Here is a 53,698-nt window from a genome sequence, read left to right on the forward strand (position 1 = left end):
TTTAACTACTTAATTTGGATATGTACCGGATAAACCATGAGCTGAACCGAACCGAACCAATCAAAATCGGTTTGGTTTGGTTCGGTTATATCCCCCATCGGTTTGGTTACGGTTTGGATTTTCTCCAAACCAATAGGATCGGTTCAATTAAAAAAAACTTGCTAAACCAACCTGACCGAATTGTGTGCAGCCCTACTTGGAGACATTGGTTTCCTAATTTTTGTTTCCAGATTTTTAGCCACTTTACGCCCTCATCTCCACTTGGAGTCACCGATTTATCATAAAAGAAATAATCTTGGTAATCAAATGTGCCTGTAGAGTTTTTTTTTTCGTTTCTAGAATTAAGAGGAAAAGGATATGATTATGGATCGGTGTAAAACAAATTTTAGTCCATTTTAAGTGAAAAAATAGGTGTAAAATTTGTTTTGCGTCCATTATGCCCGTTCTACGTCCAAAGAAACAGAGGCTAGAAATAATTTCCTTATGTCATATTTGGATTGCAAGAAAATAATTTCTCATAAAAAAATTTCTAGCTTTTTTTGTTTCCAAGATTTAGAGGGAAATGTATGATTCTCACTTATTTAGAGGGGTATCATTATAAATCGAATTCATGTAAATAATTCTTGAATTGCAGCTATTCTAAGTTACCTTTTACATGTAATCAAACAATGGAAAAGAAAGAAAATTTGAAAAAATAATTTCTTTTTTCGAACTTCTCTAGAAAATTCAGGTTCCTTACTTCCAAGGAACGGGGGAAGGAAATGGAAAACATCTAATGTCCCTAGAGTAATCGATTATGGGGGCTCAGGATGATCCAAACCGTGATATGTTGTAACCAAAAAATCATTTCTATAGATCGGAGGGGTAGTAGGCTCATCCTATGGAAAAAAAATTTTGGGACACAACCTATTTAGATGGACGGTTTGGATCATTCTATGGCTATGGAAATGATTTTTTGGGCACAGCCTAATTTGATGGACGGTTTGGATCACTCTATGGTTGTGGAAATGATTTTTTGGGCATAACTTATTTTGATAGACGGTTTGGATCATCCACAATAGGTTCATCCTATGGAAATGATTTTCATGTTTTTTTAGATATAAAATGAAAAAATCATGTTTGGCATCTAAGGCGGAATCGTTTTCTCTGAAAATCAGGTAAGCTGTCGTCTCTCACCCACTTTCACTCTGAATACCCCATTTCCTCGATGTCCATGAAGTTAGAGTTCCAATCTTAGGCTCTATTCACTTGTTTTTCCGGGAAACGAAATCCGAGTGTTTTTGGTCGGAAAGGAAATCCCTAAGGCTCTGTTCACTTGCCTTCTTGAGAAAGGAAAGGAGAAGAAAGTAAGCCAAATTTTCCCGTGATCGGACATGATTTGACATTTTCCGCATGTTCACTTGTTTTCTCGGGAAAGCGGAATTACACAGGTGGAAAATATAAATAATGACATGGAAAACCAACTTTCTTGCACTTTCCCTCTAAATTTTCTCACCAAAAGGATGGGAAAATCACTTTCCTGAGAAAACCACTTTGCCTGCATACTTTCTTTTCCTTTCTCGGCCAAGTGAACAACGAAATTTTCTCACAAAAGGAATTTTCTCACAGTTTCTCTTCCTTTCTTTTCCAGTTTTCCACATCAGATTCTTTTCCTTTCTTTTCTTTTCCTGCAGCTAGAAAACAAGTAAACAGAGCCTAAAAGGGGGGAAATGGGCTTTTCCATGTCATTTTTTGACTTATTGTAGAAATTCCACATGTGTAATTCTATTTTCCCTGGAAAGCAAGTGAACACCAGAATTCTGTCTTGTCAAGGAAAAAAGCGGTTGTTTTCCAGGGACTTGCTTTCCCGGGAACGCCAGTGAACAGAGCTTAGGGATTATGTGAAAATTCTGCCTCTCCTCCCCTTTGTGGCATTGAGGTAGGAAATTGAATCTTGCAAAGTTAGGCCAATTGATGAAGGCTCTGAAATTGAATATTGCAAAGTTAGGGTTCTGAATTGATTGATTCGTGAGGGATTGTTGGGTCTCTTTTTCTGTAACTCTGCTTCCTTTTTCATCCACAGTGCTCAAATAATAGATGTGCTATGGGAATTTGGGTCAGAATGTGTTGCATGGATAATTAACCCTACATATTGCTTTGGGCGTTAGTTTCATAGGGCGATTTGCATGGGCTGTATGGGGTTTTGTTCTTGGTGTCATGGGAATTTTTGGGGTTTTAGGAAGAAACAGACCCAAAAGAAAACCCTAGATTTCAATGTCGACGACAATGAGAACACATCGAATTTCTGGACAACCTGTCCTTATTATTGTAATCTTTACGAATATTTTAGAGATTATGATAATTAATTCAAATCTTAGAGGTCAGAAACACTGAAACACATAAGAGAATTTAGATCTTGGAGGTCCTTTTGGGCTGTCCTTATTTATTTTTTGATAAAAAGAAGGCAATTAGTCTTGCTGCTCAAAAGTAATGCTTTAGTTGTAAATATGTCACCTCTAACTATTATTCTTTTGTGGAGCTAAGTATGTTTGGGGATGAATGTAACTTGTTTTGTCATCACTTTCTATGGTGCTTCTTTCTAGAAAAGATTTTTCTTTATAAACAATTTGTAACATGTTGTATTGGGTTCCTCTTTCACACTGTATTGGGATTGACCTCATATATTTTTGGCCCATATAAATTATGCATATGGTGGTCTGGGGACCCAATTATGTTTTGAATATTAGGGCGTATCAGATTCATATGTGGACCCCATATGGGCTCCACATGATGGATGGGGTCCAGTATGTGTCTACTTAATATACTGTCGGTTTATTTTCTACCCAACTAAACACATTATTTTTATTTTCTCTATATTTTCCTGTCATCTAAACACCCATCTCACATGTTTTCCTTTCCATTTCCTTTATATTTTCCACTTTGTTCTAGGCTTGTCTTATTTTCTAGGGTTTCTTTTAGTTTTGTATAATGAACTCTCTGGTATATGGAGCACATCTTACTGGCAGTTTATATAACAAGCCTGAATATTAACAGCACCTGAATCATTTAAATTAGCTAGAAAATGCTCGGTAAGGAGGCACCATCTATTTCTGAAAGGAAGGATCCAAGGCGTCTGTCAGTTCGATTAGGATAACCTCATAGCTGTAGACATCTGATTCCTTGCTCTTCTTGATTGTAAATGCAGTCTCTTTTTCAAAAATATGAGAATTCAAGTTAAAAAGAAGTTCAGATCATAGCCAGTTTTACTTTGGGGATTGAAGATTGTACACTAGTTATGCAATTATATCCATTGACGGGTGTTTTAATGTGTAAAATATTGATGCAGAAGCATCCCCTTTGGATTTACTACATCAGATCATATTTGCTCATTGGTGTAGGCTTTACTTTTGTTAGTGGTAGTTCGATCATTTTAGTGGTTTAACCTGTATTTTCATGTCATTTTACACTAGTAGGGGTAGTTTAGGCATTACATTTTCATTAGGGGCATTTCATACCTTTTATATTTTATTAGGGGGCTACCTATGTAAAGCCTCTTTTCCTCTCATTTGTAGTTAGTTTTTGTTGAGATTAGAATTTGGGATTGTAGAGATTCCTCTTTTGGAGAGAAATTAGAGAGAGCTCTTCTCCTCTTTATCCTTTGGCTTTCTTATGAAATTGGAAATCAAGAGTAAGCTCTTCTAATCTCTTCCTTTTTTCCTTCATAGTAAGCTCAATGATCGACAAACACGCTTCTGCCGACATGATCATCACAAATGGATTGGTTTCGCATGAAACACCAAGGATTCAATGAATACGAGGAGCTTTCAGTAGAGAATTGCTCATGTCATAGTAGAAAAACGGTCCGCATAACTATCGTATCCCAGTCTAATCTTCCAAGTAGGCTTCATTGTTTTAGACCAAGATCACATGATTTAGAGCATAGTTTCAAAACTTCCCCGCGTCATCATGTACTTCCCCGAGTCGACTCCCCTTTATCTTGGCCGTGTTCTTTTTCAACTCTGCTTTTTGTCCTACAAAGTCTATCCAAACTTCTTTTGCTCTCCCGTGTCATGATCGCATCAACTGTGTACTCACTACATAGCCATGTCAACCGAGAACACGACCGTGTTGTGCATATTCAACTAGGATTTACTTTGGCCACGTTTTGAACTGTATCCATGTTTTGAAACATTGATTCTATCTTGTTCATTTATGTACTTGATCAGCCAAAATGTATCATATTTCAATGCTATAATCATCATCATCAGTTTATAAATCCAATGACGAAAGCTCTGAAGAAGATCAAAATGCTGATTCTGCCGATGAAGCAGAAGAGATTTTCTACACTCATCGGAACAATTTTACTTAAGATAATACAATTTTTTCTTAAATAAAAACATCTAGAAGTAGTGATACTGTACTTGATGGAATATATCCAATGTGCCCATGATAGAATTGGACTGAGCAGGGGCAGAAGACTTATCCATAAGTTTGGAAATGCCGAAATCTGTAATATGAGTCTCCAAGATTGCCACTACATATCAGAAGTATCACAAACACTGGACCCATTTTCACTGGATCTTGTTATCGAGAAGGTCAGCTCAAAGAGTCCCATCTTACTTCCAAAAAATATTGATTGCCGATTAATGGTTCTAATATCATATGAAGAACTTTACGAAACCTATACTAGTTGTAGTTTTAAGGTCATCATGTGACATGATTTGTTTACCAATTACAGTCAATGTGTTTAGTTTTTAATTTATCTGCTCTTGTAAGTAATCTACCATTTATCAGATAGAGAATCTAAACTATATTCGTAATAATTTGTTAACTTCTGATCATGTGACAATGCTCTTAATGATTTGGTGTGATCACATGACGACAATTCTCTTTATAATCGATGGAATTACTGATTATTTCAAAGTTAAATTAGTAGTTACGTTGTTGTATGTGATCTGATCGGAGATCCCATGCCAGTGTATAATCAAAGAATTGAAATAGGCATCTTTTGCCTGACAAGAAAAGTTGACTGAAAATACTACCTTCAATTCAATGCCCATAACTGTAATGCATGCCTGTATTCTTAGAACAAAACCCTTGTCACTTGGGACGCATGTGAGTGTTTCACACAGTTCTGATATACTATTCCTGTCCCTGTTTCATTGATATATAAATTTGTTTTTGACTCTCCTATGGGTGCATGCTTTCTCCTATGTGGGCATTGGGTTTCGTGTTAGCCACGTCAATTTGGAGGTTCAAACAATTACTTGTTTTTTATAGTTGTTGTATTCTTGTGCTTAATATTACAATTATCATTTCTCAGTACATCCTGCAATGCTAAAATAGGTACTTCCCAAATATGTTGATTTCTCTGAAAACCTTTCGAAATGGGAGCTTTTGATGTAAATGTGCTCAGTTTGAGACATTGGATGTTCTAAACCAAATGCATTAGGTGACTTCTCATGATTTCGATCCAGAAGGAAATGGAATGATACTAGTAAGATCCCTTGAGACAACATATGCAATGCATATGGGACTACAAGATCCAATGAATCAGGGAGCATTGGAAGAAGGAACCATCTATATAAGTTGAATGTTGGAAAGATGGCATGCTGATGGGTTGGTTTTATTATGATGTAGGGCATTTGGCTCTGAATTTTGGCTATATTCATGGTTTTATTATGATGGACTCGATTCTTGGCTTCAACATTTAACATGTTTAGAGGGTTGACTGTATTTCTTGATTAGAATTCATTTTTTGTATAGCAGATTGAATGTTAACATTCTTTCTCATATATATTTTGTGATCAACAGTCTATATTATATCAGTGTAAACGTTATTTCTGACAGCTTTGGGGGCATGTCTCTTGATCTTTTGAAAATCCAAATTGGACATCTCATAGTATATGTATGTACATGACACATATCCTTATGGTAAATAGTTTTTTGTTCACATAGCAGCTCTTAATGATATTTTCTTCTTCTGCACTATAATTAATGAGCTGCTTTGTGCCATCATTGAGGAACAATGGACATAATTTGGGAATCTATTTCTTTTTCTTTTCTGTTCTGCTAAAGTTTTCTTAGCCCTCAGTACAAAAAAAAATGTCTTAAATATGTTGACCAAGTAGTCTGTTGTTTTTCATTTGCTATTTGTAGCATTTCCTTATTGCATCTCTTGTTGTTGATCGAAGGCAATTAAGAACTGGTTGCTTTCTTGTTTTTTTTTTAAGGCATTGGGCATTCCATCAGGGCCCCATTGGTATACTAGTGACTAGTCATCACAATGCATGTGGGCCCATTATTCTTTTGAAGTGGGAGGGGCTTGGAGATCCCTCATCCATGGTAGCCTGGTAGGGCCCAGCTGATGAATCAGGATAATATGTATCATTAACAGGTAGGCCCCACATGTACTGTTGCACCCCCTTACTCTTATTTTTTTTGTTTTTCTAGGGCAAACTACTGAAATGAAAATTGTTTGAAGAGGTGGGTCAATCAATCGATAGATAAAAATGGAGCATTCTCTGTGGGGGCATCTGCCATTGTTGGTGAGGTCAAATTCAAAAGAATCAGTGGAATACATACTTCAAACCCTTTGGCGAACTCGAAAGACTGGTCTCAATTCAACTGACAGGGATATCATCCGAGAAATGCTCCAACTCACCAACGACTCCGACCTTGATCCCGTAGCTCTCTGTCTTTCTCCCTTGTTATTTCGATTTTCTATCCTTCTTAGTTGTATTTAACCCCTGTTTTTTTCTATATTCTTTTTTGCAGCTTCTGGTTTGCCTTCGGATACTGATACGCAGGTGTGTTTACGAAAATTTCAGCAAGGATGAGATGCACAAGATTTTCCCTCATGAAGTTTTGCCTGAATTGCAAAGATTGCTTACCCTTTTGCTGCAAAAGTTCCAACGCGAGTGGCGAGATGATGCGCTCAAGGACCAGGTATGGGTTCTCACTTCAATCAATGCTACTTACTATGTGAATGTGCACCCAAATTGCAATTTAGGACCTTTTTCATGCAGTTTGTTTCTTCAATCTATCTTAAATACAATCGCCCAAATTGCAATTTGAGTTCCCATCTAAACCTTCATTAATTTCTTCCAAGCATTTTGAACTACAACCCTAAAACACTAACCTCAAACCCCTAAACCCCAAACCCTATACCCCCAAACCCCTAAACCCTATTCCCCAAACCCCCAAACCCCAAACCCTATAACCCTATAACCATATACTCCCAAACCCCTAAACCCCAACCCCTAAAACCCTATACCCCCAAACCCCTAAACCACAAACCCTAAAACCCTATACCCCCAACCCCCTAAACCCCTAAACTCTAAACCCCTGAACCCTAAAACCTAAAACCCCAAACCCTAAAACCCTAAACCCTAAACCCCTAACCCCTAAATCTATCGTAACTACTATATTCTGAGGCAAAAATTGCAATTTGAGCGCCCCATCCAAACCTTCATTAATTTCTTCCAAGTATCATAAACTGCAAATTCTACAGGCCTAAATTGCAATCTGGGTCTTCGTTCCAAACACTCCTTAGTTTCTTTAGTCTAAAATTGCATAATTGCAAATTGGTTGTCCGTCCAAACACTCATTAGTTTCGTCAATTCATTGATTCAACATGGAAAATTAATTGGTATAACTTAGCTTGGAAGGGGTTTCGTTGTTCTTTATTTCAATTAAAAAAATAGTTTCTATAATCTAAATTCGATGGAGTTTAGTTGTTCTTTATTTAGAATAAGTTATCCAGGTCCGATTGACTGGCTGAGTAGTATTAGGACTGTATTTTTTCTTCTTCTTCTTTTTTTCTTGAATGATGAAATTTAACACTCTTTTCTTCCTTTTCCCTTATGATTCATTTCCAGGTTTCTTTGCCCCGCTTAAAGGCAATGACATGGAATATGGCAAGACAAGATGCAGAATCCACAGATCCTGTTGCTGTTATTAATTTGAAGGTATATGAACAATTTCTTGAGATTTCTAGTCAAGGTTTCCACTCTCTTACTATTTACTCAAATTTTTAAATAAAATCTAAAGCTTTTAAATTCTTTGATGCCGATCTTCCAAAATTTAAACTACATGAATGAGGAGAAAACTTTAGCCAGGGTTTTTTAAGAAAGAATTTCAAAATAGAGATGTATAACTTTACAGATGCGTTCTATTGAGTGCAATAATCTTGCTGGCTAGTACTTCAGAGAAAATATAATTAGATGCATCGACACATGCATGTTATTTGTCCACCCGCATGTGAAATGCATCATGCATTGGCATGGAACTCACTAACCTTCTTTATTCATTTCATGATGCATTTCCCTTATATATGTGAAAATTTTCACTACTATAAATACCATATGGGAACTTTAGAAAAGTAAAGTGTCAGTGTTTACCATGCTTATTAATTCTGGGAAGACTTTGTGCAGCTTCAAGATGATGCACAATCCTTGTCAGGAGAAAAGGAGGTCAAGTTTCAATTGGCGAAAGATACTCTTGAAACCATGCTAAGGTCCATGTATCATATAAGAGACCAGTTGTCTTATAATGTGAGTATGATCTAACAAAAGTGAATTGCTAGTTATGATTGATTCTGTTTATCTGATACTTATGCCCTTGTCTGATGAGTTACCTTTTCAGGGTGATGCCCCAAACGGACATATACAGATGCAGGAAACAAGTTGAAGATCGAGATGAATTGACTGGAAAGGTATGATTTGGCTGGATACATTGTAGACCCCATCACTTATTTCTTGCTATACTTGAGTCATGTTTGGGGCTCTCTCCTTCTATTGATAAATTCATCCTTACTTTTATGCAAAAACTTATCACCCTCAAATTTAATCAACACATTTACTGTTCTCTGTGCTTCATTCTGAGTTCCAAGCAGGTCTGTAAAACTGAGTGACAAACTCTCTGACATCCATTTTATGTTGGCTCTGTGATGTAAAACATAAGAACCAAATGTCGATGGGTAAGTTTTGATTTAGGTTTTAACAAGAGATGTACAGATCGGATTTAGTTCAGCAGATAATTTCTGCTAAGATAAAAATACAGCACTCACCTGTTTTTGGTTGTATCACATCCATGATGAAAATTCTGTAAAAATAGATCATAAACTAGGGGTCTGGAATAAAACCTGCAATAGACTACAGAAATCTGGCACAGAACTATTTTTTTGCCCAACGAAAAAACTCCCGCAACCAGATTGAACCCTTCAAATTCTGCGACTGCTTGCTCCATTGCCTTTGTTTATTTCACAAAACAAAAATGCTCTAAACAATCTCCTACATAGGCATATATAACCCCTTATTACTGCCCTAACAGAGTTCTAATAGGCCTATAATTTTTTATAGCAAAAACCCGTGCCTTTTTGAAACACTAATGGTCTCATAACTTGAACATAAAAGATAAAAATGGTCCCCACAACTTAAACATAACAGTCACTACTAATATAAAACAACTGAAACTAAACATAACACACAAACACATTGGAATGGGCCCCACCTATGCCCATCAAGCTTTAATGGACTCAATTGAAGTCCATATCTGAGTTGTGTCAGGAAATTTTGCATCTCTCTTTGCGTTATGTTATGGCTCCATTCTTGGGTCACGAACAGTCTCAATTCTCTTTCTTCTTGCGAAAGTTTTGTCGATCTTAGGGTGCTCTAACTATTGCACATTTTTACTACTTCTTCAACCCCAATGTGTGATTGCACTTCTTCAGTCTCTCCGTCTTGAAGAAAACCCGCCCTCAATTTTTTCCTCCATGCTCTCTATATTAATGCTTGATGTTTAAAGTGTCACTGACACTCAAATCCAAAGGCCACTTCATTTTGTAGTCATTGTCATTGATCTTCTTCAAAATTTCACAATGATCAATCTTCTTAGGTTTAGGTATATGATACCACCAGGATGCCTTTTAAAAAAAAATGTACCCATATTTCATCATCAACTTCAAAAGTAAGCTCTCGGCGATGACGATCAACATTATCTTTGTACTTTGCATAGCTGGCCTCAATTTTAGCTCTCGCTTGTTTGTGAAAAGCCATCAAATCTTCTATAATCTCATCCACTTTCTTGTCTTCCCAACATTAGGAAACACTCATTGTGCGACTCTTGGAGCAATCAAGCTCAAACTCTATCTTCAGAATTAGAAGATCTCAATTTTCGATTATCTTGACTTGAGACCTCAACATGTTCCTCAATGTATGGTTCACCACCTTCACCAAACCATTAGTTAGGATGATATGAGTTCTTAACTTTAGAGAAGTTCCGAGTTTCCGTCATATATCATTGAAAAAAACCCTTGAAATTTAGTGCCATGGTCTGATGTAATATTGTCTTCGGGCACCTATGGTACATCAGGTACTCTTTGAAAAATAAATCAGAAATATCATCAATACCATGAATAGACTTGCATTCAAGGTTTTAAATTTTGACCGAGATCCGAAATTTCGGGTTTCGGTCGAGACTGAAACCGAAATTGAGTAAAGTCAAAATGTTACAAAATTTCGACCGAAACCTCGAAATTTCGGTCTTTCCCCCAAAATTTCGGGCCAAAATTTAAGGAATATCTCCAAAAAAATCAGTTTTTAATTCATTATTTAATATCATCCCGGAATTTCAGCCGAAATTTCTGGGATTTTGTCGAAATTTGGTACGGGATAAAATATTACTTTATTTAATTTCGATCGATTTTGTCCAAAATTTCAAAATTTCAGGCTAAATTTTGGTTTCGGTGAGGACCGAAACGCATTCCAAAACCGAAATTTACAACCTTGCTTGCATGAAATGAAGTGCGCCATCTTTGAAAACTGATCAACAATTTATATCCACCCCTTGATGTGCAAGGAAGACCATGTACAAAGTCCATAGAAACATCATCCCAAGTGTAAAATAGAATAGGTAGTGGAGCGTATAACCTATTATTAGTGGAAGTTCAATTGGATGCTTAACAAGTTCTACACTTCTTCACATAAAGAGAAGTGTCACAATCCAAGTTTGGCCAAAAGAAATGTCATGTCCTAGTGCAATGGTTTTGTTCTTTCCAAAGAGCCCTTATTATGTGCTTCTTTGATGATGAGTTATCAAAGTGATGTTTTAGGATTATACGGGACTACCAAGCAATTCCCCTTAAAAAAAATACCCATCCACCTAGTTTGGGTTATTTCGAAGTTCAACTGTCACCGTTCTCTCACCAAAACATTCATCTTCCACAATCTGATTCGTAACTAACTCAAACCCAAAGACATCAACAATCATAGAGTTCAAGAGACATTCTCTCCTACTTTGGGTTTCTTTTTCATCACCGGTGTAAAAGAGGTCTTTCTCATTTAAGTCTTGAGTTTTTGGGCAGTAGAGCTTTTTTCTACCGAAACCTCTTAAAGTTTATTAAGTTATTGGTTTTTTAAATGGGCTCCATGTATGTATTATGAAAATTTAAGTTGTAGGGGCAAATTAGCCATTGCATTGTTATTTCAATTAGGTTATTAAGTGAAAGCTTTTAAATTTCAATTTCGGTTTCGGTCACCATAGAAACGAAAATGTTTCAGTTTAGGTTGGAAACTTAGGTGGAAATCATATAAAATCATGGAAACATCTTGAAACATATGCAAATGATAGAATTTTAAGATGAAACTCAAAGAAATGCTAGAATAAGAAAAAGTACACACTTAGAAACGATCACATATGACAATCATATATGATAGTTTAACAACATGGAACACCTATTGGGCCTCTCATTGTGGAGGGGGATTCCTCGAATGTCATTTCTTGGGCATCGAATCTTTGTGGGGGCCCTTGGAGATTGTATCACATTATTGATGAAATCAGAGATCTGGTACGCATCCTGCATCCTCAACTGGTACGTCGTAGGAGATCTCCTGACACCATGGCAGATGGGCTTGCGAAAGATGGGGCATTGTTATCGTCCACGAATGTAATTTGTGCTGACAATTTAGGATCTCTGTAGGTGCCCTCGTGCATCGTTCTTCTTTTCATCACTGTATTTGGGGACATCTTGTCCCGTATTCAATGAAATAAATTCTCATTAATTTTCGAAAAAAAAAAAACAACAACAACAACATGGAACACCTAGTGTCGCGTGCTATCGCGATTGTCTGATAATTCAGTACAAACTATATTTCACTTGTGATTCATGTAAATATTTATATAATACATCACATTTCACATTCAATTAATATAAATATAATTATGTAATACATACTAAAATAGTATATTAATATTTAATAATAATGTTTTTGAATGGCAAAGTACACTAATAACACACGATTTTGGTATTGGTGGGGATAGAAACAAAAACATTTCTATCTTTTCACGTCATTTTCGATGGATATTTAAAACCATGATTAAGTGGCCATAAGGACATGACATGACATCGTGTTACTTAAGTGATCAAAGTGATTAGGATGGCTCACGTTGCAACAATGAGAATCCTAGTATTGCTTAGTTTTAGGAGTCCTACTAGTAGGGTGAGAAGCATCAACGTCTTGGGTGAAAAGTAGTACAAATTTAAATCTAATAAGAATCCATAAGTTAGTCCAAGTATAGCCTACTGCAACTGATATTCTATGAGAGGGCTTTATTCTTTAAAGCTGGAGTAGAAAACTTCTACTAGCTCCCACCCTTGATCTGTCACCCTATTGACTGCCAGTAAACCTGAAACCTAGCCACTAGTCATTAAACCTCCTAATTTCTATGTACAATCCGGATTTTACATGTATTATATATGCATTTTACACCCATGGGCAGATATAGTATACCTTGATGTTCAGAAAATTCCTTTTTTGAAACAAGTGTGAAAACCATGCTATTTTCACAACAAAATTGCCTCTGTAAAATAGTTTGAAAAGAACCATTAAAAAAGTTTCAGAAGTGTTCAATATGAATTGATATTCAGTAGTAACATAGGGAAATGATTTCAACACAAACATGTTTTGATACAAGATACTCATGTTTCTTGTCTTTTATATTTAAAGAGCTGTAAAAGGGTTTTTACTGTCCCCAAAAAGCACTTACATGACAATTAAATGCTAAAAGACAAGATACATGAGTGCATGGATCAAAACATAGTTGTGCTGAAATCATTTCCCATAATATAACTACAAAGACTTAACATTGTCGGATAATTGCAGTTTATTATAAGATCAAGAAATTTACTATAATGTTAATCAGATTAAAAAACATCCTGTAAACTATCATGTACCATACCTATTCTTCTCTTCTATTTCTATCCTAATCTAAGTCATTAAAAACCAAGACTCTGAAGACTTTCTTTGTTGACACAGACTACTGGCTGTTTTCTTCGCAACAGTGGACCATTCTGCAACAGTGGACAATTCCCCCCCCCCCCCCCCCCAAAGTTAGTCCCACTTTAAAATCTTAAGCAGAAAAAGTAAAACTTCCAGATTGTGTTTCATGTCAGTCGATCCCTCCAAACGTATCTATTGACCTCTTTTTAAATGACCTCTTTTTTCTATTTTTCTACTGCAGCTTGGTTGTATGTGAAAACTTTAATCCCTGCAAATGTCACCATTATTTTGCTTGAATAGTTTTTATTAACCTAAAACTAGCTATTAGCCTTACTGGAAATAAGATATAAGCATTATTTGATAGAACTTATTCATTTGTGTTTGGGGACTCTTTCAGTAGTACTACTCAGTTTTATGGGAAATCTAAAGGATGTCAATGTAATTATATTTGTGGAAATGGAGGCTTTCCACTTTAACACTTTAAATTAATTTCAGCTAAAATCGAACTATGCCCATCCAAACAACTGCTAAGAAACAAATGTGGTGTGTTCTGGTATAATACTTCATATTTTCAGATTATTATGGCTGCAATTTTTTTGGGCCCCTTATAGGAATTACCTTCTTAGGTTCCAGGCTAGACATTGTGGTCCATTTGACTTCACTGGTTCTAATTTTCAGGCCCATTTAATAACGGACCGAGTCTTGGGCCTAGAGCCTTACGTTCGAGCCCAACTGAGCCTGATTTAGCCTACTTCATTATTCATCCAAGTTTCTATCTATAGGTTAATTTTCAAAACTGTAATAATTTCTATGTTCTCATCCAACAGGCTAACCAATACGATGCCAATCAAAGTCTCTTTACCCAGTAAAATTGGTTTTGGAGTAACTTGACCTTTTTCTTTATTGATTTTTATATTATATTTCCGATCTTTGATTGAAGTTCCTATTGGGTTGTTTCTTGATTTATTGTTATCCCAAGTTCCTATTGATGTCTATGCAGCCACCTCAGATGAGTTTAATGAATAAGACAAAATCTGCTGAAAAGTGAGCCTATGTGGCAGCTCTCTCATGCAACAGCCAGCTACGAAATGCCTTTCTGTGGAAGTCCCTAGCAAATCCCATTGAAAAAAAAATATATAAAAAAAAAAGGTGAATTTCAAGCATTTTAAGAATGAAAATGATATGAAGACACACAAGGTGGGCATCAGGATTGGGAGGACCAATCCTTGTGTGACATATGATATGTCTGGTTAGACCCAGCGTCTCCCTGCGCGCCATGCTACTACACTTTGCTTTTCTTACTATAAAATCATGATATTTCATTGCTTTCTCAATTAATGGTTTTTTTTTTTTGGCTGAGGTTTTTCTAATAACATTTCAAATAACAATCTCAAAAAATTTCAATACTAATATTTGTCACGATCCATGCCCCATAAACCACCCCTCAGTCAAAATGACAATCCCCCCTCATCATACTTTGCTCAGTTGTCCGAATGTTTAATCATCTTGATACAAATACGTGTGGTTATTTCATAGTCATCAAAATCTATCATTAGTAGGGGTACAGATATTGCCTGTTTGGGTCGGGTTGAGGCTAACCCTAAGCTAAACCGAGTTAGCATTACCTCAACTCTAACCCAACCCTACTCGAACCTCAGGTTGAGGAGTGTCAACCTTAACCCAAAGTGAGTTAGCATTACCTCAACTCTAACCCAACCCTACCCGAACCTTGGGTTGATGAGTGTCAACCCTAACCCAACCCTCATTTAAATCTCTCAACTCTTACGCGACTTGTCTAACCCAATTTTCCAAATTGGTTAGCCGGGTTCAAGCCTGATCGTGACAAAAAAATAAAAATAAAAATGGATATTGAGTTTAGGGTTGAATCAGGTTCGGGTCTGTATAAAATCATGATAAAATTCAGGGGATGAATTTGGTTTCTGGTTGGGTCGGTTGCCCAATGTGTCCACCCTTTTCTCTTCTTTTTTTTGAAATGGTAGAAGTATATTATGAAAGGGAAGGGTACCGAGATGTGGACCGCACCCAAAATTACACGGAAAAAAAAAAAAAAAAAAAACGAAAACAGCATAAGTAAATCAGATTGGCTTTTCCCAAACCTAACCCAATATAAGGTAATTGGTTAGATGCTATAGCCTTGTATCTTACCTAATGCTTCTTCATTTGATGAGATCATGAAGGCATCTATGATCGTAATGTTAGTGATGTCACATATATAATCTTGATCAGTAGAACCCAAACCCTTTTAGTGATATAATACAGATGTTGAGGATGTCATCTCTAGTGTCATCGTTTTATTTTATAAATGGACAACTTTTTTTTATAGAAAAAATAATAGTAAGATATTATTTGATGCATGTATAACTGTATAATTATGAAAGGGGCCCTTAAAACCCCACCACAAAATTATCAAAGATGCCCTCTACCTGCCATTCTCGAATGTGCTTCAGGATCTTGGTTTCATCACCCAAATTCTGAACATTTATTAAATGGGGGACCCTTATTGGACGTGGACTTCGAAGGCATTCATCTCGTGGGACCCATGAGAGATCAACATGTTGATCTCTCTCTCTCTCTCTCTCTCTCTCTCTCTATGATATACATACAGAAAAGTAATCTAAGGCAGACCTCTGACATGTTTGAATCATCATTTCACACGTCTTGATCTACCATGTTGATGATAATATAGATAAATCAGAAGGTGGTCCTTGCTGTATTATTTTAAAGATTAATATGAACAGGCAGAAATATAGGTGGTGGTCAACTTTTCAGTGATCTAAACCATTCATTCATTTACTAGGTCCACTAAGGGTGGGGCATACCCAAAAATTTCCCTCATTAGATGACCCTATCCATCCGATTTCCGGCCTTCAAAAGGACAATTAAAAGAAATATAAGGCAATGATCACATGCACCTAAGAAATCTTCATTGTTGGGAGGGCTTAAGAAATCTTCATTGATGGGAGGGTTGGGATCATACGATGAAGGCAATTTTCGCTGCATGGTCATCCACAATGGAGCCCACCAGATGAACAACTTGAATCATTGAAAGGTTTGTCTTTATCTCTACTTCATATTATTGCCAGGCCATGAAATCACATTGCTACTAGTTACTATTGAACATCAAATTAAATGAAGTTGGAAGCTTCAAAAGTGCACCTTGTATACAGTGGATTTCAAAAGAAAAATCTGATTAAATCCATGAAAGAGCCCAGGTTATGGTGTGAAGTGGTTCGACTCTAATTGGGTGTTGCATTAGTATTTATACTAGTGACATAGGGTTTGCGTAATACCGTAATACCCAAAAAGAAACAACCATATATACGGATACAAGGAGTGCAATCCGACTAGCTTCCTCACAGCAAAGCTAACAATCTAAATTTAGCACCATGTCAGAAAAATCAGATTAACTTGTTGATCGGATCAACAAGTGTTGTGAGACATTCAAAAACTCCTTTTTTGAACCATGACCTTAAACCCACCAGCCATATGGGCTGTAAGGAGAGGCAGAAAGACGGGCTGGTCTCGACCGATCAGCCTGAGCTCGAACTTGCGCAACACCGAGGCTGCGACCCAAATCATTTGGATGAAAGCCATATCTTTGCCAAGACAAATCCTCGGCCCACCTTGAAATACAGGGAATTTGTAAGGGGAAACCTTCAATATCCCCTCCTCAGACAATTCAAACCAACGTTCTGGTTTGAATTCAAACCAATCCTTCCCCCAAACTCTTTCCATCCTTCCCATCCCATAAGGAAAGTATGTAACTCTATCTCCTTCTCCGATGGGCGTTCCGTCCGGGAGGGTGTCGCAGTCCACGGCATGCTTAGAATCCCATGCCACAGGTGGATACAACCTCATGCTTTCACATAAACATGCCTTCAAAACCTTCATCTCCTTCAAATGACCATACTCTAATCTCTCCTTCCCTTTTGTTACTTCCACCACCTCCTTCACCACCTCCTTTCCTAACTGGGAGTGACAAGAAATCATCCAAAAGAACCATGTTAGTGCAGCTGAAGTAGTGTCCCTCCCTGCCATTATGAAGCTTATCACCATATCCCTAATCACTTCTTCATCATGCCCACCTAAAATTAGTCTAGACAAAAGATCTTTACTCTCTCCTTTCTTCTCTTGTCCTTCATTAATTCTAGCCTTTTTACTAAGAATCATCTCCATCACTGAACCATGAACATGCTTGATTGCTTCTTTGAGCCGCCTCTCGGACCCCAAACACAAAACCCGCTTAGCCTTCCACACCGCAAACACAGGCGAGGCCGCCCGCCTCGCACTTATCTCCGATGCCACATCAAGGGCTCTTGCAAGGCCGGAGGAAGGCAAAGAAGGGTCTAAGGAATCTGGGCTTATCCCCAATGCCACCTTACATATGGTGTTGAATCCAAACCTCCTCAGTAGCTCTTGCAAGTCCAACACCCTACTATCCACAGAAGCCTTCTCCAAGATTGGCAACATTCTCTCATTCCATTCTACTTCAAGGGTCTTTACTAAGGATTCTCTCAATGATTTGGTTGTGAATTCGTGGCTTGCTAGCTTGCGCTGGGTGTGCCATAGCTCACCATCCACATTGAATATGCCACGGCCGAGAAGATCGCCAAGGATCTCGGTGAAGGGCTTGCCTTTGGGGAAGTTATCAAATCTGGTCTTGAGGATGTATTCCACATTCTCAGGGTTGGCGATGATGACGGTCCGGCGAGCGCCTAATCGGTGTATAACGATGGTTTGTGTCGGTGAGTCGGCCAATAATTCGGTGTACCAATCTAAGAGGCGGCGCCGGTTCTTGAAGAAGGAGATCAAACATCCAATAAAAGGGTATGTTGGGGGTCCATGGGTGGAGAACTGGTTAAAAATTCGGAACCCATGTAGAAACTGGTGTAAAAAGAAGAAGCAAGAAAGGAATAGAAGTGCTAGTGTAATGTGAAAGATGTCCATGAACATTTTACTGTATAGGAAAACAGAAGTTCTATGAAGTATAGTGTTTGGGTGCATGAACATGTTGAAGATATCTGGTTATGTCATTTTATAGGGTGTAAGAATAAAATCATGGAAATGGGGCCATGAGACTGGCAATATTTTAGTTGTGAGAAAAAGGGTGACCACATGGTTAAATAGGAGATGAATGTGGGGGGGGGGGGGGGGGGGGGTTGCAATAGGAAAGATTTTTCCTTTTCCCTTTTGTTTTCTTCTTCTTTGTGGGCTCCTGAAATCTTTATAAGAGCATTGAGTAGTCTGCACTCTTACCAAATGTGGTGTGGAATCGTTTCTATGGTGAGAAAAATATGTTGAGAACTTTCTTCTTCTTCTTAATTGGTTTCCTAGCTATTTTTGTCTGTTTTCATTTTAGGGAAATGATTTTCCCACCTCCTTTCTAGTATTCCCACCCCTTTTGTTTGTCTTTTCCCCTTGTTGAGCCACATTAAGCCCGGGCTCCACTTCTAGTGGTGCACTTCCGTCAATTACTTTAAGTTTCAACCTTGTGACTATACTCAACCCAAAAACTTTGATTTCTAATTAGGCTCCAGAAGAGCCCTAAAAGCAACATCCGTTGATCCCTCGTTGGCTTTGTTTATATGCTACTGCCTTAGAAGCCAACACATTAAGTTTTCCCATTTGTATCTTTCTGTTGGTATTCACAAATCACAACTGGGTATCCGTATTCGTCGCACTTATTCCCAATAAGTGTTTGGATGCGTGGCAGAGAGAGAGAGAGAGAATGGGGCCATGAAACTGGCAATATTTTAGTTGTGAGAAAAAGGGTGACCACAGGGTTGAACAGGTGATGAATGTGTGGTTGTGGTGTTGCAAGGACAGATTGTTCTTTTTCCTTTTGTTTTGTTGCTCTTTTTAGTGGGCTTCTAAAATCTTTATAGGTGCACTGATTAGACTGCAGTCTTACCAAATGTGGTGAGGAATCGTTTCCATTGTGCGGAAAATATGTTGAGAACTTTGTTCTCATTCTTAATTTGTTTCCCAGCTATCTTGTCTGTTTTCATTTTAGGGAAATGATATGCCCACCCCTTTTGTTTGTCTTTTCCTAAAAATAGCTGCATTGAAATGGTTGATGTTGGGATATGGAAAATCAATGGAAAGGAGATCAATGCCAATTATTTAAAAAAAAAAAAAAAAAAAAAACGATTGCCTAGCAACTAAGTAGTAAAAGATTTATATTTGCGTTTACATCACCACTGTGGCATTTCTAATAGATTTTTAAAAATCTCCATTAAAAAAAGACTGACTCATCAATGAAGTTAATATAGGTTAGATCAAGTCAAGAAGATCTGTAAAATACAAAGATTCCACCTAATCTATGCCCCACCCAACCCCTTTAACCCAGTTTTCATTTGCTAGAACTCCTCTCCTTGGATGATTTTTTGTTTAAAAAATATTATGATCTACTGATTCTAATTGTCCAATCAAATTTCTCAAAAAAGAAGTGCACAAATCATAAACATCCAATGATATGGATTCAGTGGCAGAGAAAACAACTGAAGACGTTCATATCAATAAAACAGTAGGACCCATACACTATCATAGAGCTAGGAACTTCTACCAAGCAAGTCTTCAGTTGTTTGCCCCCTTTTCTTCTCCCTCTACTATATTTAATACTACTCTTTCTACACTACAAGTGGGTGGCCCGGGAAAGAAAAGTTGAATAAATCATTTCCCTAGATACATGGAGGGATTTGCTGGGCAAATTCACATATGCCCATTTTCCCTATCCACACCATCCCACACATGTATGAAAAGATTATGATATTTCCCTTTCATGTCTCCATGCCATTTCTAACACATGTTTTCATCAGAAATCTCCATAAAAAAGATAATAAATAAGACTTGCACATTGAAGTCAATAGAGATGAGTTCAACTCAAAACAAATCATCAAAGATTCTACCTAACTTATGCACCAACCATCTTACGTTCCCTTGTGAATGATAATGAAACAAAATATCTTTCCAAAATGGGCCTTTTTTTTTTATACTGCCAAACCCTTCACCAGAAAGTCCAACCTTTGCAACGTTTTAAGGGAGATCCTCACATGTATTCAAAAAGGAATTTAGAGCTTTCTATCAAAAAAGAAAAGAAAATGAGCAAGTGAAATTAAGGACTGTAGACCCGTGAGCTCGGTGGGACCGGGTGATTCCTCCTAACCAAGAAGTTTTCATGAGGGTGCAAAAGTTTGCATGGTGGATTTTCCCCAAAAATTATCTCCATAGGATGATCCTAACCCTCATCACGTAGGTGCATTGTTGAAAGATGTACACCATTCGGTTGTTGAAGTTACTAGAAAAGTAAAAAGGAATGGAGTAGAATTATTGAAACCGACAATGGCCAATATCATTTGCCTAATTAAGATTGTCTACAGTGAGATTTAAAGGCCAAATAGCAGTGGCCCTGTCAAATGACATGAGTCACTGTATGTATGTAGGCATGTAGGTATGGGATTCGCTAGGCCATTTCGCGGTTTGCATGTGAGAAGAACAGCTAAAAAGTTAAATAAATAAGACAGATTCTGCCAAAAAGTTGACCTTTGTGTGGCTGTTCTCACATGTAAAAGCCAGCCGTGAAATGGCTTTCCGCTAAATTGCCTAGCAAATCCCATCAGTCAATTTATGGATAAATATCGGTATCTGAGAGGGTCCCACATATCTTACATACACTGGAAATAGTCAGGAATATTTCGAAGTATTTGAATATGGCCGGGACCTTCAAAAATTGGGGCTAGCCACCTTCTAGAGTTGTACGTGCATGACCCATGTCATATCATTTTCCACCACACTAATCGCATGGAAAAATATCAGGGTGTTATCAGAAAGACTATTTTTGGTGGCCCAGAAAGGTGTAACATGAGAGAGAGAGAGAGAGAGAGAGAGAGAGAGAGAGAGAGAGAGATTCTGTTTTGGTGGTGTCAAAGGACGGTGGGGCTGTTGAAGAGGTGATTCTTTTTGGCCAAGGACACGGACGTGAGTGGGTCCGAGAAGGCGAGGATTGCTCTCTTAGCTTTCCACCACGGAGCTTGTTATCAGTTAGTTTATAAAGAAAGGACACCGTGCATTGACACATACAAAAGCTATATACTGTACACATAAACCTCCTTGTATATCTCCTAAGCTTTACTAGTCTCTGACTTATTAAAAAGTTACATTGTATTAAGGGTGTGAATTCAGATTCACGCCTCAACTCGATAAGTCACTTCTCCTTTTATTGCTTTCAGTTCGTTACATACAAATCTACTACGACTACAATTAGTTTTGTGTATATTTGGAAACCCTAGTTCAATACTTTCTCGACAACATTAAGAACCTCCATGTAAAGCTCTAAGCTCAACTTAAGTCCATGGTATTAAAAAAAGTTTACTCTGTATTTAACATGGTTGTGGAACCAAGGTTTAAAATTTCAGTTTCGGTACCAGTTTCGGAATTTCGGTCAAAATTTGGTACAAAAATCAAAACCAATATTTTATTCAATATTAAATTTCGGCCGAAATTATCAAAATTTCGGTAATTTGGTTCGAATTTTCAGTGAAATATTAAATTAATTTTTTTAAAAAAAACAGATTTTTTGGGTCAAATTTCGGAAAAACCGAAATTTCGGCCGAAATAAATGACCATTTCGGTTTTTGGTGGTTTCGGTGTTGGTCTCCACTGAAATCCGAAATTTTGGATTTCGGTCGAAATTTAAAACCATGTGTGGAACTCAATACCTTGTGGTGTGATGTGATTGTTCTTTTTATACTTAAAAAGATATACAAAGAAAGGATACAATGGTGAGAAATTATAGAGGGTATATATGCAAAGGATTAGGATGAGATTAACGTACATGAAACGAAACTTGTTGAATAAATTAGTATAATGCTTGATCAAATTGTGGAGATACAAAGGATCGAAGTAAGAAACACAAGACTAAATTGTAATGGAGTATACAAGTAGGAAGTAGGCAAGGCAGGGCACTTAAGGCCGCTTTCTTTTAAAAACATTTATACCCCCACTTATGTAGGTGGCTACCGAAAATAAAGTCCTGACGATACCTACAAGTCCTAGCCCTCCGTATAGGGCTGCAACTCAGGTCGGGTCAGGTCGGGTCGGGTCGGGTTTTTTTTTCAGAAAACCCACAATTCCCAAACCCAACCCTACCCATGATAAATCTCGGGTCGAGTCGGGTTTTTTCACGTTGACGCAATTTTTTAAGGAAAATTCTTGTTTGGCAAGGCAACTCAACTCATAGAAGCAAAATTACACTCACATTACACTTGAATCAAACAATGATGTAATTACACTCACATTACACTTGAATCGAAGAATGCTGTAATTACAATCAAACAATGATGAATCAAACACTTGAATCAACTCAACTCATAGAAGCAGAAATTACACTCACATACTATAACAGTGCGTGCGTGGGTTTTCACTTTTAACTTTTAACTAACAATAGAAAAAAAAAATACATACTATAACTTATGTAACTCGGGTCGGGTCGGGTCGGGCCCCTTCAAACCCGGCTCGACCCAAGATTCATGCGGGCTTTTGGATGCTCAACCCGGCTCGACCCGAAACCTGAGAAACCTGAACCCAACCCGGGCTATTTTCAGGTCGGGTCGATGCGGGTCGGGTAAAACCCGGCTTGAGTTGCAGCCCTACCTCCGTAGTGGGATTGTACATTGTGGTACGGCCTATTTATTGTGGCCCAACAAATTAATGGTTCGGATCATTCTATGAACAGTTTGGATCATCCGATGACGTGGGCCCCCACAGTACTTGTTGAAAGATACTGGTCTTCATTTGCACAAACCATATAGAAACTCCCAAAAATAAAATAGGTGGGTGTAAATATTCAAAGGCCAAGTGGAGCCTTACGGGTATTTTCCCTTTGGTATTAAAAGAAAGTATCACTATTATGAATGACAAAGGCCATTTTGGATTGTAGGATTTGTTTTGGAAAATTTTGGAAAATTAATATTTTTTAGAATTTTCTGATTTTTCATTGTTTAGATGGACATTCATTTTACGATGATATCCCTCTAAATAAGCCATTAACATACCATTTTCATTTAAATTGTGGAAAGGAAAAAAGAAACCTAGGAAAAACTTTTCAGCCAGAATTAATGATTTTCCGGAAATCCAAACAGGGCCTAATTTGAAAATATAATTTGATCAAAATTGCGTGGAGAAGAAAGCCCTGCACATATGGTTGAGCAAATGGTAGCCTTGCCGACATGAAAACGGAAAAATAAAGGTCGGAGGGATAACGACCTCACTACATTTTTCCTCAAACCTCACCACCTTTTCCTTGTAATCTCACTTTCTCCTCCTACAAAACAAATGACTTATTCGCATTCTCTTCTCTTTTCGAGCTCGAAATAAATGTGATTTTTTTCCACTTTTTCTCATAGTCAAACACTCTCACTACCATATAACACCCCTCTCATCAGTCTCTACATAACATTCAAACTCCAAAACCTCTCATTTCCATCTCTATCTTCTCTATTCCTCACTTCATCCATGACCATCTTCAACCTTACACTGCCACTTCTTATACTCTCTCTCTTCTTCATCCTCTTACAAAGATTTCGCCATGGGACCCGAAATCTGACTGAGTTTTCTTCCCATGGCCCACCAACATACCCATTACTTGGATGCTTGATCTCCTTCTATCAAAATAGACACAATCTCTTAGATTGGTACACACAATTGTTAGCCCAATCGGGGACCCAAACCATTGTGGTTAGCCGATTGGGCGCGAGACGGACCATCATCACCGCGAACCCCGACAATGTGGAGTACATGCTCAAGACCAACTTCCATAACTTCCCCAAAGGCAAGCCCTTCACGGAAATGCTTGGCGACCTTCTTGGGCACGGAATTTTCAACGTGGACGGCGAGCTATGGCACACTCAACGCAAGTTAGCTAGCCACGAATTCACCACCAACTCACTACGAGAATTCGTGGTAAAAACTCTCGAATCCGAGGTTAATGACCGATTATTGCCTATTTTGGCCTCCGCGTGCCACTCCGGGGAAGTGGTGGACTTGCAAGAGTTGCTAAAGAGGTTCGCATTTGATACCATATGTAAGGTCTCATTAGGAACGGACCCGGGTTGCTTAGAGCCTTCATTGCCGGAATCCGGTCTAGCGAGCGCTTTTGATGTGGCGTCGGAGTTAAGTGCGAGGAGGGCGACTTCCCCCTTGTTCGCAATTTGGAAGGCGAAGCGGGTTTTGGGCATTGGGTCGGAGAGGCGGCTCAAGGAGGCAATTCGGGTAGTTCAGTTATCAGTAATGGAGATGATTAAACGTAAGAAGGTAAGAAATGAAGAAGAAGCTAATGAAAGCAAAGGGAGTGATCTTTTATCTAGGTTGATTTCTTGTGTTCATGATGAGAAGGTCATTAGAGATATGGTGATTAGTTTTATCATGGCAGGAAGGGACACTACATCATCTGCACTAACATGGCTCTTTTGGTTGCTCTCTTGCCACCCCCATATAAAAAAGGAGGTGGTGAAGGAGATGGTGGAAATATCAAAAGGGAAAGAGAGATTAGAGTATGGTGATTTGAAGGAGATGAATGTCTTAAAGGCTTGTTTGTGTGAAAGCATGAGATTGTACCCACCTGTGGCATGGGACTCTAAGCATGCCGCTGGTGGGGACACATTACCGGACGGCACCCACATCGGAAAGGGCGATAGGGTTACCTACTTTCCATATGGAATGGGGAGGATGGAGAGATTATGGGGGAAGGATTGCGAAGAATTCAAGCCGGATCGATGGTTGGAGTCAGAGGAGATTGTTTCACCTTTCAAGTTCCCTGTGTTTCAAGGTGGGCCTAGAATTTGTCTTGGGAAAGAGATGGCTTTCATTCAAATGAAGTATGTTGTTGCATCAATATTGCGGCGATTTGAGCTCCGGCCGGTCAGAAAAGACCGGCCGGTGTTCGTTCCTCTTCTCACAGCTTACATGGCTGGTGGGTTTAAGGTTAGAGTCCAGGAAAGGAAGATGGCACCTCTTTGTTTGGTACCCTAAACATATTATGGTGTGGTTGGTTGTTCTTAAATAGGAAAGAGAGTAGAGTTGTAGTAGACTAGTGATTTAAAGGGAAAAATCTCTATTTTATACATTTTGTAACTGTATAAACATAGAGAGATGATATTTTCAACCCCTCTACAGTAAGCATGCGCCCCTTATAACGTGGTACAGTGAGCAACTTCAACGCTTTTTAACGTCAATCATGTTAAAAGTGGGGCGAATGCGTACTACGGGAGTGAAAATATCATTGCCCTAAACATATTTGCCTTTACCAACAATGAAGTTTTTTTTTTCCCACGAAAAATAACTCATGGTTTATGGTTTGATTTGTCTTTACTTTTTCACCAGTAGGGAAAACATACATGTGTGTCATTTTCTCTTCACTCCCCCCCTCCCTCCGCTCTCCCAAAAAAAACACAAGAGAAAAAAAGAAGATGACAAGTAGGCTATAATGTGTTGGAAAGTGTCTTGTTTCTATGAAGACTTGTGCCTAATAAAAGGCTATTATGTGTTGGCAAGTGTCTTGTTCCTATGAAGACTTTTGCCTAATATAGGTGGCTGTGGAATAAAAAAAAAATAGGCGTATGATATAAAAAGGCTACAAAGACCTAAAGTGTGTGGGGTATTAAAAACATCTGTGTGTTTGTGAGAGAGAGAGAGAGAGAGAGGGGGGGGGAGAGGAAGAATTCTTCCTTCTTTTTTATAGGTAGAGAGAATTCTTCTTGGTTTCTCTTTGGGTAGTCATGTGGACGGTCTTGGTTGAGAGGGTATGGAAAGAGTTGTGATTTGCAGGTTAATCCTCTCGTAGTGGAAGATTGTGATCTAGTAGACGTAGGCATCTTTGTTGAACCACGTGAATCAGATTTGCCCGGTGGATTTCTCAACATTACGAGAAATGAATTGGGTGTCATGCCTAATTTTAAGGGTGTAGGTAGAAGCACCCTTTTGACAAAAGGGCTTGAGAGAGAGAAAGTATAATTTTTTTTTGTTACCAATAACTCCCTAACCTGAGAAATATATATTGATTAGTCATCAAGGACCACGATTGTCTAAAATTATTGTCTACTGAGTTAAATTTTTGTCTAAAATTATTTCTACTAGTTGCTAGGCAATTTCTTGGAAAGCAATTTCGTGGCTCACTTTTGTAGGAGAGAGCAGACACACGGGCTCACTTTAATTTTTAGCACTTTTGTAGGAGAGAAGCCACAGGCTCACTTTTTCGCAGATTTTGATTCCCTTATTTCTAATAAGTCCATCAAAACTATTACTGTTATCATACATGGGATTGGCTAACGTCTATCGCAGAAGGCTTTTCGCGGATGGTCCGTTGCATCTGACAGCGGCCACAGAGTGAATGAAGACAAAATCTGCCGAAAAGTGAGCCTTTGGCCAAGTCACGCACTCACAGTCCTCAATATTCAATACGTCGGGTATATCGCACAAGCCACTAGAGTCTGACCAAAGCAACCTGTGAATATCGTCATCCAGATACAGAGTATACCGCATCCCACGTATTGGAACATCTAGATACCGCACAAGCCACTAGAGCCTGACCAAAGCATCCTGAGTATCGAATACACAACTATAACACAATCCATGCATCACACAGCATGACATGAAATCCGTGTATATCGGTATGCAAAATTAATGTGCACAACGCGATATGGAATGATAGATTAGCGTATAACATTATAAAGTATGGATTTCACGGCAATAGATTATGAAGAGTAAACTGGCATGCCAGGTCCTAACTTTTTGAAGTTCAGGATAAGCATCAGCAAGATGATCAAGTTTTTAAGTATTATATCATCACTGAAATTACCAACAGATAGGTATAACTGAATACGTATCCTACCCAATTATTGGTCGAAACAATAGGGTTCTTTCTAGAGTACGAATTCCCATAGATCCAACGTCAAAACGTACCTCATCAAGAGTTTCCTCAACTTCACGAATCCAAGGGTCGATCACCTATCATCACATATCACCCCATCATTAGAGAGATTTTGGGATGAAGAACACATGAGGAGAATACCAAAAGTCCAAGCCGAACCCAAAAAAACCTACAAGATAACCCTTGCGAACATAGCCCTCTACATACGGTCGACCGTCCAAGGGACTCCCATGAACAAAGTCTCCCACAGTCAACTATGCGCACTCTGTTCGGGTTTTGTGAATTCTTTCCGATTTATTCCAAGTTTTACAACTCTCCGATCTTCCAAATTGATCGCGGTTGGATCCATTGGACTCCTTGTGGTGAGAGGGTTCCTTCAAATCCAATCCGGCCACCGGAAACTCATTGGACAGCGATCGGAGAAGATATAGGGTTTGGGGTTATAAATCATTGTATCTTCTTCCTTGGGCATTATAAACAATCAAACTCGTGTTATACGGAGTCTCTGCAAAGAACAGACCCTAAGAACACCGTTTGAGGGAGAGGAATGAGCCGGGGAAGAAGATACAATGATATCTAATTATTAAACGGAAGAAACTACCGACTTTCACAACTCAAAAAACATATTCTCAAAGTTTAGGAGGTTTTCTTATCTTGATTACGATCTCAGGCTTCAAGATGCAATCCTCCCAAGTCTCCCACACAATTTTTCTCCTCACCCACAGCCTCCCTTAGGTTTTGCAAATTCTCTGTAGGTTTTAGCTAAAGATTAGTATTGATATTAACTTAAGAGAAGACCTAATTACCTAACTAGGGTTGGATGAAAAAGTCCCTCTTTATTGGAAAATTGCACTAGGGGCATTTTGGGATATTTCAAAAGCTATTCTTATGAAAAAATCATTTGGCATAGCATTTATGGACCAATGGTAATTTATCAAAACATGGTCGTGCAGATATCAATAGCCTATATATGTGTGTGTGGGTGTATGTGTTCATGCACCGGAGCTTGTTGTTATTAAATAGCAAAAAGAAGAGGCTAGTTGTAGGCTAAGGATTTTAAGGAAAAATATCTCAATTTTTTATATTTTGTGACTATATACCTAAATTTGTCATTTGAACAAAGTTATTGTTTTCCACAAAAACAAATGGGAATTGATATCCCCCTAAAGGGATAAAATCCCTTTAACGGTTTCTTTGAGAATGGTTCACTGAGGATAAATTTGAAGTTTTTCTTTGCCTCAATGGTCTACAAAAACAAAATGATGTATGAAAAAAGGGTGGAAATATCATTTCCCTCTTTTTTTATTTCTCATTTTCAAGGATTGATTGGTGTGATATTTACCTTTTCACATGCAATTAGAGTGGTGGAAAACATGCACTAACACAGCCTTTAGATTACTAAAAGTTGGACACAATGATGTCAGGGGGGGCATTCCTTGACGGGGCCCACCTCAATTAGTACTGTTAATGCTGTTTGTTGGCAATTGCAACTATCAAATCAATAATACAATTGACGCCTTCAACACATTTATTAATCAGTGCAATTATTGGGCCATGAATCATCCCTCAATCTTTATATTTGGAGTCTTATGGAGAGAGCATTGATCGATTAAGAGCTTGTTTGGATACCCAAAGTATTGTTTGCATGTAACTCTTATACGTGTATGGAGTCTTCTAGATTCACAGGCTCCCTTGACCAATGGGGGCGTCCTTTGCCCCTTATTTTGCAAGGGTGCCTGTGAATCTAGCATTCCTCTGTATACAAATAGTGAAAATAAATAATTTAGTATGCATATTAAATAATGGATTCCAAAGCATTAAGTTTACATACATATGCTAGTGCTACAATTTCCTTATAGTGGCAAAAACTACAAACACCAACTTAAAGTTTAGATTATTTCTAGTGTCGATCAAATCGTTGATACACTCACTAAATTGATCTATTCAATACAAACATTGTTTTATTTTGGGAAATGATATATCCGCCCCTTTTGATCACTAGGAACACCCCCTGTCAGTGCATCAGTGACTAAAGAGGGGCTGTTGTACTTATGTCCGAAGAATTCAATGCCCCTGATTGCCACAAACACTGACAGGGGGTGTTCCTAGTGATCAAAAGGGACGGATATATCACTTCCCTTTATTTTTTGTAAGACAAGCTCATAGAGACTTCCTCGGAGTTTTGTTTGATAGTTTCAAATTATTTTTATTTTTTACGAAATTGATCTATTCAAAGAGACATTTCTTTTTTGTAAAATCGAATTTTCACTTAAAAGACACTTTAGTTGTGACACTTTCATGTCTTCATTTTCCAAAATATAAAAGGATTATTGTCTTATTTCAAATTAAAACAATCTTAGAGAATGGTCTAGGGTCTCTAGAATTGTGTTGTTCCTTTCTTCCCTTCCACTCCATCTAAGTGCGGGCATCCTAGTTGCTATTGAACTCGGGGTGCATCCCTTGATCATATTAGTTGTAGGCATTGTATCCTCCAACTTTATTTCCTGGTAGATAACTACATAAGTGAGGGAATAAATTTCTTTAAAAGAAAGCCTTAAGTGCCTCGCCTTGCCTACTTCCTACTTATATACTTCGTTACAATTTCGTCTTGTGTTTCTTACTTTGATCTTTTGTACCTCCACAATTTTATCAAATATTATATCAATTTGTCTCAACAAGTTTAGCTTATGAAGGCATGTTAAGGAAAGGGTTGATGCAAAATCTCCACTACCTCAATCTAAATTCACACCCTTAATACAGTGTAATAACATTTTTATATATCAGAGACTAGTAGAGTTTAGGAGAGTTACAAGGATGTTTACGTAAATTAAGATCCCAACTAAACGTAGTTTTAAGGCTTCTAATCTTACTTTTTATGTACATAGTATCTACTTTTGTATGCATCAATGACCGGTGTCCTGTCATTGAAAACTAACTGATAACGAACTGCATGAGAGATTACATTAAAAAAAAAGTGAAAGAATCACCTTCTCCGACCCACTCACGTCCCCATCCGTCCCATGGTTTTAGCCACAAGAATCACCTCTTCAACACCCCCACCGTCCTTCGAAACCACTAAAACGAGTCTCTCTCTCTCACACACACATCTTTATTGTCCATAAATGGATGGAAACGTTTTCTTTCTTTTTTTTTCCTTTTTTGTTGTGATTGAGGACACCCTCTGATATTTTCCCATGCAATTAGCGTGAGCGAAAAAGACATGGGTCATGCACATACAACTAGAAGGTGGCTAGCCCCAATGTTTGAAGGTCCAAATTAACCCTCTGATATGGTCCGCTGCTCGATCTATAGTGAATATTTTGAAATATTTCCGAATATTTCCAATGGATACTGATCTTGGCACTACCATTTTTTTAATAATTGCACAAGCTTAGCTTGTCTTTTCTCCTTTAAATGGCTTCTGAGAGCTTTTGTGAATTACAGCAACCTTTGATAGCTATGTTAAATAATAAAAAGACAACCTTTGATAGCCATTTCCAATGTGTCTACATATATTGGACTCACTGCTTTTTGGCCATAAAATCTCAATGTAGACAATTTTAATTAGGCAAACGATATTGGCCGTGCTTGGTTACAAAAATGCACTGCGTTTCCTTTTACTTTTTTTAATTAACTTCAACAACTGAATGGTTTAGAATGGTTTAGATCTTTGAACAATGCACCTATGTGCGGACATCTACAGATCTTAGATGATTTTTGGGGAAGTCCTATTTAAGTTGGGGCCCAATAAATTAATGGTTTGGATCTTCGAACAAGGTAAGCCCAATGAATTGCCTAATAAATACACGTTATATAATGTTCGTACATAGGTGCAAGTATTTTTTTTTTTTTACCCATAAAAAAGTATTTTTTTAAATAGAGTAGGGCCCACCTAATTCAAAGATCCAAAACATTCAGTCATTGGGACACAACTTAAATAGGCCGTTCTCCGAAAATCATCTCCATAGGATGATCCTAACCATTCGATCTGTAGACATTTCGTATATGGTGTAGTTTGTCTATAGATTATTGGATCCAGATCAACCAAACAAACCCTCTCTTTGTATTTTTATAATCTTATTTTCTTTTTAACGAAATAAAGAAGGCACTCCTATGTCATGTAACAAATTACACGTACAAATAAAAAAAATAGTGAAGAACATCAAATTGGGGATTCCATGTGAAATCAAAGATCCCACATTGAAAAAGTGAACGGATGCGGAAGGGCTGATAAGGACTTGGGCAGTTGGGCCCCTTTCGCTCTATCTACAGAATTGTCACATGTATAAAAATGAGTTAGAAGGGGTGTCGATATTATTTCCTTATGAATATTGCGCTTTATGTTGTATATATGTGGTTGAAACTTGAAAGTACCCAATATGTGGAGAGAACAATAGAGAAAAAGCTTTAAACCCACGAGGGGTCACGAAGGAATTAGTCCGCAATGTACTAATAGCATGGGGTGTGGCAATATCAATTCCATGGTCTGTTGTTTTAATTGATATTTCCACACCCCTCATTTTCCCTTGCTATTAGTGCATTGCGGTTTAGGTTCCTCCACAACTTTATATATCCGCAGCAGTTTTGTCCTTTTTTAGTGGGAAGTTATATATCCGCCCCTTTCTATTACTTGGGACACCCAAAATCAGTGTACGTGGCAATCTGGGCAGTGGAATACTCCTCCCATGACGTAAGTTTGATCCTGTGCCAGTCATAGATACACTAGATTCGAGTGTGCCAAGTAATGGAAAGGGGCGGATATATCACTTCCCTTTTTCTTTAGGCCCTGTTTGGTTTACAAGAATTTCCTAGAAAATTATGGAAAGGAAAATATATGTAAAGTTTCGTACCTTTTTACACACAAAAAAAAAAAGATGACTTGAACCCACCCTATTCAATTTTTACTTACGGACCTTCAATTTATGATAATATCCTTCTAAATTAACCATAATCATATTGTTTCCTTTAAATTGTAGAAAGAAAAAATTCCTAAGAAAATTCCATCGGAAATGTTTTTTCTTGCAATCCAAACCGAGCCTTATGGAGAGAACAAAAATACCAAGAATGGCGTACTTCAACACTGACTGATCAGCCCGTTACCTATATTTCCGACTCTCGAATGGAAGGTTTGGGTGATTTGCACGCAATAGATTTTGAAAGTGGAGTCACAAGATGCACACCAAGATTTGCGTTTTTTGCTTGGTTCAACTACTTTGCCTATAGCTACGGGCGAGAACACAATCCACTATGGGATTATAAAACAAAACTGCACTTTCCTTGCCTTGTCAATCAAGATCGTGCATATGGAATACGCAACGAGCTCTCTCTCTCTCTCACACACAGTCACACACACACTAGATTTTTTTTTATGTCATAGGTTTTCCAAAATAACCATTGATATACCACCATATTTTTATAATTGCACTAGCAGACTTTTGAGGAATGATTTACGCAAGGGCGCCCTTGCATAAAGAGCCAGAAAAGTTTCCTTGATTGGATCCACGTCATTAAATGTAACGGATTTTATTTTTCCAACTGATTTTAAAACGTAACCGAAAATGACATGGATCCAATCAAGGGCCTTCTCTGGATCTCTACGCAAGGCCTCCCTTGCCTCTATCATTCCTCTAGTCTTTTATGACTTATCAGCTGTCAAACGTTTATTACAATTCCCAAAAAGCTCTCGGAAACCGATTAAAACAGAAAAGAGTCAAAAGACCACAGTTCGTGCAATCAATAATCAAAACATGGTAGTGCCCATATCATTAGCCTTTCCAAAACCGAAAAAAATAGTGTTTTCTATGGCCTCCATATTAGGGAAAAGTCATCATAGAAACAAGACACTTTCCAATAGAGATAATAGCCTAGTCGTAATCTTTTTTGAGAGGGAGGGCGGAGGGAGAACGAAATGACACCCATGTATACTTTTCCTACTTCTGAAAAGCTAAAGACAAATCAAACCACGAATTTGTTTTTGTGGAAAACACTAACTTTGAATGTTGAACATGACAAATCTATTTATATAGACACAAAATATATAAAATATATTGAGATTTTTCTCCTATAAATCCTTGGTCTACGACAAGACTATTCTCTTTCCTACTTAGGAACAACCACACGCCCACCATCATCTATGTTTAGGGTACCAAAAAAAGAGGTGCCATTTTCCTTTCTTGGACTCTAACCTTAAACCCACCAGCCATGTGAGCTGTGAGCAGAGGAACAAACACTGGCTGATCATTCCCGACCGGCCGGAGCTCGAATCGCAGTAAAATCGAAGCAACAACATACTTCATTTGAATGAAAGCCATCTCTTTCCCAAGACAAATTCTAGGCCCACCTTGAAACACAGGGAACTTGTAAGGTGAAACAATCTTCTCCTTCCCCAACCATCGATTCGGCTTGAATTCTTCGCAGTCCTTCCCCCATAATCTCTCCATTCTCCCCATCCCATAAGGAAAATAAGTAACCCTATCGCCCTTTCGAACACGGGTCCCATCCGGTAATGTGTCCCCACCAGCGGCATGCTTAGAGTCCCATGCCACAGGTGGATACAACCGCATGCTTTCACACAAGCAAGCCTTCAAGACCTTCATCTCCTTCAAATTAGAGTAGTCTAATCTCTCCTTCCCTTTTGATATTTCCACCACCTCCTTCACCACCTCCTTTTCTATATGGGAGTGAGAAGAGAGCAACCAAAATAGCCATGTTAGTGCAGATGATGTAGTGTCCCTTCCTGCCATGATAAAACTTATCACCATATCTCTTATAACCTTCTCATCATGAACACCAGAAATCAACCTTGACAAAAGATCGCCCTCTTTGCTTTCTTGTGCTTCTCCTTCTTTTCTAACCTTCTTACTAATCATCTCCATTACTGATAATTGAACTAGCCCAATTGCCTCCTTGAGCCGCCTCTCCGACCCGATGCCCAAAACCCGCTTCGCCTTCCAGATAGGGTGCATGAGGGAAGTCCCCCGCCTCGCACTTAACTCAGATGCCACATCGAAGGCCGTCGCGAGACTGGATTCCGGCAATGAAGGCTCTAAGCAACCCGGGTCCATACCCAATGAGACCTTACATATGGTATCAAATGCGAACCTCTTTAGCAACTCTTGCAAGTCCACCACTTCCCCGGTGTGGCACGCCGAGGCCAAAATAGGCAATAATCGGTCACTAACTTCGGATTCAAGAGCTTTTACCACGAATTCTCGTAGCGAATTGGTGGTGAATTCATGGCTCGCTAACTTGCGTTGGGTGTGCCATAGCTCGCCGTCCACATTGAAAATTCCGTGCCCGAGAAAATCGCCTAGAATTTCCGTGAAGGGCTTGCCTTTGGGGAAGTTATGGAAGTTGGTCTTGAGCATGTACTCCACATTGTCGGGGTTCGCAGTGATGATGGTCCGTCTCGCGCCCAATCGGCTAACCACGATGGTTTGGGTCCCCGATTGGGCTAACAATTGTGTGTACCAATCTAAGAGATTGTGTCTATTTTGATAGAAGGAGATCAAGCATCCAAGAAATGGGTATGTTGGTGGGCCATGGGAAGAAAACCCAGTTAGATTTCGGGCCCCACGGCAGAATCTTTGTAAGGAGATGAAGAAGAGAGAGAGTAATAGAAGTTGTAGTGTAAGGTGGAAGATGGACATGGATGAAGAGAGGAATAGAGAAGAGATGGAAATGAGAGGTTTTGGAGTTGAATATGTAGAGAGTGGTAAAAGGGTTTTATATAGTGGTGAAGGACCGGCATGATAGCTTTTGACTTGGAGAAAAAGGGGAAAAATCACATTTAAATCGAGCTTAAAAATGAGAAGAGAATTCGACTAAGTCATTTGTTTTGTAGGAGGAGAGGTGGTGAGGTCTTAGAAAATATTGTGAGGTCGGTATTATCCCTTCGACTTATATATTTTCTGTTTTCGTGTCGGCAACGCACCCAATTGCTCAACTATGTGTTGTGGATGGCTCTCTTCTAGACGAAATTTTGAGCGAAGAACATTTTCCAATTAGGCCCGTTCAGATTGCAGGAAAAACTTTTCCTAGAATTTTTTTTTTCTTTCCACAATTTAATGAAAATGATTTGTTGATGGCTTATTTGTACCGGGCTCGTTCAAGTTGGTTTTAATTTTTTGTGTGAGCAAACAATGGCATCAGAAAAATCGAGATGATATTCTCACCCCTGTCCCGGCAGTACGCATGTGCCCCCCTTATAGTGTGATTTGACGTCAGCAGTTGGCAACTTTAAAGCTTTTTTACGCCAAATCAACTTAACAGGGGAGCGCATGCGTACTGCGGGGGTAGTTTCATTGCCAAACTTTTCCACAAAGCAAATCCTACAATCCAGAATGGCCTTTAAGTAATCAAAACATATGTAAAGGTGAAAAACCGTACTGAGGGTTCCCATTTGGATGCTCAAAAGACTGCTAAAATCAAAGTACAATTGAACAATGTCACATTTTCCACATTTTCCAATTCTTAGCTTTCTCCGGCTGCCATTTAATTCACATGGCAGTCTTTGAGCGCCGTAAGTAAAGAAATATGAATATGTGGTCCTATACCCGTGCTTCTATGTTACATGTATATATCCATTAAGGAATCTTCATTTTCTTAAGCATCTCAACTATATTCATCTAAGCATCTCAAAAACCATACTTCTATATAAGGGAATTGCTAGCGTCCATCACAAAAGGCATTTCGCGGCTGGTCTGTCGCATGTCAGACCAGCCACCTCTTTAATGGAGACAACAACTTTTGTCTCCATCAACGAGGTGGTTGTTTTGACATGCGACAGACCAGGCACGAAATGCCTTTTGCAATGGATCCTAGCAAATCCCTCTATATAAACCTTTCTTTTAATATTTATACTTTCTATTTGATTTTGCAAGTTTTTATATGGTGTGTGCGAGTTGAGTCCAGTATTTTTCAAAATGTATTGTGCGGCCTCCTCATACGATGATCCAAACCGTTCATTTGTTCGGCCATTGGAAGGCTCAGATCATCCTATGAACATGGCCTATTGGCTATAACCTATTTACAATGTGGCCCAACAAATGAAAGGTTTGGATCATCCTATGAAGTGGGTCGCACATTACTTTTTGAAAAATAATGGACTTCACTCACAGAGTTTGAAATCTCTGTATTTTGGTGCCTAGAGTAAGATGAGATTTTTTATGGTGTGGTCATATGGTAAGTATTTTTCAAAAAAGAATTGTATGACCCACTTTCTAGGATGATCCAAACCGTTCATTTGTTGGGCGACAACGTAAATAGGTTGTGCCTCAAAAATCATTTCCATAAGATGATCTCAATGCTCCGATCTATAGAGGGATTGAACATTATAGAAACCTCTATAAATTTTAGTGTTAGCATCATCCTATGTAAATAATTTTTGGGGCACAACCTATTTACGTTTTGGCCCAAAAATTGAACGGTTTGGATCATCCACCTATATAGATCGGATATGTTAGCATCATCCATTGAAATTGATTTTTGGGGCACAAGCTATTTACGTTGTAGCCCAACCATGGTTTAAAATTTTAGTTTCGGAAACCGTTTCGGGCCCTACCAAAAACTGAAATTTGGTAATTAATTTGGTTCCAAATTTCGGACGAAATTTTGTAACATCTTTTTTTTTAATAAATAATGTCATTAAAATGAAATGGCGAAAAATTGAATTTCGGAAATTTTCGGTTTCGGTTCCCACCAGTATCCAAAATTTCGGATTCGGATTTCGGTCGAAATTTAAAACCATGAGCCCAACAAATGAAGGGTTGGGAACATCCTATGAAGTGGTGTACGGTACTTTTTGAAAAACACTAGACTATTCTAGTAATTTTTCAAATAGAATTGTACGGCCCACTTCTTAGGATGATCCAAACGGTTCACACATCATGTCTGTTAGTATTTAAAGTGGTGTACGGTACTTTTATAGCACAACAATGTTTTTATATTTTCACTCTATTTCAAAAAAAAAATGTTTTTATATTTTCACTAAGGCAGTGATAAATCGACTCCCCATGTGTCTATCTCTCTCCTCTTTCTCTCTCTAACCTAGAGGAGAGAGAAAGACACATGGGGGGGTCGATTTATCACTCCCCTTTCACTAATGCATCTTGTCTTTTAATATTTAAAGAGCTGTTTACAGTTCCAAAGAAGCTGTCACTAGGCAATTAAAAACAGAAAAGACAAGCTGGGTCTCTGCAATTATAAAAACATAGTTGTGCTGATATCATCTTCCTTTGTATTTTTTTCAAAAAACAATGTGAAGCCTACTTCATAGGATGAGAAAAATGAAGGGAGGTGTGCTTATATCATGTCGCTGTCATGCTGAGAAAATCCAATGAAGAACAGCACTACTGTATTTTGATGAGGGCACTCCCCACTTTATTAAAAGTACAGTATGGGCCGCACCATAAGATGATCCAAACCATTCATTAGATGGGCCACAGGCTAAATAGGTTGATCCTAACACTCTAATCTATAGAGGGTTATGATAAACCCTCTAACATTCAGATTGGAAGGTTAGGGTCAACCTACAGAAATGATTTTTGGGCACAACCTATTTAGGCTGTGGCCCATCTAATGGACGGTTTAGATCATCCTACGGAGTGCCCTCATCAAAATACAGTAGTGCCGGTGCTCCCACGTAAAAACATGTGGAGATTGACTACTTCGCTCGTGACAAGAACTACAGACAGCAGCTTAAAGTCGGGGATTTTATCAGTCAGAGGGGAGGAATAACATTCCCCTAGTCTGGTATGTATATTAATTTATGCTTGGCTTCTAAAATATTGATCTGGTCTTTCGCACGCCCACGTAAAAACATGTGGAGATTGACTACATCGTTCGTGACAAAAACTAGAGACACCAGCTTAAAGTTGAATTTATTTCTAGTGCTGGTTGTAATCGCCAATACACTCACTATGCTGCTCATTACAAACATTGTTTGACTTTTTGCAACACGGGCGCCTCCCCAAAGTTTTGTTGGATATTTTCAAATTAGTTTTATTTTATTACGAAATTGATTTATTCAAACAGACATTTCTTTGGGATTTGTGAAATCTTATTTTCATTTAAAAGACACTTTTGTATTGAAAGGGTATCTTATTTATTCAAAAGACACTTTCATGTCTTTTTTTATTTTCTATTTAAAAAAAAAGGATTAAGGTCTCATTTCAAAACAATCTCAGAGAATGATCTAGGGTTTCTGTAAAATAATAGAAAATTATATTAATCTTGGATGATTTACATTAAGCACAAGGAGTGTTTTTATAGAACACTCAAATGATAAACATAGCAAGAGAATAAGATAATTATGGAAAGACACTATCCTAATCTAATTCACTTGCCTAATCTAACCCAACCAACCAATATAGCCTAATCAAATCAATTCTTCTAATCTCATAATATTTGATTTTGATTTGATTTCATTCTCTAATACGCCCCCTCAAACATATATGGATTGAAAATCAATATACATTTGATTACAATAAATACCCCAAAAAATTGTAAAAATTTGCCAATTTTGTTGCATGTTGTCACGATTGATGTCTGTTTGATGTATGTTGCCAATATTGTTGAAGATGATGGATGAGAACAAATCATAACCTCAATGGGCTAGACAAGAAGCCTCAATGGGTGAGTAGTAATGAGTCACTACAGACCAATGCCGGAATTGGCAAGAAAAGGGTCACTATGGACCAATGCTGGAATGGGCAAAAAATGGGTCCCTATGGACTGTGGAACCAGATCCGGGACGGGCGTGAGGGGACGGGCCCCCGCGCGAGTCTCTCTAGATCGTCCACGTGAAGGAGAGCCCCACCAAGGAACTCTCGAAAGAGTGCCCCTCACAGCATGAGCGGCGATGTAAAGTGAGATACCTCTCGATTCGGGGACTAGCCCAGATTCGAGGCGTATCTTAAACAAAGAAGAGTCGCCATCCAAGGAAGTGGGCCCTGGATCCCATGCTGTGCTCTGTTGCAACGGATAACCAGAGATATAAAATAGGGTTCGTGCCTGATGACGAATGGGGAAGGGATTAGGCGCCCCCAATTCGCCCAAGTGCTAGCACCTGGTCTCTTATGCCATTTATTATTAATTTTGAAGAGTTTTGGGCGAAAATCATGCGAAATGAGAACGAATATCTCCGAGATAACGTCTAGCTAATCATGCATGTCTCGGAGATGAATAAGAAGCACACACAAAAGAAATGAAAGATATGTCGCCTAAGAATAGCTAGGTTATGAGTGCCATGCCTAATTGGTGTCTAAGTTCTGGTGGACAAGCACATGCATGCTACAGCTAAAGGTATAGGATCTGTACATAAAAATAAGAAAACACAGCAAAACACACAACACAACACAACTCGACACATGACCCGACACGACAAGCCCTAGACTCTAATGCAATACTTGACTCGGACCAGGATGGCCATCCATCCTAGCTGCACTACGTATCCCGGCCTCGGGAAGAATCAGAGCCAACGTAGTTCGGTGCCCTATTCTAAACTACGATGCCTAAAACTCTAGGACCGCTATCCTAGACTCGATCCACTAGACTCGACTGATGTTTAAAGCTTTTTGTGCGATTGCTTAAATTCAAGTGGATTGTAATTTTTAGGACTCTATATGCCCTAACTAATGCAAGTTGATTAGCCTTAAGCTAATGCAGGTGGGCCCTATATCCTATGTGTATCTAGGCTGTGCATTCTAAGGAAAACCATGGGTTGACTATATGCTTCCTAGTCTAGCCATCGGTTCGACTAAATGTCTAACCGATCGACTTGAGGCCTCCTAACTCTAGGGACACTCACACGACAGGACACACCATATCAATACAAATCAGGACCGACTCCTAACTCTAAAACACCCTAAATATCTTGGACAGACTCCTAACTCTAGGGGAAGATCTTTTTGAAAAGGTTTTGAAGTTTTTTGTATTTTTGGAAATATTTGAAATGTTTATTTTTAAAGGTTTGGCTGGACCTGGGATGTGAACCCCAAGCTGCACTACGTACCCTGTTGAAAGGGATCAAGCCAACGTAGTTCGGACAGAATTCCTAACTACACTCTAATGACTCGAGATTTTTGAGATTTTTGATTTTTTCAGATGTTTTTGGATTTTGAATTGTTTTTGAGATGTTTTTGAATTTTTAAGTGTTTTTGGGAATGTTTTTGTTGTTTTCAAGTGTTTTTGGAATGTTTTTGTTGTTGTTTTTTTTTTTGACACCAGAGAATAAAATCCTATCATCATAAGGGTAGGGAGACTTCTGGAATCCCGCAAAGGTTGGACAGCATCCTATGCTTTGCGGGGGAACGAACAGGAAAATAACTCGGCAAGGGTTGGACAGCATCCTATACCTTGCAGGAGCGGGTAAAGATCACGACTTGATGAGAGGATGGACAGAATCCTAACCCCTATGATGATAGGAAAAACTCCTGGACTGACTGAAGGACTGACTCCTGTGCTGAAGACTGTTATAATTACTATTTATAATTACTATACAAGATTACTATTCAAAAATACTATTCATAATTACTATTTATAGGTACTATTCAAAACTACTATTCATAATTACTATTTATAAGTACTATTCAAAACTACTATTCATAATTACTATTTATAAGTACTATTCAAAACTACTATTCATAGTAGGACCCGCTGATGTGGGACCCGCTGTTGTGGGACCCGCTGATGTGGGACCTGCTGTGGAACCCGCCGATGTGGGACCCGATGTGGGACCCGCTGTGGGACCTACTGATGTGGGACCTACTGATGTGGGACCCGCTGTGGGACCCGCTGCTGTGGGACCCGCTGTGGGACCCGCTGCTGTGGGACCCGCTGGGACTGCTGTGTGGGATCCGCTGTGGGACCCGCTGTTGTGGGACCCGCTGTGGGACCCGCGGTTGTGGGACCCGCTGCGGGACCCGCTGATGTGGGACCCGCTGATGTGGGACCCGTTGATGTGGGACCCACTGTGGGACCCACTGTTGTGGGACCCGTTGTGGGACCCGCTGATGTGGGACCCGCTACGGGACCTGCTGTGGGACCCCGCTGCGGGACCCGCTGCGGGACCCGCTGATGTGGGGCCCGCTAATGTGGGATCCGCTGGGCCCTGCTGTTATGGGACCCGCTGCGGACCCGCTGTTGTGGGACCCGCTGATGTGGGACCCGTGTAGTGCAAAGAATGAATAATTCTAAAATAAAAACTGAACTTACGCCAGCTATAGGAGGAACAAGAGATCCAGGAAGGTGTTGACAGAGTCGGTGTGCTTGTGTGGGGCCCGCTGGTGTGGGACCCGCTGATGTAGGACCCGCTGGAGGTGGGGTGGAGGAGATGGGATGCCGGTGGAGCTCCGGTGGTTGGCTGGGAGGATGCCGGAGAAGGTGGCCGGAATCCGGTTGGGTTGCCGGAGGAGAAAACCCTTCCTCTCTCTCTCTGCAGATCTCTGTCTCTCTCTCCCTCTCTCTGCAGATCTCCCTCTCTCTCTCCCTCTCTATCTCTCTACCTCTCTCTCTACAGATCTCTCTCTCTCTCTCTCCCTTTCTCTCTCTTTCTCTGCAGATCTCTCTCTCCCCTCTGGTTTTTCTTCTACTGTCGTTTCTTCTTTCTTTTTTTTTTTCTGTCTCCAGAGGGTTGGCGACCAGAAGAAGGTGCTTGAATGGTTTTTTTTATTGGGGGGTTTTGGGTTGATTTTTTTATTTTTTTATTGTTTCGTGGTTGGACTTTATGAAAGAAGGCCTGGCCGACGAAGACAAATGCGGAGGAAATGAAGAAAAACGAGGAGAGGTGGGGACAGTGACGATGACGATTTTGGCATCTTCTCTGTCTCTCGTCTGTCTTCGTTTTTTTTATATTATATATATATATATATATTTATATATGTAAAGAAAATGAGGAGGAAACGAAGAAACATGAGGAGAGGTGGGGACAGTGACGATGATGATTTTGGCATCTTCTCTGTCTCTCGTCTGTCTTCGTTTTTTTTTTTTTAATATTATATATATATATATATATTTATATATGTAAAAGAAAATGAGGAGGAAATAAAGAAAAATGAGGAGAGGTGGGGACAGTGATGATGATGGCTTTGGCATCTTCGCTGTTTCTTTGATTATCGCACATACTTTGCCTGTCTTTTTCTTCATTTTTCGCCCGATTGCCCTGAAATTTTGCCGGGGGACTCTCGAGAATACTAACAACCTCTTGGGGAGTTTGTACTCACAAATACGCACAATAAGATGCTCCAAGACTCAAACCTTCTTCTCATTTTGGGCTCAGTCCCCAGGAATTTGCGGAGATTAATTTTGGGATGTCTTGGGACTCGAAATTTGGGAATTTTATTGGATATTCAATTTTGGGGACTTTAGGGCCTTGTCAAAATGGGGTGTCTACAGATGCCCCTCTTTGGCAGAGCGTGCTTGTCGCGCGAATGTCAAAGCTGAACAGACAACACATTTTGACTGGCCCAAAATCAGAGGGTTTTTTTTTTTTTTTTTTTTTTTTTTTTTTTTTTTTTTGGATTTTTGAAAATGATACTCACAAAGATAACATGGTGAAATAGCCTTTCCCCGGACGCTGACTCTACAAACGCTGGTGAGATAGCCTCTCTTGAACTCGTAACTCAATTATAGATATATGGATGAGATGGCCTCTCAAGGGATAGTGAGACAGAGACAGACTCTCACCAATTGCAGAATGGAATGATTAGACAACATCTAATTAAGCCACTCAGGGATTTGGAGATTGTAAAGCGGAATGATTGGACAGCATCATGATCAAACCTGATTCGGGATCCGAGAAGACGGCATCTTGACAAATGAACGCAGCGAATTGATTAGACAGCATCATGATCAAACCTGGATCGGGATCTGAGAAGACAGCATCTTGACAGATGAACGAAGCGGAATGATTAGACAGTTATCATGATCAAACCTGGATTGGGATCTGAGAAGACAGCATCTTGACAGATGAACGAAGCGGAATGATTAGACAGTTATCATGATCAAACCTAAATTGGGATCTGAGAAGACGGCATCTTGACAGATCAACACAGCGGAATGATTAGACAGCATCATGATCAAACCGGAATTGGAATCTGAGAAGACGGCATCTTGACAGATGAACAGGGCGGAATGATTAGACAGTTATCATGATCAAACCTAAATTGGGATCTGGGAAGATAGCATCTTGACAGATCAACACGGCAGAATGATTAGACAGTTATCATGATCAAACCTAAATTGGGATCTGGGAAGACAGCATCTTGACAGGTCAACATGGCGGAATGATTAGACAGTTATCATGATCAAACCTAAATTGGGATCTGGGAAGATAGCATCTTGACAGATCAACATGGCGGAATGATTAGACAGTTATCATGATCAAACCTAAATTGGGATCTGGGAAGACAGCATCTTGACAGATGAACAGGGCGGAATGATTAGACAGTTATCATGATCAAACCTAAATTGGGATCTGGGAAGAGAGCATCTTGACAGATCAACACGGCAGAATGATTAGACAGTTATCATGATCAAACCTAAATTGGGATCTGGGAAGACAGCATCTTGACAGGTCAACATGGCGGAATGATTAGACAGTTATCATGATCAAACCTAAATTGGGATCTGGGAAGATAGCATCTTGACAGATCAACATGGCGGAATGATTAGACAGTTATCATGATCAAACCTAAATTGGGATCTGAGAAGACAGCATCTTGACAGATCGTAAAAAACGGAATGATTAGACAGCATCATGATCAAACCTAAATTGAAAATTTGATTTGAAAAATGCGTTCAAGTTTTCTCAAATCCTGATTCGTTAAAACTGATATCTCAAACATCAATGCATGCTAGGTATCTTTTATGGTCTGACTTTCGTCAGGACATAAAAGATGCCCCTAGTAAAATTTCGCTTCCAGTTCAGGAGTCTTAACACAACTCAAACAGATCCAAGCTTTCTTTTATGAAACTTGGGTTACAAAGATTTTGAAGGTACAAGAGACCGACTCTTGCCGAAAGGTCTACCACTTTTATGCCAATTGCAAGGGCTCCGGGCCTCAAAGGCTTTCAAAATGCACAAGAGACTGGTTCTGCCTGAAATACTGTCAATTTTCTGCCAGCTATCAGAACTTCAGGTTGCAATGACTTTCAACTTCCAAGCAGACTGATTCCGCTTGACACATCTTCAACCTCCCGTCTGCTGCAGGAATTTCAAATGGGCCTGAGAGCTTGCCGCGCTTCTAGACCATGTATAGGTCATTTCGCCTTTTGGAGATGCGACTTCAGTTTCTGGTACCTGCTACCTCAGCTTTTCGAAAGGATACTGGACCAAACAGGTCATTTTGGGACACACCTGACTCGACTGAGTACATGACTTTGACTTGACAAAGAATGACCTTGACGACTGCTTGACAAAGGACTTTTGGTGATTACACGACCGAGTTACAAGACTGACTTTGAAGAAAGACTGAATCTGCTTCTCAATTTGATAATTGTTTTAAGATGGTACAGTTTACCACTCTTGGAACTCTTTGAATACCGTGTTTTAAGGTGATTTCGCCTCTTTCTGGTATTTAGTCATGGTTATTATACCTTTTGGATTGCTCGGTTTTAACCCCTAGCTTAGAGGAATATCAAAGGAAGCCTTGCCGGCACTTTTCAGACCTTGAAGTGATGCCGATACAGGTATGACGTCTTGCTAGCTTCTGAAATTTAGTCCTTCGCGAGAAGTCACTGCCATGACCAGACTGCCTTTTGGGTTTTCAATCTGGCGGACAGCTTGCCTTAATTTTTGCCTGGACTGCCTGCCCTTGCAGGTTTTCCATCCAGCAGGCTCTGCACCCTGATTTTTGCTTAAGCCGCCCTTTCGGGTTTTCAACTTAGCGGGCGAATGACCCTAACTTTTGCCTAGACCGCCCTTTCGGGTTTTCAGTCTAGCGGGTCTAAGACTTCATTATTCTTTTCTTTTCTTTTTCTGTTTTGCCACAAACCTTTGCCTTATCACACCAGGAGGACTTCTAGGTGGGTTAGGGTTTGAAAGAATTGGATTAGGATGTTTGCATTGACTGGACCGAATCTGGACCCTTCCAGATAGCCTACGTACCTCCAAAGAGTGAGGATCAGGTCCGCGTAGTTCGCCCCTTGGGGACTTCGGGTAGAGATTGCTTTGATTTAAGTCTCTTTCTTTTCTTTTCTTTTTTCGAAAGCTTTGAAAGATTTGACCGAACCCGAGTTTGTCAGGTTGCCTACGTACCCTGTGGAAAGGGATCAGGTCATGGCGTAGTTCAGGCTTTGCATCTTTTATGACGCAAGTCATAAAAGATGCCCCTGGTTTGAGTGTGACAAAGAAATTTTGATTATTGGCTCAAAGGGTTTGCAAACGGTCTTTGACTTTCCCTTCTTCTTTTTTTTTGAATGGGATTTTTGGCTTTGAAGCTCAGATCGACCAAGGACGGCCTCCCGGTGTCTCAAGCATAATACTTTTTAAGTTGATCAAGGTTTGTGGGTTCTGTTAGTTTTTCACCATTTTGATCAAGGAGTCTGACGGCTTTTCCAGGCAGGACTTCATCGACAATATAAGGACCTGACCAGTTTGGCCTGAACTTTCCTCGGGGATCATGGACCGGTGCCCTGTAGGACTTCAAAACGAGGTCACCCTTCTGGAGATCTCTGATCTTCACCTTCTTGTTAAAGGCTTTCTCAATTCGACGCTGATATCCCTGGACGTGATACAGGGCTCTGAGCCTCTTCTCATCAATCATCTGCAACTCCTGATACCGGGCCCTTGCCCACTCTGATTCTGGCAAATCAGCTTCCATCATTACCCTTAACGAAGGAATTCTCAGCTCAACTGGTAGGACCGCTTCCATCCCATACACTAATGAATATGGCGTAGCTCCCGTAGAGGCCCTGATCGACGTTCTATAAGCCCACAAAGCATATGGTAACTTATTTGACCAGTCCTTATACGTCTCTGTCATCTTGCTGATGATGGCTTTGATGTTCTTGTTTGCGGCTTCGACGGCTCCATTTGTCTGAGGCCTGTATGGTGAGGACTTGTGATGCTTGATCTTGAACTCCTCACAGAGGTGTACCACTTCTTTCTTGAAGTGCGATCCATTGTCTGAGATCAGCTCATGCAGTACCCCATATCTGCAGATGATGTTTGTTCGAATGAATTTGGCAACTGAGGCTGAAGTCAGCGATGCGAAGGATGCGGCTTCGATCCACTTAGTGAAGTAATCGATGGCTACCAGGATGTACTCATGCCCACTTGAAGATTTTGGAAACACCTTTCCAATAATATCGATTCCCCAGACTGAAAACGGCCACGGCGAAGTCAGAGAATGTAACTCAGAAGGCGGCACATGAATGAGATTCGCATAAACCTGACATTTATGACACTTTTTCACAAAAGCAAAGCAGTCAGCTTCCATGGTTGGCCAGTAGTACCCAAGTCTCAGGATCTTTCTCGACAGCATCTTCCCGTTCATGTGAGGCCCACAGACTCCTTCATGCGTCTGCTCTATGAGATTAGCTGCTCGATCTTCATCTACACAAAGAAGTTGGATTCCATCAAACGACCTCCTGAAGAGCTCATTGCCACAGATAATGAAGTTAGCCGCCAACTTCTGGAGAGATCTCCGCTCTTTTCCTGACGCTTCAGGGGGGTGCCCTTGGCCTAAAATGAGATTCTTTATATCAATGTACCAGGGCTTTCCATCTGGACATCGGGCTGCTATCTCTATAGCGTTCACATGCGCTGGAGCCCATTGTAACCGCACTGCTAGAGGCTGAACTTCCATTGATGCAGAGATATCTAACATTGAGGCTAGCGTAGCCAAAGCGTCCGCGAAATGATTTCTTGTCCTCGACAGATGAGTGAATGTAACATTCTTGAACCTCCTGACCAGGGAATCCAGGTGCGTGTGATACGGGATCAATCTATCCTCCTTTGTTTTCCATTGACCATTGATCTGACAAATGATCAAGATCGAGTCCCCAAAAACATCTATCCCTTGAATATGCAGAGCCAAGGCTGCTTCGAGACCAGCAATGCAAGCCTCATACTCGGCCTCATTGTTGGTACACTTGAACTGCAATTTGATGGACACAGGGATGTACTCTTTCTTCGGAGATATCAACACTGCTCCAACTCCTTGACCTCGGTTGTTCACAGCACCATCAAAATACATCAACCATCTGGTGCTTTGGACCTCCTCTTCTACAGCCATGATCTCTTCATCAGGAAAATCTGCCGTTAGAACGGCATTCTCATCTATAGGCGCATCAGCCAACTGCTCAGCTATCACACGCCCTTTAACTGATTTCTGGGTCACATAGGCAATATCGAATTCAGACAATAGCAGCAACCATCTGGATGTTCGCCCGGTGAGAGCGGGCTTCTCGAACAAGTACTTCAACGGATCCATCCGTGAGAGTAAGAGAACCTTGTTCGATAACAGGTAATGCCTAAGCCTCTGAGTTGCCCAAACCAGTGCCAGACAAGTCTTTTCCAAGATAGAATATTTGATTTCATACTCCAGCATTTTCTTGCTGATGTAGTAGATAGGCTTTTCTTTCTTCGACTCAGGGTCTTGCTGGGCTAACATGCAACCCATAGCTGTGTCAGTGACAGACAGGTACAGCAACAGTGGCTGGTCCGGGATAACTGGTGACAGGATAGGAGGCAAAGTTAGACACTGCTTGACTTTCTCAAATGCTTCCTGACACTCATCATTCCACTTCTTCGGAGAATTTTTCTTCAGCAGCTTGAAGATGGGTTCACACGTCATTGTCAACTGATTTATGAACTTTCTGAGGTACTGAACCTTTCCCAGGAAACCCCGGATCTGCCTCTCGGTCCTCGGCGGCTCCATCTCTTGGATTGCTTTGATCTTTTGAGGATCTACCTCGATCCCTCTTTCGCTGACCATGAATCCCAACAACTTCCCTGAAGTGACCCCGAATACACACTTGCTCGGGTTCAAGCGAAGCTTGTACTTCCGGATCCTTTCAAAAAACTTCCCCAGGACTATGGCGTGCTCTGGTCGAGTCTTGGATTTAACAATCATGTCATCGACATAAACCTCGACCTCTTTGTGAATCATGTCATGCAATAAGGTGGTAGCCGCCCTCTGATAGGTTGCCCCTGCATTCTTCAACCCAAACGGCATTACTTTGTAGCAATATGTTCCCCATGGAGTGGTGAACGCAGTTTTTATCATGTCCTCAGGGGCCATCTTGATCTGATTATATCCGGAAAACCCATCCATAAAGGATAACAAAGCGTGACCAGCTGTATTATCCACCAGGCGATCGATGCTCGGCAAAGGAAAGTCATCCTTGGGACTCGCCTTGTTTAAATCTCTGAAATCCACGCACATTCTGACTTTTCCGTCCTTCTTGGGCACCGGTACTATGTTAGCCAGCCATTCCGGATATTCAACCACTTGAATGAAGCCCGCATCTAACAGCTTCTTGACTTCATCATGGACTTTCAATTCCCATTCTGGTTTTAATTTTCGAAGTTTTTGCTTTTTCGGCTTGGCGCCTGGGATTAAGGGAAGACGATGCTGGACTATGTCTTCGCTTAATCCTGGCATGTCATCATAGGACCAAGCAAAAACTTCTTCGTATTCTTTAAGCAAAGTGATTAATTCTTCACGCTCCTCCGGGGATAACGTTTTGCCAATCCGTATTTCCCGAATTAAGGTTTCATCACCTATGTTGACGATTTCAATTTCTTCTTCAAGTGGTTTAGCCCGACGCTGCTCCTCCTGAGTAATCATGTGTTTGATCTCAGGGGGAGTTTCGTCGACATCCTCGTAAGAGGGGGAGTCTTGATCATTGTTATTAGTTTTATCAATTTGAGAAGCAGAAACAGAGACAGGAAGATACTGAAACGAGTCCTTTATTTCATTCATAGAATCAAAGTTTACATCATTGATCAACTGGCCCACAGCAGGCTTTACAGTATGCTCAAAAAGAAAGTTTGCATCGTCAACTGAAATGCTGACACTTGACTCAACTGGACCATGTATGGACTTTGTAGTATATTCCATAACAGACTCATCTTCATAGACAACATCTATACCGGAGGACTCGCCACCCACACCAGGAATGTCTAAGCTTTCTAAGGTACCTGCATCCAAAGAATTGTTAGAAATAGCAGACTTTATATTTGACTCGGAAACAGACACATACTCAGAAACTTGAGACTCTTTTGGAGGAACATGACCACACTGAAGAACTAATTGAGGAATGACCTGAGAAGTCCAGTTATCAAGGGGTACCTCAGCTGGGGTAATTCGGCCCTTCGGATTCAGGAAGCGTGCATCTTTTCCGATCATAGCAATGACCGGTGCCTCAACCTCGAAGAGGGAGTCCAGAAGCTGCGACTCTAAGTTCTTAGCCCAATCAGATTCCTGCTTTTCGACGGCTACAATCTGTCCATGGAAGTATTCATCTGGCAATTCATCAGTGGAGAAGATTTCAAAACCTGGTAACTCTTTTCCAGACTCATCAAACCACGGCTCGGGAAAACCATAGAACGGGCGATCGGCTCCTTCTTTCCTGTACTTACCATTCATCAACAGACTGAACGGCCCCATAGGCAGCTCTAGGCCCCGACGACGCAGCTCTGCCCACTTCAGCATGTACTGCTTTCTCTCCTTGATCTCTTTCTGGGTGGGTTCATATCCTAACCCGAACAAATCGTTTGCAACCTTCAGCTCCGGCCACTCAGTTAAACCTTGCAGGCTTCTCCCCAGACCAGTTCCAGGAATATACCCATACTTGCGCATTATTCGGGCTACCTGCGCATTTGTACTGGACATAAACAAAATTTCCTCATTCATGGCTTCTTCCATAGTAATGGTTGAAACTTCAAGTGAAAATCCAGTCAGACTGACATCTATGGTGCTTGAACCGATCTGCTCTTGGGAAATCTGCCCAACCTCTGGTTCTGGATCCCCTCTAACAGTGATAATTCTGTTATTCTTGATGAACTTGAGCTTCTGATGGACAGTGGAAGGAACTACTCCGACTTTGTGAAGCCAAGGTCGGCCGAGAAGGAGAAAGAAAGAGGTCTTGATATCTAGAACTTGGAATTCTACGTCAAACACTTCACCTCCGATCTCAATTTCGGTGACCAAGGTGCCGATGACGTCTCTCCTAGTCCCATCATAAGCTAGTATCCCCTGCTCCGACGGAATATAGTCATTCGGCCCAAACCCCAAGGCAGTAGCGGTGCTCAAAGGACACACATTCAGAGCTGACCCGTTGTCGACCAAAACCTCTGGCACTTTCTTCTTATTGCACACGACGGTAATTCTGAGAGATTTTGTGTGATTCTTACCCTCCGGGGTCAAATCTTCATCCGAGAAGGACACGGTCATAGCTGATCTGGCCATAGATACGAGCCCAACCAGCTCATCAGGGGTTATATTCACAGACACCTGCGCTGTATTCAATTCACGAAGTATAACCTGCCGATGCTTAGGTGATGACATCAACAGACCCCAGATAGAAATATTAGCTTGGGTCTTTCTAAGCTGCTTCAACAGAATGTCCTCATCTTCCTCAGGACTCAACCTCTGATTCTGATTCTCAACAGCTCTGGCAATCTCAGCGGGATTCTCTGCTCTCAACTCAGGGGGCTTAAAGAAACGTCCACCACGGGTAACATGGCGAACCTCATCACACGGATCGTTCAACAGCAGCAAGTCCTCGTCCTCAAGCTTAAGGACATATGGGACTTCGCTTTTCTCCTCCTCCCCCTCGAATCTGAGGACATAAGGACATCCAGAGGATTCCCCAACTTCTTGCGCAGAGGACAAGACATAAGGCTCTTCGCGCTTTAATTCTTCATCATCGGATTCCCATCGTAAGATATACGGCTCATCAGAGATAACGGCGCATATACGAGAATGGTCCAGGACAACCTCTTCAGTGAGAATAGCGTAGACATTTGGAGGAGGCATAGTATGCGTCGGCAATGGATTCCTGGTGACATTGGGAAGAGCTTCCACCACAATTTCTTTTGTCTCGATCTTATCCTGGATCCTATGCCTTAGTGCCAAACATCTGTCAGTCAAATGCCCAACACTCTGGTGATATTCGCAGTACTGATCTTTTCTCCAGTATTTCGGGAGAGGATTGGGAACTTCCCGGGGTTCTAGTAGAGTGATCTTCTTGTCTCTCAACAGCTTTTTGAGAGCTACAGACAGGGAATAAGGTAAAGGAGTGAACTCTCTGGGCTCATTTCTTTCCGGACGAACTCCTCCGGGACCTTCTCTCCTAACTGGACGAGCAGTATTCATGTTGTTAACTTCCTTCGGAGGCGCCATAGGCCTTTTTCCCTCTCTGACATCTGAAGTGGAGGCCCTAGTTCTCAGGCCGCCCTTAGCCAGTATGTCCTCGATTCTTGTCCCGGTCTTGATCAGGTGATCGAAGTCATTGAAGTACTGGATTGACATATGAGGAAAGTAAAAGGGGGAAAGATTCTTGACGGCAATCTTGATAAGATCGTCATCCGGTAACTTGTGGGTCATTTGTGCTGCCTTTCTCCTCCATCGTCGAATGAAGGAAGTAAATGTCTCATTAGGTCCCTGCTTCAGCGATTTCAGATCCCTTTTTGTCACGTCAATCCCCTCTTCCATGGAGAATTGCTGAACAAATTTGTTAGCTACACCTTCAAGAGTCCTGCTTTCTTCTGGCTTCAGATGCAAAAACCACTTCTTGGCTGTCCCGGTCAAAGTTCTAGGGAACACCAAAGCAATCTGCTCTGGGGATAAACCGTGCTGCTGCAATAGAGGAATGACTGACTTGAGATGGCTACGAGGGCACCCCATTCCGTCGTATTTGTCAAAGTCTGGCATTTTGAACTTGGGCGGAAGTACGACCCCTGGAGCTATCATGAATTCAGACATATCCAAATTTTTGGGACCTTGGCACTTCATGGTTTCCATATCCCGGGTCAGCTTTTCAATTTGGCCAGCCAATTCTTGTGCTTTATCAGGATTTCCCAGGTTGGGAAGACAGTTCTCTGCTGCGTACTGGCCCTCATCAAAGTCTTCGAATTCAGGCAATACAGCCGGCCTGGATGGAACAAGAGGAACGGAAGGTATGACTGGAGACTGCTGATTGGCATGATCTTTAGAGGTAGAAAGATGATCATTTTTCAAGAGGGTTATGTCGTCCTTCATGGCACTCAGCTGAAGAAGGATAGCCTTCATCATCTCATTCGTATCTGGATTGTTGTTTCCGGTACCTTCCATTGATTCAGATGCAAGTGAAATGGGTGAAAGAATTTCTGGACAACCAAGGAGAAGCGGCGCAGGAGAAGTAAAGGATTCTGGGGAAAAAGAAAGTCTATTCAGCCTGGAATCTGAAGACGGACGGGACCAGGCTGGTTTTGAATTGACTTTCTTGGGAGCAATGATGTCCCGCTAAGATTCCTGAATGGAAGTTAATAAGTTAGATTGCACATTTGACAATTGAGATGGAACACTTCACACAAATTCCAGACAAGAGAAATTGAAAAGAACACATTTCCATTAATCACAAATCCGACTGTAGTTACGATTCACAAATCCGACTGTAGTTACGATTGATAAACAAGTAGATGAACCAAATGAGCATAATGAAACTTGAAATTAAAATGACAATTGCATGAAAATGGTCTTCAATGTTCCATGATCCGAGCTCTCTTTCCCGCAGGCTTTTCTGGTAACTCCTTCCGATGAACTTTAGATGATAGAGCAAGTCTCTTAGTGGTAACCTTGTTTCCCCAAGCAGCTACTATAGACTTTATGAGACCGGGAGTAAGCTTTTCGCAAGGAGGAGGGGTTACAAATCCGGGAGGACATGGATTTCCCGTGATCTGGTGAAGCAGACGAGTGGGCGCATAAAAGGTTGACTTTTCCAAACCCATAAGATACACAAATGGGTGTGGGTAGGTGCTAGTGATAACATGTAAGCATGAATGACTCACCCAGTGAAATTGATCCTCCTCCACGTGTTGCAACCAATTACGCCACTCATCAATGGATTGAGGTTTATTGGCCATTGGTTGCCACGAAAGATGATCCTTGAGGGTGTACTGAAGGGAACTCTGTGGCCGAAGGATGGTGAGTTTTTCACAGAGCCATAAATAAAGTAACTTGACGCACCCATGGAAATTATCTTTCACCTCTTGCCTAGCAATAAGATCCAGCCCAGAGAAGGTTTCTGCTAGCATGAGGGGGACAGGATTCCTTCCTTCATGAATTTGATCGACTACACTCAATAAGGTCACAGGGGCAATACTGGAGTCTTCACGGACAACGTGACGTGCAAGGACACCAAAGATTAAGGCACTGCGTCGACAATTTTGGAAACGGGAATCGATAGGGTCAACGTTTTTAGAAAAACGCTCAATGAGGTCATCGAATTGCACGTACGTGTCTTTGAAATAGGGCATAGCATCAACAGTTTGGTTCTCGAAAAG

General features: G+C 40.2%; 2 protein-coding genes and 2 pseudogenes across 5 annotated transcripts; 2 read left to right on the plus strand and 2 right to left on the minus strand.

Moving 5' to 3' along the window:
* Positions 1 to 6,434: 6,434 nt before the first annotated feature.
* LOC143847317 (uncharacterized) lies at positions 6,435 to 14,522 on the plus strand. Of its 4 annotated transcripts, none has more exons than XM_077356117.1 (6): positions 6,435 to 6,665; positions 6,757 to 6,927; positions 7,860 to 7,949; positions 8,415 to 8,534; positions 8,626 to 8,695; positions 14,260 to 14,522. In XM_077356117.1, the coding sequence occupies exons 1-5, from the start codon at positions 6,492 to 6,494 to the stop codon at positions 8,668 to 8,670; spliced, it is 600 nt and encodes a 199-aa protein (XP_077212232.1). In that variant the 5' UTR covers positions 6,435 to 6,491; the 3' UTR covers positions 8,671 to 8,695; positions 14,260 to 14,522. The 4 variants fall into 4 exon arrangements, with proteins under 4 accessions (XP_077212232.1, XP_077212230.1, XP_077212231.1 ...); XM_077356115.1 differs by lacking the exon at positions 14,260 to 14,522 and adding an exon at positions 13,938 to 14,202; XM_077356116.1 differs by lacking the exon at positions 14,260 to 14,522 and adding an exon at positions 13,296 to 13,369.
* A 1,797-nt stretch (positions 14,523 to 16,319) lies between these two features.
* Positions 16,320 to 18,380, minus strand: LOC143847316 (cytochrome P450 94B3 pseudogene; annotated as a pseudogene).
* A 5,106-nt stretch (positions 18,381 to 23,486) lies between these two features.
* LOC143845610 (cytochrome P450 94B3-like) lies at positions 23,487 to 25,624 on the plus strand. The gene has a single exon (XM_077353991.1). It carries the CDS (start codon positions 23,793 to 23,795, stop codon positions 25,305 to 25,307), a length of 1,515 nt encoding a protein of 504 aa, XP_077210106.1. The 5' UTR covers positions 23,487 to 23,792; the 3' UTR covers positions 25,308 to 25,624.
* A 7,473-nt stretch (positions 25,625 to 33,097) lies between these two features.
* LOC143846160 (cytochrome P450 94B3 pseudogene) lies at positions 33,098 to 34,885 on the minus strand (annotated as a pseudogene).
* Positions 34,886 to 53,698: the final 18,813 nt, after the last annotated feature.

The sequence above is a fragment of the Tasmannia lanceolata genome, unplaced genomic scaffold (genome assembly GCF_043159265.1).
Source record: "Tasmannia lanceolata isolate RefF3 unplaced genomic scaffold, GAP_Taslan_0.1 ptg000015l, whole genome shotgun sequence".
NCBI lineage: Eukaryota > Viridiplantae > Streptophyta > Magnoliopsida > Canellales > Winteraceae > Tasmannia > Tasmannia lanceolata.

Excerpts from the sequence above, each read along its gene's own strand:
- LOC143847317 (XM_077356117.1), top strand. The coding sequence starts at position 6,492 with ATGGAGCATTCTCTGTGGGGGCATCTGCCATTGTTGGTGAGGTCAAAT. Across the intron at positions 6,928-7,859 it reads ATGATGCGCTCAAGGACCAG|GTTTCTTTGCCCCGCTTAAA; the intron begins GTATGGGTTCTC and ends ATTCATTTCCAG. Across the intron at positions 7,950-8,414 it reads TTGCTGTTATTAATTTGAAG|CTTCAAGATGATGCACAATC; the intron begins GTATATGAACAA and ends GACTTTGTGCAG.
- LOC143845610 (XM_077353991.1), top strand. The coding sequence starts at position 23,793 with ATGACCATCTTCAACCTTACACTGCCACTTCTTATACTCTCTCTCTTC.